The sequence below is a fragment of the Patella vulgata genome, chromosome 6 (genome assembly GCF_932274485.2).
Source record: "Patella vulgata chromosome 6, xgPatVulg1.2, whole genome shotgun sequence".
Lineage (NCBI taxonomy): Eukaryota > Metazoa > Mollusca > Gastropoda > Patellidae > Patella > Patella vulgata.
The window spans coordinates 74,856,561-74,928,649 of NC_065884.2; the positions used below are offsets into that span (position 1 = coordinate 74,856,561).

Below are 72,089 nucleotides of genomic sequence, written 5' to 3' on the forward strand. Positions count from 1 at the left end.
AAAAGGGGGTTAACCCCCCAAAAATTGCAAGAAAAGTGTTTTGGATGGTTTTTGACATCCTAAAAGTTTAGCAAAATTGGAGTACCGTAAAGTCCCAAATTTTGAGGGTAAAGTTCGGGATTTGAACCATTTTCCTTAAAAAGGTACAACTTCAGACAAACAAAAGGTCGTTAATTATTAAGAGAAACACATGAAACAGACGCCATACATTAGATTGTCGGGGTCAAACTTTTATTTGGCATGGTTTTGGTAGGTGGACAGTGCTCTTTTGGACTATTTTCGGGGATTTCATTACCCGAGAAACATGCTGCCCAGAATCCAAATTTATAAAGGGGCATAACTCTGCATTGTTTTATCATAAAATAGCAATTTTAGTCTCAAAATTAATGTTTTTGGGCCCATTATTTCCTTTGAAGATATGCCCGGTGGTATGGTTCCTTATACTATTTTCGCGAATCCGCTACCCCAAAACATGTTGACGAGAACCCAAATTTACTCTGCACTTCTTCATCACTTAAAGGCATATTTGGTAGGTTCATGTTCTGGAGTCCCTACCCCAAAAACCTAGGCCTGAAAGATGAGTGAAGTAAGACACGAATAAAGATGCGCAAGAAATTATTTACCAATTTGATCTTCATAGAATTAAGGGTCATGCCATCTGTATGACTTCTAAGACACATGAGGGTGTTTTTTCATTAACTGAGCAACTTTTGCTAAAATAAGCTGGGCTATACAATGTTATAGTTTGTATCACATTTACTGTTATACATTGATAGGATGTTAAGGTAAGGCCAGTAGCGGATCTAGAAGCGGTGAATAGGGTGGTTGCGGTTCCAAATCTAGGGTGTCATCCATAATCCCACCCCACAATGAGCATAGATCCCACCCCTCAAAGAGCATAGATCGTATTGCCTATCGTCGGTGAAGTTGCAAAAGGTCGTATCTCGTTTTTTTCCTAACTTTACAGGAGAGATGGTCTAGAGAGTTGATTACAGGAGAGATTAAAAACTTTGTAACTGTTTTTCTATAAAAGATACAAGATAAAATCTCATACAGTCCATTTAAAGATACAAGATTGATCATTGACGGTTCGATGTATCAACCAGGATACAAGATTGATCATACAGTCCATTTATAGATACAAGATTGATCATTGACGGTTCGTTGTATCAACCAGGATACAAGATTGATCATTGACGGTTCGATGTATCAACCAGGATACAAGATTCATCATTGACGGTTCGATGTATCAACCAGGAAAAACATCTCATACAGTCCATTTAAAGATACAAGATTGATCATTTACGGTTCGATGTATCAACCAGGAAAAAATCTCATACAGTCCATTTAAAGAAATCCACCGTCATATTTTTGTGTACCGAGTTACGACAATTTGACAAATAGTTGGAAATATGATGTGAAGTAATAACAAGGATGTATTTATTTATAGGTGATCGTTCTGAAAGTTTTATAAAACAACAATCTGGTAAATAATTCCTGCTCTCATCAACAGAGGTTTGATCAAATTCAGGTGATTTTAGCAATTATAGATGTAAATGAGATATTTGCAGAAATGAAAATTATTATCACAATATGTTGGTTATCACATTATTATGGTAATGAAAATTATTATGGTATATATAATATATGTTAGTATATTGATATAATATTAATACAAGACTAACTATAATATAACAATACAAGACTAAACTATAATATTACATTACAATATATAACATGGCAGACAAAGAGAGGGAGAGAGAAATGGGGTTTAACGTCCACTTGACCAAACTAGGTCATTTCGGGACTAACATATGGTTTAATTTTATTTACATAATTCGCTTGCGCGTAGGGGTCTTTAGCAGTGGGAGGAAACCGGCGGACCCGGAGAAAACCCACAAGGTTGGATGGCAGACAAAGGTTCAAAGGCCTTTCTAGCCATCCATTGCTTATATTTCTAAATGGTTTATGTTTTACCACTTCAAGAAAATGTTTCTGTTTGTAAATAATAATAAAATCGAGGTGAACATACCCCCACCCACTTGAATTATTACAAATAGCACAATCCAGCAATTGTTGCTAAACACAATTAACAATGTTGGTGCTGCACATCTAATATTTGAAAAATAAAAAATTATTAAAATCAACCAATTCAGTGCTCAATTATCTTTCTAATGATAACAATCATAGCATTTTATTACAACCGATAAACATTTATTATAACCGATAAATATTTATTATAACCGATAAACATTTATTATAACCGATAAATATTTATTACAAAGAGTTTAAATGCAAAATTCAGTCTATTCATTGTAGTCTTTATTTAACATGAGGTATATACCTGGCTACATGGGGTACCTGGCTGCCTAAGGTATATATATACCTGGCTACATGAGATATATACCTGGCTACATGGGGTATATACCTGGCTACATGAGGTATATTATATACTTGGCTATAAATAAAAAATAAAACCAAGTACGAACAATCCAAACCATTAGACAAAATTCGAAGTCCTAAAAAAACAAAAAAAAACAAAAAAAAAACCCACCCCGGTGTAGGCAAAATAGTGTAAGTTGGAGAATAAGAACTGGTTTATATGCTGGCTATAGCTTCTACTTCCTGTATTTATTCTTCAAGCATTCTGGGTATAAATCGTAAAAATAACCCATCTTTAGCTCGTGTTACTAATTCAGGTATCGTTTCAGGTATTCTCGTCTCATCGTATTCTACACGGAATCTAAAAACAAAACAAAAACATCATATTCTACACAAAATCTACAACAACACAAAACAAATGTAACAGATTTGTTTCAAAGTTCATGTGAAGCATAAGGACAATGAAAGGATGAGCTCTACTGATTTTCTCATTTCTCTGTCCATCTCTTGCAAAATGTAAGCGAATGTTGTCGGTAACAGTGTCTTATTAAAGCAACATTATTGTTATTTCTCTGTTCAATAAACTTGTAGAATAGAACAGCTTACTCTGTCCAACAAATGATCGTCAATGAACCACAACAAATCTTCAACATTTCATATATACACAATGTTTCATTGAAATCATCTACCCATGTGTGTACGATTTTCTCAGTGACGTTTACATCGACTCAACCTATTAATTTATATATTTGGTATAACCAATTAAGCTAGCTATGTTTTTGATCTGTATGCCCAACTTTGGGTCATGTGACCAGCAAATTCATTTTATAAATTGTGAAATAATCTGTACTCACCTGTGTATGACTCGACTAATCACAGTCTTAATCTCATTCATGGCAAAATTCTGACCAATACAATTTCTGTAGCAAATAAAACAAGTTATTAATAACAGATATCAAATGTCTACCTGCACGAACTGGCCTAATATAGACAGTCATACACCATATAGTGTGTTATGGGGGAAATATTGAACAATCCTTCAAATTCTAGCAGACTAAAGGTTTTTTTATAACCTATAGATGAAATTTGTTTTCCATTCCATCTGGATGACATTTTCGATCATCAGGTCTGCCGCTTGTAACTGACAAAAAGTCTGGTTGCCTATCCAATCTCCAGGTTCCTTCCACTGCTAAAGTCTGGTTGCCTATCCAATCTCCAGGTTCCTTCCACTGCTAAAGTCTGGTTGCCTATCCAATCTCCAGGTTCCTTCCACTGCTAAAGTCTGGTTGCTTATCCAATCTCCAGGTTCCTTCCACTGCTAAAGTCTGGTTGCTTATCCAATCTCCAGGTTCCTTCCACTGCTAAAGACCCTACATGCAAGCGAATTATTGGTTATTTCTCTGATTACTAACATGTAACATGCAATGAGGGGTGGGAGAGTTTTATTTCCCTGATTACATGTAGAATGCAAGGAGTGGTGGGAGAGGTTTTTACAGAAAACAGGTTATACATCCACGTTATAATGTAACAATCGCGATATGTATCCTTTCACGTTATAACCATGCTCAATATGTATCCTTTCCGATTAATGCACACCGAAAATAAAGTAGCCGATGAAATCTGACTGTTCTGGGTCAATCCTTGATCTGTAAATACATGTGTTATGCTACTGGCTCACAAATTTAACAGTAAGTCCTCCCAATCTTTATTGGGTTTTTTACACTTACCTTGGTCCAGCAGAAAATGGAACAAATGCATATGGATCTCGACTATCAATGGCCTCTGTGGTAAATCTTTCTGGTTTAAATTCCTAATCAATATAATATAAACATGTGATATATAAACATGTGATATATAAACAGGAATCTTTCTCAGTCAACTCTGGGAGCAGGATAACAAGTCAATGTACATTGGTATTTAGCAAACTAAGGGAAAGGGGATACTCCAAACGCTATCTACGACGTATAAAAAACAACACTCTCGCTGAGCTTGCCGCCAAAGAAACAAATAATATACAATCAGCAGTTAAAACCAAAATTTGTGGCCATCCAAGATGTCAAACATGCAAAATCTTAAACATATCCGACCATTTCCATAACAAAACATCTGGCACAAAATTCCCAATATTAGACCAACTTTCATGCAGTAGTTCAAACATAATTTATCTAATTTCATGCAGAAAATGTGACAAGCAATGCGTAGGGGAGACTCAAAATGCACTTAGGGAAAGAATTAACGGTCACCGATCAGACATAGTCACCAAAAAAGACAAACCTGTTTCAATTCATTTCAACCAACCGAATCATGACATTTCTGATCTCATTGTCACGCCAATAGAAAAGACCAAGAGCGACTTTGAAACTTCAGAAGAAATTAAAACGTTTAGGCTAACTAGAGAAAAATTCTGGATTGACAAATTGAAAACAACAGCCCCCCTAGGTTTGAATATTCATACGGCTAGAGCAATAGCTCCTTTTGTAGTTCCATTTAGCGCAACAGCAGCAAGTGCATCCAAAATCATCAGAAAACACTATACTGATCTCCAAGAAAATCACCCGAAAATATTCACACAGAAACTTATAATTGCATATTCTAAAAATAAAAATCTGAACGACATTCTAGTGCACAGTAAATTAGATTAAATAAGACCAGTCTCCACCCTGACCCAAAACAAACCATATATCAAATCCTATCCCTAACCGTTAGTAAATAAAATCAATTAGATATAAGAATCCCTAGCCCTAACCCGGTGATGTGGAACAAACACAATTTTTTAGAAAATCCAATCCGTAGTAAGGAACACACTAATGTGGCTCTCTCCCGAGAGCCTCAAATTTATTTTCTTTTTTCTTCAGAAACAATAATACCAGAATACCAGAAGCACCACCCAAGGAAGACCATCAGCGCCACCAACACCAATAAACAGTGAAATCGCCTTTGTATATAAATCTAATGTATTGTATGTATTTTTAATAGAACTAGGAAATATCACGAACTAATTTTTCATCATCCTAGGTCAGTGCTTATGTGGAGACTTAACCTCTCCCCCAAATTCTTAAACCTAACCCTAAGAACCACTGATGTTATTTGTGTAATTTTGAATCCCTGGATTGAAAAGTCAGAATCCTGTAGGCCTATAGACTATATAAATAAACCTAATGTCATATATACAGTAAATCTTGGGTAAAATCTTTATAATCAGATTTATATTCAGGCTTTTCTCTCTTAAAAATACAGTTGGCCATTCTTGCTATAACAGTTCAAAAATTATTTTGATACAATTTTCCTAGTTTGGCTCATTTCCTCTTTTTTTTAAAGTAGCTAAGTATCTAACTCAATATCATCTAAAGTCTTCGACATTGAAAACACGAATTATTTGTCAATTTAAATCAGCATTGATGTTGTGATCTTACCGGGAAAAGATGGGCTTCTGATATCCAATATTTAAGACAAAATAAACATTTCACCATCGATACAGGAATCAAGTATAATATTGCGTTTCAGCTCCATTTGTAACAAGGGACTCGAAGAACGAGGCTAGACATATTCCACAAGTCATGTCAAACGGTGACGCCATATTATTATCTGGAGAGCATGCGCAATAAATACTATAGTTATAGACTGGAATAGTCAGATGCTAGAGGTTGCCATTCGATTGAGAGATATGGCGTATTTCGCCGAACATAACAGATTTGAAATCAGAGTAAAAATGGATACGATTGAATGTAAATCAGTTTATACATTCATATTACATTATTATATGCATTGTGACCCATTTGTGCCAATTTCTAGGTCCCAAATATTAGCGAGTTAGCTCCTTTCAGTTACAAGTAACTGAAGAGAAAAACATCTGGAATTTTCAAGTTGTTCTTCGGATTGCACGGAAAACCAAGGTCTTCCAACAGGTGTTATGAAGACATGTATACACCATGAAGTGAGAAGGAAAGGCAATGTGGCCTACTCGTAATGTGCAATCCATAGTGTAAATGGCACCTAGGTTTTTCAATCCATATAAATGCCATAGTGTAAATGGCACCTGGGTTTTTCATCCCATATAAACGCCATAGTGTAAATGGCACCTGGGTTTTTCAATCCATATAAATGCCATAGTGTAAATGGCACCTGGGTTTTTCATTCCATGCAAATGCCATAGTGTAAATGGCACCTAGGTTTTTCATTCCATACAAATGCCATAGTTTACATAAGACATTGTTTCTTCATCCTATCCACACAACCATATATTAGGGCTATGGTGAATATCCTTACCTGGGGATCAGACCATATATTCTTACCTGGGGATCAGACCATATATACTATTCAAAAAAAGTAGGGGATATTTGATTTTTAAGTGTTATTAAAGTCACCTAATGAAACTGACGAAGAAACAAATGACAAAATGAAATGAAGTTCACATTCATCGATTTATTCCAAATGATCGTTAGACTAAGTAAGGCACAGACTGACCATTATAAGGGTAAAATGATACCCGGGGTCAAACAGCAAAGTTACCACAGCATCACAACCAAGTCAGTAACGGGTAAATCCTCCTCTGTTTGCCAAACAAGCATTGATCCGACGTGGCATACTCCTAATGAGACGTCTAAGGTCATTTTGGTCCAGATTGTCCCATTCCTGTTGCAACGCAGCAGCAAGTTCTTGGACATTGGCAGGACGTTGTTGACGTTGACGTAACCTCTGTCCAAGCATGTCCCAGACATGCTTGATGGGGGAGAGGTCGGGACTCAGTGCTGGCCAAGGTAATGTGGTGATGTTCTGTTGTTGGAGGTAACCTGTAACGATCCTGGCCCTGTGACATCTTGCGTTGTCATCCTGGAAGATGAAACGGCGGCCATGACGTCGTGGGAACGGCACAACATGGACTGCCAAGATGTTGTCCCGGTAGTACTGGCCTGTAACACGCCCTGCAACAACATGTAAAGCCTTTCTTCCAGCAACAGTGATGCCTCCCCACACCATAACAGAACCACCCCCAAATCGATCATGTCTGATGACGTTAACGTCTTGGAAGCGCTCGTTTCGACGACGCCACACCCTCCTACGTCTGTCCAAAAAATCAACAGTGAACCTTGACTCATCTGAAAACATCACATTGCTCCAGCGTCGATTATCCCAGTGTTGACGATCCCTACACCAACGACGTCTTGCCTGAATGTGATGATCTCTCAAACAAGGGATCACGCGAGGACGTCGGGCGCGAAGGTGACCCCTATGCAGTCGATTCCGAATCGTCTGGCCACTCACTCTCACACCAGTGTCTGTTTGAAGACGAGCGCTGATCTGATTTGCTGTGATGACACGATTTCTCAAGGCCAAGGTACGGATAAATCGATCCTGGGCTTGAGTTGTCGCCCTTGGTCGACCTGAGCGTGGTCTGTCCTGTACAGATTGTGTATCACGGTATCTGGACCATAGCCTGCTTATGACAGACTGAGAAACATTCATCGTCCGCGCCACAACCGCCTGTGTTGTGCCGATCTGTAGCATGCCAAGGGCACGTAACCCTTCATTTTGGGTAAGCCGACGCATATCAAAATTTGTTTTCTGGTCACTAAAACAATTAAACTGATCTTTCCACCCTGGAATTCAATGCCACAATGACTGTAACATTCAAAGTCAGAGTCGTGCAAATCTTGGGTTGGACCCCCATGATGATCCCAAGCATCACCTGCATTCCATGCGGTAGCTATTGGTGCGTTTGGGCGTCACATGTAACTGGAAATGTTTCTTCTGTTAGGTTCTATAGTGACTTTTTTCGTAGTCATTTGCATATTTTAGTATTATGCCCCCAAAATCAAATATCCCCTACTTTTTTTGAATAGTATATTAGGGCCATGGTGAATATCTTACCTGGGGATCTGTCCATATATTAGGATTATGATGAATATGAACCATGTGTATATCGATGATCGTGTCTTTTGGTATCCTGACATTGTCGATTACGATTGGATCCTTGACCTGTCGACTGATGGTCGGTACAGGTGAAAAATATCTCAACGTTTCTTTAATAAACAGTGGTAAAAACGTGAACTCTGCCAGATCTTTCCTGTAGAATATACATTAATACATATCATAGATAGATTAACAACATACAATACCAATAATACTGAATATTTTAAAACAGGTGGATAGAATGTTAGAACAGACAGGTAAAATATTTAAACGGACAGGTAGAATGTTGAAACAGACAGGTAGAATGTTAAAAAGAATATTGTAAATTTCATTAAAAGATTACTAAAGGGAGGTAATTTAAGTAACTTACCATTGAAGATCAGCAGAAACATCTAAAACTCTAGAAACATCAGCATAAACTTTCTCCTGTATTTTTGGGTACCGGGCCAATGCATAAAAACACCAACTAATAGCTGATGCTGTCGTATCATGACCTAGAAATATGACAAGTGTTGTAACATCGGAATCATAATACAGAGTACATCCTTCTCTGACTGGGCTAATCCAAACGGGCATACACCATACATTGTCCATGCCAATGTATACACTGCACCTCGGTTTTTCGTCACATCTGAATGACTAGACAGCTGTCCTTGTTAGGCGATCCTTTCCTGCAACACTGACAAGGGTAAACCACGTCGGAAAATCGGAATGAAGTTTCTCGGCCAATGCAGGGATGGAACACCTGACCTCCAGGCTAGCGAGCCAGCACCTTACCCACTAAGCTACCAGTAGAAACCCTCACCAACCCTTGTTGGTTTCAACCTCATGTGTTTTCTCTGGGTTTCCAATTATTGCCCCAAAATGACCAGGTATATTTCTCTCTCTGTCTTCCAGACACTTATAGAATGGAGATTTTGTAGAAAAAGATATCATAGAGTTACAAATAGCTGTCTTCTGTTCTGCTTTAACCCTATAACGACCTCTACTTTAAACTCTCTAACCTTCAGTTGTAAAACTCTGTAACTAACCTTCAAATAAGAAAGTATCAACTTCATCTCTTATTTCTATATCAGACAAACCTTCACCATTTTCATCTTTAGCTGTCAATAAGATATCCAGGAAATCTAGATTACGTCTCTCCTTTAATTCTTCTTCTGATACTTTTTGCTGAAATTAGGAATAAAAATATTGTAAATTCTAACAGATTTTCAAGAGGTGAATACAGAAAAATAGGTCTGTATGCAATCACATGATATGTGTCAAATTAATGTGTATTAATTAATTATTAAGCTTAATAATACAGCCAGATAAAGACCCCCTGATTACAGCAAGAAGTTAAACACTTCCTGAATACAGCCAGAAGACCTCCTGAATACAGCCAGAAGACCTCCTTGATAAAGCGAGGAGGACAAATAAAACCAAAATCAAGCTATCTTATTATAATATAAATAAAATACAAACCAGTTGAAGTTTTCTCTTGTTGATAATTTCTTGTGAAAACTGATGAACATAATCACACATTTTATAGAACTCTTTACCTTCTTTAGTTAGTTTATAGATTGGTGTAATCAAATTCACTAAACTCCTGAAAAATAAAAATAATCTTTGTTGATCAGTAAACTTTAACAAATTCTAATGTCAGTTACTTGGACCATTAAAAATTGATAATAACAAATGATAAAGAATTAAACTGTTGGAATGAAATGAAATGGGGTTTAACATCCTACTCCTACTAGGCTAATGAAGATGGGCATACGTCATACAGTGTACTGGACAGTGGAGCTATGTCCTACTCTTATATTGAGTTTCAACTACCAAAGGATCTTTAACGTACAAAGTGTATACAAGACCTTTACATTGTCTATTGTGAAGTTCTCTGTCCTTCACCACCAGGTCGTAAAATCCTGATAAACTTTCTATGGATCAAACATGAGATGTCACAGCAGCTCCCAGAATTCATTGAAAGATATGTGGTCTTGATAATCAATACTATCAGTAGCTATTATTGTCAAGAACACAGGACTTTCAACAAATAGAATGAAGAATATTGGTTACCAATAGTATTTATAGTACTGAATAGGGGGAAATTTAAACAATTGTTAACTCTGAAGAAGGATTCTGTTGTATCTAAATAAATACATGGTAAACTATATTTTTATGGTCAAGCGTTCAAACAAGTCATCTAAAAGAGTTTATTTGTTTTGTCTCTTCTCTCCGTCGAATTCAAACTGTTAAAGGACAATATAAGTGTTGAACTGTTAAAGGACAAAATAAGTGTTGAACTGTTAAAGGACAATATAAGTGTTGAACTGTTAAAGGACAAAATAAGTGTTGAACTGTTAAAGGACAATATAAGTGTTGACATGTTAAAGGACAATAAGGACAATATAAGTGTTGAACTGTTAAAGGAAAATATATATCTATAGAGAGAGAGAAATGGGGTTTAACGTCCACTCGACACAAACCAGGTCTTTAGCAGTGGTAGGAAACCAGAGGACCCAGAGAAAACCTACGAGGTTGGACAGGCGACCCTTCTCTTTGTCACGTACAACCGGGGATTCGAAATCACGCCAGCTGCCTTATTATACAGCGCGCACATGCTAAAAATTCGGCCATCCCACCCCACAAAAGGACAATATAAGTGTTCAACACCAGTGTGAAAAGTATATACTTACACACTCCTTCTTAAAATCAGACAACCCATTCTCTGAACACAAACAACATAGGGATGATGTACTCTGTCAAATATATAAACACAAATAAAATACAAACTAAAATAAATATGTTTTGTGCATAAAATAGCAGACATCAAATTAGCTGATAGATCTTTATAGAGTGTAGAAGATACATCCACATAAGCTGTTAGATCTTTATAAAGTGTAGAAAAAACATCCACACAGCAGCTAGTAAAACAATAATCATAGACACCAACTTATCCAGAAGGGAAAACTTGATGATGACCTTATAAGATAAGGATCCACTTTAAACAATAGGATGTCTACTGTGTTCAACATTTGTTAAAAACTGTAGCTACTATTGTAGGGAAATTAGTTCGTCCTCTGATGACCTCAATTCTTCACACCACATTTTAATCAATTCCATTGAAAACTGTAACAACCAATGTTCAGCAATGGAAGGAGGGGGGGGGGGGGAGAACTCTCGAATGGACGACCATGCTGATTATCCATAGGATTCGTCCTGTTATGACCCAAATGTTTCCTAGCAAGGTTTCGTTAAAGAAAAAATAACTCTGGAATGGAAAATTGCAGAAGACTGAATATCGATAGGATTTCTTGTTTCCTGACCACAAAACTTTTCACTGTAGCCTCTATCGCATTCACAGACTAACTGTAGCCTCTATTGCATTCACAAGGTAATTGTGAAATGTGGGTCTATAAAAATTTAAAAAATTGATAAAGATAAAATATATTTGATCGTACCCGAGCTGTTGTATATTTCCTTGATACGAGAATGCACACTGTAACATGCTATCTAATGTGGCCAAACTAACCGGTTCAAACACTTCAATAAATTCACCATTTGTTTTCTCTAACTTTTTCTACCAAAAGAAAGTAATATAATTTGTAGTTTCAGAAATTGATTGGTTGTGCAAATTAAGACATAAATTGTCAACAGTGGGGTGCAAGGCAATGGCTCGCAAAGGTTCTGTGTGCAAGACAATGGCTCGCAAAGGTCCTGTGTGCAAGACAATGGCTCGCAAAGGTCCTGTGTGCAAGGCAATGGCTCGCAAAGGTCCTGTGTGCAAGACAATGGCTCGCAAAGGTCCTGTGTGCAAGGCAATGACTCACAAAAGTCCTGTGTACACATTGGCATGCTCTGGTATGAAACTGTATGTATAGTGTAGTATGCCTTTCTTTAACCCAGTTAATGCTGAAAACTGGGTCAAACTTCCTACTTTTCTACACCAACTGGGCTAATTAATATCAGCATACGTCATGCAGTGTGCTACGGCCTAATCTTACATCACATTCCAACTGTCAACTAGACAGCTGTTGCCAGCTTCTTCGTCCTACACAGGGGGGGGTTGGATGGCCGAATGGTTAGCACGTGCGTGTTGTATCATACGACCTGTCATTAAGTCAACTGGCGTGGTTTCGAATCCCCGGTTGTATGTGACAAGGAGTAGGGTTGCCTGTCCAACCTCGTGGGTTTTCTCCGGGTCCTCCGGTTTCCTCCTACTGCTAAAAGACCCCTACGCGCAAGCAAATTAATGAAATAAAATTAACCATATGTTAGTCCCAAAATGACCTATTTGTGTCGAGTGGACATTAAACCCCATTTCTCTCTCTCTCCCCGTCCTGCACAACTGACAAGGGAGAATCACCCCAGAAAAACCTGAGAAAATTTCTCAGCCAAAACTGGGAGTGAAGCCAAGACCGCCAAGCTACTGAGGCCTACCATTAATATATCTGTAATAAGAGTAGACTAGGCCTACCATTAATATATCTGTTACACTGTTATAAACACCAACATAAGGCTGTAATATTTCAAAATGAAAAGCAGCTGTTAAAAGTTTTCGATTTCTCTCCCATTTTTTACCATCACTTGTCAATAACCCATCACCTGTTAAAATAATAATAATAATATTTAAATTGTTTCAATCAAATCTTTGAGGATCCTTCTATATGTTAGCGGATCTAAGAATAGATCGTTCACAGTGGTGAGGTATTCTTCAGTGTTCATGATCACTGTTACTTTTCTATTATCAGCTGTTTTGTCATCTTTATGATCATTGAGGACTTTCCTTTCTTGATGGGAAACATTACTCATCTTGTGTTTAGTGTTTCACCTTGTTAGTATCTTGATTATTTGATGCCTTAGATGATCAACTTTACCACCTGGAGCAAGTGGGCATAGTCCTTTCTCAATGTTGACAATATAGGTGTTATGGTTGGGGGACTTTGTGGATTGTGCAAGGTTTAATTACCTAAATAGAATGGTAATTTGATCATTGGTTAACATTTCTCAGACCTCTGTCCCTTGTGACCCCCCTCCCCCTCCACCTTCCCTAAACATATACATCTTTTTCTGGGGTAAACAGATGATCATGACAACACCCGCAAGTATAATATGCAATTAATTCTACCCACAAATTCCACCCTATAGTGAGACCAACCTGTCCTATCCGACACTAATACCAACTTGTCCTATCCTAGTGAGACCAACTTGTCCTATCCTAGAGTCAGACCAACCTGTCCTATCCTAGTGAGACCAACCTGTCCTATCCTTTTCCGAGACCAACCCGTCCTATCCTAGTGAGACCAACCTGTCCTATCCTAGTGAGACCAACCTGTCCTATCCTAGTGAGACCAGCCTGTCATATCCTATAGCGAGAGCAACCTGTCCTATCCTATAGTGAGACCAACCCGTCCTATCCTAGTGAGACCAACCTGTCCTATCCTAGTGAGACCAACCTGTCCTATCCTATAGCGAGACCAGCTTGTCCTATCCTATAGCGAGACCAACCTGTCATATCTTATTGCACACAAATTCTCCACTGCACACAAATTTGCTATTGCACACAAATTCCCTACTGTATTCATATTCCCTACAGCACATTAGCTATTTTTAACAAATTCCATAGTTTACACAAATTCCATGTTTTATATAATTTCCAATATTTACACAAATTTCTTTATTTATTTACACAAATTTCTTTATTTATTTACACAAATTTCTTTATTTATTTACACAAATTTCTTTATTTATTTACACAAATTTCTTAGTGCTACAACAAATCAATGACAGTAAACAGCATGATCAATATAACTCATGAGTAGTGATTGGGCACAATAACATAATACAATATGGAAAACACAATAACACAACACAATATACTGAAAACACAATAACATAATACAATTTGGAAAACACACTATGGAAAATGCAATAACAAAATACAATATGGAAAACACAATAAAATATGGAAACAATCACTGGTCTGTACATATATAGCATGTCGTTATAACAAAAATCACTGGTCTGTATATATATAGCATGTCGTTATAACAAAAATCACTGGTCTGTACATATATAGCATGTCGTTATAACAAAAATCACTGGTCTGTACATATATAGCATGTCGTTATAACAAAAATCACTGGTCTATATATATATAGCATGTCGTTATAACAAAAATGAAATGTAATGGGGTTTAATGTCTTACTCCGACTGGCCTAATGAAGATGGGATTCGCCATATAGTGTGCTATGAGGGAAATTTATAATATTTATAACAAAATCTAACTGCCAAGGGTTCTTTTACATGCATGCCAATATGTCCATGGGACCTTGGTTTTCGTTCCATCCAAGCGACTATGCAGGGTCACTTGCCAGTCCTTCGTTCCTGCACCATTGACCAGGGGGAACCACGGCAGAAAATCCTGTGTGTCCATCATTTATCTGTTCCTGTACAAAGAGAGACAAAATAAATGTTTATACCTACCTAGCCAGGGCACCATTAAAGTGTATCCTAAAAGTCCCTTGGATTTAGGGGCTGTAGATTTCAAGATGACTTTGACTGTTTCTGGATGAACTGTGGCTAAAACAGGTCTATATGGACCGAACCAGTATAATATGACCTTATGACCTGCTTTAACCATTGACTCGTGTATAACAAACACATCCTTGAAGTTTTTAATCTGCAAATAAAGATAGTTACGCAAAGCATGGAAATACGCTCAACAACAGCTTACTCAATAGATAAATTGGAGTGAGAGAGACATGGGGTTTAACGTCCACTCGACACAGACCAGGTCATTTCCGAACTAACATACAGTTCAATTTCAAAAATTTGCTTGCGCGTAGGCTGTAGGGGGTCTTTAGTAGTGGGAGGAAACGGGAGAACCCGGAGAAAACCCACGAGGTTGGACAGGCGACCCAGCTCCTTGTCACGTACAACCGGGGAATCGAAACCACGCCAGTTGACTCAATGACAGACCTTATGATACAGCGCACACAGGCTAACAATTGGATGTTGATGCCTGCTCTTTGTCGTGTTCACAAGCATGAACAAGCGGTTGCCATGCAAGGTATGCCCACAGTTGCAAGAGATGGACAGAGAACAAGCTCAAAAACAGAAGCCATTTTTTGTACAATCAGGGGCCATAAATCCAGGAAATTACGATCTGATACGAGTGAATATCTACAGGGACCTAGAACTTCGGGATATAAATATATTTCAAGTTTCATCAAAATTAGATAAAAATTGTGACATCTAGTTTGCCACAACCTTGGTATTACATACTTTTACACTGCCATGAAACAGGCATTTATTAATGATTGCTAAGCTAATACCCATTTTTACCTATAATTCATGGTATATGTGGTTTTCATTTTGTTTCTTAAATGTCGGTGTTCAAAATCTTGCCTCGTCAGGGGGGTAAATCTTGCCTCGCCAGTGGGGTAAATTTGAACGATAATGATTAATCAATCAGTGTTGGCGTTTCTAGGGGTTTACCCACAGTTCCGTGCAGAGCACATCAAGAACTTGTTGTAACAGACAGTTTCATTGACTAATTCCTCACATCAACTAGAATGCCTGTTATATAACAACTCTTCCAGATCGTAGTGTTGTGAAGACAAGTAAAACGTGTTTTAATCAGATTATCAATATATAACAGTAAATTTATTCGTTATAGATATAATGAGAGAAACATAACAAATATTGTGAATAAATATGTTTGGGGAGACAGTGTACATCTTACTTTACAAAGGTTCTATTATTAGTATCTTTGTACTTCAATTTTTATTTTTATTAAAAACCATAAAATACCTGTTTTAAATTTAACAAATATGTTTAATCTACATATATAAATTAAATGTTTATGTTGCATGATGTATACTTAAAGATTTTTAGTATAAAGTTGATAGGCTATACATTTGGGTCTGTATTCCAAGGTTTTCTTAAAGGTAAGTAAAAAGGCTTAATTTTTCACTTAACCAAGTGTCTTACCTTAAATCGGTATTCAAAGGCTCTACTTTACATATGCTTGGCTATTTGAAAAACTTAGCCAACATAAGGGGGAGAGAGAGAAATGGGGTTTAACGTCCACTCGACACAAACTAGGTCATTTCGGGACTAACATATGGTTTAATTTTTTTTCAATAATGCACTTGCGCGTAGGGGACTTTAGCTGTGGGAGGAAACCGGAGGACCCGGAGAAAACCCAGAAGGTTGGACAGGCGACCCTACTCCTTGTCACGTACAACTGGGGAATCGAAACCATGCCAGTTGACTCAATGACAGACTTTATGATATAGCGAGCGCACGCTAACCATTCAGCCATCCAACCCCCATTTGTCATTACTAGGAAAATGTTTGTCGAAATATCATATTGTAACGCATGAATATAGTATGACTATAATTTTTGATAAATTATGATGGTACGCATCCGTTACCTGAACGGCTGTTTCTTATAGATGTTTTTTCAAAAAGAATAGATTTCAATAGCAGTTATCGAATAGTGATAGTATAATGATGGATATTGTAAACTTTATCATACGGAATAGAAAATAACATATTAGCAATACACAGGGCTATTGGCTTTACAGTTAAACTGAACAAATCATTCGGTGATGTTTATCAATCTATCATTTGGGAAATTCATAGAAATTGTGTCAGTTCCTAAACTTTAGAATCCCAAAGACCTAGCAATGGCGGTACATTGGGTGTACGAAAGATGCATGTGGCGCTTTTTTCTACCTGAATAAATACTAACGATTAAAACGCAATAGGTAACACAAGAAATTAATTGTAAATTATTGGTGACACGCTTCGGTCAGCAGTCATCTTCATAAGAACATGTAGCAATCAAAACTTAAAATATGTATAGCCGAATGAATTGGAATAAAAAAAACATGCCTTGCTTCTCGCGGCCGTATTAATATTTTCTGAAATCCACAATGCAATGTCATCGCAATGTCAAATTTAAAAATAAATTTAACGCATCATACTTTATTATATGACAGTCATGGCAAACATGATTGATTAAGCGAAATGAAATGGGGTTTAACGTCCTACTGTTCTGCTCCAAACATTTCAATGTGGGCATATAAAAATTATGAACTGTAGAGCGTCAACAATCAAATTGTGGACGGAGGAGTCCGTCTGGCCGGACAGGCAGACAGGGGCGACAGCATAATACATCAACATGAAAATGTGGGCATTGACCTAATTAAAACCTTACACCAAGTCTGAATGATCTAGCTCAATTAGAAGGAGAGTTATTGTATTCCAAAGTCTTGGCCAATCAAATTGCTTATCGCTCCGCTTACCTTGAGCAGAAAATGCATATTATCAAACTTAGTCAAGGTATAGATGTAATGAAACTATACATCAACATGAAAATGTGGGCATTGACCTAATTAAAACCTTACACCAAGTCTGAACGATCTAGCTCAATTAGAAGGAGAGTTATTGTGTTCCAAAGTCTTGGCCAATCAAATTGCTTATCGCTCTGCTTACCCTGAGCAGAAAATGCGTATTATCAAACTTAGTCAAGGTATTGATGTAATGAAACTATACACCAAATTTCATCATTCTCACTTCATTAGAAGTAAAGTTATCGTGTCCCAAAGCTAGGGTGACCCACCATAAATAAATATCTCCAAATATCTCGACAATTACGCCACAATATTTATATATATGCCAAGCCTCAAATCAGTTTCACACAATTATAGTCACTAAATAAACGATCATGTTGTACTTAATAAGCTATGACCATTAATCATCTATAAATAATAGACTGAAAACTGGTTCCAAGTGTCGTCCATAACATCCAGACACTTTTGAGTAAAAGGTAGGTTACGTGCCCTTGTTTTGAAATTAGCCTCGCTTAACCAATCTATCGACCATTCTACGTCTGATTGACAGGTCGGGATAATCAAGACTACTTTTTTACGAAACATAACAGAAAGCTAGAACAAGAAATTGAATTTAGAAATTAGCACTTTAGACAACTCAACAATTGTTTTAAGAAACTTGTAAAAGTAAAATGAAACTACTGCTAGTATCATGTCCCTGTCTAACCCGAGTGTTTCAGAGATATTATTTGTACTAAACCAAAAGATGCCACTCTTAACGGTACAGTTAATGATAAGGCAATTTAAAAAATAAAATAAACGTAATTTCTAAAGCTGCTGTAATAAACCAAGAAGCTAAATTTTACTGCTATTCAAAATCGTCAACAATAGATTTTTTACGGCTGTAATAGTTGATATATTTGTAGAGAATTGCACGTGCCATGGCTATTTATCGACTCAAAGAGAGTGCGGGGTAGTCAGAAATCAGTTCGAGACACGCAACTGAAGCGTGCACATTTAGCCGTGTCGAGACCAACTTTCTGTAGAGTGCACGGGTCACCCTACCAAAGCATCAACCAATCAAATTGTGCTCATCTTTGAACTCCATCAAGGCATTGTCTTAACAAATAGGCCTACCTACACCAAGTCTGAACATTGTAGCTCAATTAGATAGAGAGTTATTGTGTCCCAAAATGTGTGAGGGATGGACAGACAGACGGACGGACAGACGAACCCATTTTAATAGTCCCTTGCATTCCTGGAAAGGCGGGGGGACAAAAATTTGATCATTATCAGGTGATGACAAAAATGCTTCCCTTTATTTTTATGTAAACAAATGGCATCCTTCTTCATGTACATGTATGTCCTTGAAGTGGAGTTGGGTGGCTGAATGGTAAATGCATCAGGGCTGCCGACAACCAGTATCGCAGCGCAATTTGCGATACATATTTTGTCCGTTGCTAATCAAAAATTAAAATCTAACGTTTTTGATTCGCAGTAACTGCGAATCATTAACATGCCTGTCATTTTGGATATTGACACAAAGATTAATCCACATTTCTCAACGCTTTCAACGTATATAAAATCTCAAATAAATTTTATAAACAAAACGGAATTCTCCGTGTGACATTTTCTTCTCGAACTACCCAGACTCAATTCATTATACTATATAACAATGCTATATAATACAGGGACATAACTCTATGAATCGGGACTATTAAACCGGAAATAGGGAATCAAGTAGTACCACTCACGTTGCGAGACATGTCAATTTCGAGTAATTATATCAGTATTCAATTTGAAAAAAATTAAATTCAATGTATCCCCCACGTATTGTAAATAAAATATAAAAAATAAATATGTGTAAACGTATTGTAAAATGAGAAATCAAAGTAAGAATTCCCATAAACTATTATTGTTTATATCGCGTGCGTCTAGTTAATCGAGATTATTCGTAAAATACCGCGTGCTTACGATTGAACAAAAATAATAGAGAGAGAGAGAGAAATGGTGTTTAACGTCCACTCGACACAAACTAGGTCATCTCGGGACTAACATATGGTTTAATTTTATTTCAATAATTCGCTTGCGCGTAGGGGTCTTTAGCAGTGGGAGGAAACCGGAGGACCCGGAGAAAACCCACGAGGTTGGACAGGCGACCCTACTCCTTGTCACGTACAACCGGGGATTCAAAACCACGCCAGTCGACTCAATGACAGACTTTATGATACAGCGCGCGCTCGCTAACCATTCAGCCATCCAACCCCCCACAAAAATAATAACACACGATAAAAAGCAGACGAAATTGTTTTCTAACGAAGAAATAAGAAGTCACTGCCCAGACATAAGGCCTAACCAAAAGTCTACACTCATTCGGAAATGTTCACAGCTACCTGTAGAAGTGCTAAAATTCTAAAAAAATCTTAAGAATGAAATCTAATCATTTGTTATCAATTAAAATTAAAATAATCTTGTTATTTAGGTGTTTTATGTTGAAACTGAAAAACTGCTAATCAATTTTTAAATTTGCTAATCAAATTTGGCAAAATTGGACTTTTTGATTAGCAGTGCTGCTAATCATCTGTGAGAAATTACCGACAGCCCTGAAATGCATCATAAGGTCTGTCATTGAGTCGCATGGTTTCAATTCCCCGCTAGTACGTGACGAAGGCCTGTCCAACCGAGTGGGTTTTCTCCGGATCTTCCGGTTTCCTTCCACTGGTAAAGACCTCTACGCACAAGCAAATTATTGAAACAAAATTGAACCATGTGTTAGTAGTGATCATGTGTTAGTTGTGTCGAGTCTCTCTTCCTTGATAGCTTTTCATACTCATTGCTTCCCGGCAACGGGTTGACTGGACGTTTCTTCATTTACACATGTGAGGTTTTGTTTACATGTACGTAAGTATCTCATTGATTTCACACTTGATATTTGATTTATATAAACATGCCTTGACCAACAAAACATGGGAAACATTGCTGAAAATAAACTAGGTCATTTCGGGACTAACAGATGGTTCAATTTTATTTCAATAATTCGCTTGCACGTAGGGGTCTTTAGCAGTGGGATGAAACCAGAGGACCTGGAGAAAACCTACGAGTTGGCCAGGCGACCCTACTCCGTGTCACGTACAACCGGGGAATCAAAACTACGCTAGTTGACTCAATGACAGACCTGATGATACAGCGTGCACGTGCTAACCATTCAGCCATTGACCCCCCCCGCCCGTTCGTAAATCTCTAGTTAGTAGTGGAAATCCTTTTGTTAAAGTAGCTAAGTCGATCATACAAAGTAGCTATGTCAATCATACCACTGAACTGTACCCAACAATAACTCCCTTGAAACTTTTAACAATAGAAAACCGCCATGCCTACAATTTATGTAACTTTATTTCCAAAATTTTATCTGTTCAATCTTTTGTCTTTCTATGAAACTCCCTATACCAACATTAATAACAAACTAATCACTCTGCGTCCAAAGCTTAATATTGTAAAAAACAGCATCCGTTTTAAAGGCTCAAACCTATGGAATTCATTACCGTCTTACTTAAAACTGACCACTAACTTAAATTCTTTCAAGAAACAAATTTTTAAATATTTTACTGTCAAATAATAATACTGGTACCCTCTACATGTATGTCCATATATAAAAATAATGTATTTTCCTTGTTCTGCATATTTATGCCTTTTGCTATTGTTAGTTATATGTGGATTTTGGGGGTTTTTTGGGGTTTTTTTTTTGGGGGGGGGGGGGGGTATGTGTTATTATATCTGTCTCGTTTGGTGCTGTCATCTTTTGTATTATAATTTTATTCTGATTATTTTATACTCCTATTCATCCCTCTCTTTTATATTCTCGAACTATCAGCGGTGGACTGTATTTCTGTAGAGTACATGGGTCACCCTACCAACAACATTGATAGTGTGTTTTTAACCGTTGTTTATTTCCATTTAATATGAATGATAGACAACTATAAAACTACTAACGTTTAAAATCAATAACCAAATAAACTATATTACCAACCAAGTGTAAAGTTCCTAAAAACCAGTGGAACGGTAAATGAACAAAATTGTTGTTTAGTTTCAACCATTGCATGTAGCCGGTTACTAAGGTAGAACATCTATAAATTAAGTATGCTAATACGAGCGTCAGTCCACAGTATAGATACATATCTAGAGACGCCATGATTCAATCTTCACAACACTTCAACTTCTCTATGATGGTTAATTTATAATCTTGGTCTCTTTATTTTCTTTAGTTTCGTTCTTATTTTAGGCATTGCAAATAGGTCAAGAGTCATTTCATTTACAGTTGTTTCCCTTGGATGGGGAACTGAAAAATAAACTGTGACGCGAAGGGACATAGTTGGGTGGGGTTGTACTGACTATATTTGTCTCGTAATATTATTCAATTCCTAATCATTATTCTTATAGTTTACAAATATAAAATGGTCATAAACAAATAATAAAAGCCATATATGTACAGATCACGCTATATATATATAGCGTGATCTGAATATGGCTTTTATTATTTGTTTATGACCACGGTTCCGTAGTTGTGTTAACATTGGGTCGAGATTATCCAGACATGCGGTATAGACGAGGTGAGTCGACCCTAAGTCCAAATCAAATAGTCAGTCGAATAAGCCGGTCGATGGCTGATTAAAATTTTGGAATCGTTTGTAATCAGTATAAGTTAAATAAAAAACGCACTAATTCCAATATCTTTTATCATTGTTTTTGTTTATTTTTTACGTCCCCTCATGTTCAAATTTGATTGTTCAAATTAAAACTTTAAGGTGTTATTGCCACCGCGGCTTTATAAAGTCATGCTTTACTTTTTCCCTCATCCCCATATGCCCCCATCTTTTAAGTGCACGCCAATGTGTACACGGGACCTCGGTTTTTCGTCCCATCCGAACGACTAGACATCTGTCCTTGTCCACCTCCAAAAGAATATAGAGTCCCTATATATGATATGTTGGGTTAGGGGGGCATATGGGGATGAGGTATTTGACATTATCATGTGGCCTCGTCCAGTCGATAAAATCAGTCAGTTAGTTCAGTCGATAACATCAGTCAGTTAGTTCATGCTCGTCCCATCCGAACGACTAGACAGCTGTCCTTGTCCGCCTCGAAAAGAATAGAGTCAATATATATGATATGAACATGGAAAGGGGATGCGATGGGGCGGGGGGGGGGGCGTGTCGGGATGAGGTATTTGACATTTTCATGTGGCCTCGTCCAGTCGATAAAATCAGTCAGTTAGTTCAGTCGAATAATCCAGTCGAATAATTCAGTCGAAAAGTTCAGTCGAATACTTCAGTCGAATAAACAAGTCGCTCAATATTAAGCAGCGGTGGCAGTGGGCTAAGATAATATAGTAGCAAATCATGCTCGTAGACATAGCTGAAGGAGCCGGGGCATGGGGTAGGGACCGGGGGGCTTCCCAACTAATTTCAAGAAATGAAAAGAAATGAAATGGGGTTTTAACGTCCTATACTGTTCTGCTTGGAACTGGGCTAATGAAGACGGGCATACGCCATACACTGTGCGATGAGGGAAATTTTGCCCGGACAGCGGCACTACGGCATACTTTTATATCGAATTCCATCTGTCAAGGGATCTTTTACGTCCACGCCAATGTATACACGGGACCTCGGTTTTTCGTCCCATCCGAAAGACTAGACAGCTGTCCTTGTCCGCCTCGAAAAGAATAGAGTCCATATATATGATATGAACGAAGAAAGGAGATGGGGTGGGGGTGAGGTATTTGACACTTTCATGTGGCCTCGTCCAGTCGATAAAATCAGTCAGTTAGTTCAGTCGAATAATCCAGTCGAATAAACCAGTCGAAAAGTTCAGTCGAATACTTCAGTCGAATAAACAAGTCGCTCAATATTAAGCAGCGGTGGCAGCGGGCTAAGATAATATAGTAGCAAATCATGCTCGTAGACATAGCTGAAGGAGCCGGGGCATGGGGTAGGGACCGGGGGGCTTCCCAACTAGTTTCAAGAAATGAAAAGAAATGAAATGGGGTTTTAACGTCCTACTGTTCTGCTTGGAACTGGGCTTATGAAGACGGGCATACGCCATACACTGTGCCGGACAGCGGCACTACGGCATACTCTTATATCGAATTCCATCTGTCGAGATTATCCAGACATGCGGTATAGACGAGGTAGACTAAATACCGGAATTGACCTATACACACCGGAATTCACTTGAACTTCGCCCTCGACAATTGCATTTACTTATAGCATATCTTGTTTTGATATTAATCATACAATTTTTTTAAAAAATCACTTAAAACCCCCCGGAATATACTTGCAACTCCAATAATTTACAAGTTGAGAACATCCTAATACATCTCGCAAAGCAGTTAAAACGATATTTCCAGATTTTTTTCCCCGAGATTGTCAACTCGAGTTTACGGAAAATACAACACGATTAGAAGACAGCAGTGTTTTGATTTTTAATAATTAATCTGCATATCAGGTGTATGTTGACTTGGCCTCGTTTAATGATCGTCTCAATCAAGGACATAATATTACCACATTGAACACATGATACAAACAGTTGTCTCTAATCAAGGACATGATATTCCCAGACAACACACCGTGGGCACAGACACGGCCCATATCTGGAAAAATGATTGGGCCTGATATGGCATACCACAACTGACCCGATTTGACATCAGGGGCTAAGTTTGAGGGACGCAATGACGAGCTTTGCGTCATGGTTTAGAGTTTTTGTGCCCCCTCGCAAATATCAAAAAATCACGTTGTTTCAATGCGGGTTTCAACATTATAATCATAATGCTCAACCAGTGTCAAACATATACCGTAGGTCAGATATGCTACATATTGTCTCTAGCATATTCCACACAAACTCAACACGTGCGCATTGGGTCATAAGGTCTGTCATTAAGTCAAATGGCGTGTTTTCTATTCCCATCTGGTACAGAATGTGCTTGTCCAACCTCGTTGGTTTCTCCGGGTCGTCCGGTTTTCACCAACTGCTAAAGAGCCCTACACGCGCAAGCGAATTATTGAAATGACAAAACTGAACCACATGTTTGTCCTGAAATGAATTGTCATGACCCCTGACTGTACGGAAAATCGAGTTTTTATCTTATGGACCCGCTAGAGGTCACAATTATCCGATTTTGATGAAACTTAAAATACATATATATATGCCAAGGATCTTTAATTCTTTTAATATTGTCGCATGTCGGACCGTAACACACTTGATCATGGCCCCTGGTTGTACGAAAAGTCGCCTTTTTAGTTTATTCTCTGTCCATCTCTTGCAAAATGTGAGCTTATCTTGCATGGCAACCGCTTGCATTTTCCAGAAGTTTAACCATCTGTAATTCGCCTAAATATTAGACACGGAAATCAATCTGATTAAAACCCAGATCCTATTTCGTTTCGCCAGTCAGCGGTGTATCCCGTGTGTCGTAAACCGCGACTATATTCATGGGGCAACGTTTTTGCGTTCGTTGCGATCCGTGTTGGTGGATAGTAGTATCCTGGTGATTGAGTTAGGATTTGACATGTGAGCCCTTTCTTTGGAACGTGTTATTTTGGCTTACGGGAGGTCAGGGTGACCTGCAATGATCAATCGACTTTGGTCGTCTTATTCTCCAGAAGGTGGTAATATTAATAATTAGCCATTTCGTGCCTCGTTTCATACTCAGCAAAATAACCTTTGTGTCACCCTTGTTGGAGAGCTACAGCTCGGGTCAATCAGGCATCAGACTGTATATATTTTGCATATTATTTCTGGCTTGAATTTACCCTTCGCCCATCCCATATCTAGCGAAATCATGAATGAAACTGTCAACAAGCGGTTGCCATAACTAGATACGCCCACATTGTTCAAGAGATGGACAGAGAACAAGCTAAAAAAGCGATTTTCGTACAATTAGGGGCAATAATCCAGGATATTACCGTCCGACATGCGGCAATATCGAAAGGAAATCAGATCAAATATTGTGACATCTAAATGGTCGACAACCTTGTTATTACATGCTTATTATACTATTTGCGTACAGGGTTGCGGCCATTTTGCCAGACAGTCTCGAAATTGAAAATTTGAACTGTTTTTAAAATCAAATAAAAATTGTGACCTCTAGAGTGTCCACAGGCTAAAAAAGTGATTTGTTGTACAATCAGACGCCATAATCCAGGATATGTTCAGTTTCATTACAATCGGATAAAAATTGTGATCTCTAGAGGGCTCACAAGCTAAAACTTGATTTTTGCTTGCCATCAGGGCCATAATGCAGGAAGATCGTTGGGATATAAACATGTACTTTGAGTTTCATCACATCCATAACCTTGATATCACACGCTTTAACACAATTTGCGTAAAAGGGAGCGGCCATTTTGACGGGAAGTTTTGTTTTGATTTTAATGAAATTCAAACTCAACGGTAATTATGATGTAACGGTGATCTATATGAACTTGTTTTTTCAAAATGAAATAACAATAGAGATTTCTAAACTCGAGTTTTTGGACAATCAGGGACTATAATAATCCATGACGTTACGACGGTCCGATACATGATGATATCGAACAGAACCAAAATCGTTGGGATATAAACATATATTTCAAGTTTTATCGAACTCGGATAAAAAGTTTGACCTGGAGGTATCTAGAAACGACAATATACCTCCACATGAAAACCCACGAGGTTGGACAGGCGACCTTACTCCTTGTCATGTACAACCGGGGAATCGAAACCACGCCAGCTGACTCAATGACAGACCGTATAATACAACGCACACGCGCTAATCATCCGCCCCCCCCCCCGAGTGCAGTACTAACAGTCTGACAATGCACACCATCTAGTCGGCTGGATGGGATAAAAAAAACATTGGTCCTGTGTACTCGTTTACAGGAATCTACAATAATTATTGGCAGTTTGCATTCGACAAAGAGTAGACAGAAACGCGACTGTCTGGGCAAAATGTCCGTGAAGTACGAAGAGCTTGGGACTGCACATCATCTAGTCGTTCGAATGGGGCAAAAAACGAGGCCCCATGTACTTATTGGCAGGCATGTAAAAGAACCTTGGACAGTTGGAATTCGGTAGAAAGTAACGCCACTGCCTTGGCAAAATGTTCCCTAAAGCACAATCCCTTTTCCCTTGCCCCCTCCCCATCACCGTGTAATACGTAGACTTGACCTTCCCTATTCCACCCTCCCCACCGCATCTCTGATTCCCTATTACACCCCGTGCCCAGTGTGTATACATACTTCTTATTTTAACAAATAACAAGTTATATTCTCATTTTTACCATTCATTGATTTATTTTATCCCCCAGAAGTTACCCAAAACACCTAAAACAATCAAATAACGTTACAGATATACCAGTTAGAAATAAAACCTTCCAGGAAAATAGAACAAATGCTAAAGATGCATGTATATAACTTCACAGACAGCTTATCAGTCAAGATCAAGATCACAGAACTCACAAGATGATATGGCGCCTCAAGGAACATTCGTTTGAGACCCAATCCTCTCTAACATTACACTAAAGCTGACCTATTTTGTCAATCCTTACAGGTCACTGAACATAACAGATCGTACTCTATAGCGAAAATTCGAAACGTGTTTAAACTCTACAGAGAAATTAGAATATCTAGACTACATTTTAATGGTATCATACATAACTTTCTAACCCTCTATCTAAAATCAAGTTTTATAAATATCATATCAAATCATATTATATTAAAGAAACATCGGATTGCATAATATATATAGCAATAAAAGATTACAATTGACAGTAATAAGAAATTAGATTACACCATACAACAATATTTGATTATAATTGAGATCAATAAAAGATACAACACAGTTCATTAATGAATTAAATTACAATATATAGCAGTCCACGTTGTTATCTTTTCCAGCATAATCAATCCTCCATGTCAAGCATTATCTATAAAAACAAGAATGATTTTAAATATACACAATATGCTCATAGTGAAAATTTAACCTATATTATATGTTTTGTGTTTAACCTATATTATATGTTTTGAACTGAAAACAAGGAAATCGGTACAAATAACTCATTTAATGAAGATATTCTGAGGTTTTAATTGCAACAATCACTAACTTAAGATGACAACAGAAGTATTTACAAACCTTGGTATTCATATGTTAAATTGAATCCATATTTGTGACTGTTGTTTGTTTGTCTGCTTGTCTGTCTGTCTGTCTGTTCGGGTTAGGCAGGTACGTTAGGGCTGTCCCAAGGCTGACATTTGTTGTATAGGGATAGCTCCACTGATCTATATATAAACTGGACAGCTCATGACGCAGGCCAACCAATGACGTAGCTTGAAGCAACCGCCCGGCTTCTTACGACTCCTATAGGTAGTTTCAGTCTTGTACTTCCAGTACCATTACACGCTTTGTTGACTAGCAAATCTTCAAAAAGCATATTAAGTTTGTTCGAAATAATGGTTACATTTTATATAAAATAAATACACAGTCTTACAAAATTAATTTTACACTTAAAAGTGTACATTCACTTATATAATATGTATCGGGTTATCGCATAAAATGGTTTGAAAGTTTGAAGTGTATTGCGATATTTTGCAGTTTTCTCTCCTCGGCCTCAAGTAGCGGCGAACGGCAAAAATAGCACAGATGGAAAAATAGGGGGGAAAATTACATTTTGGCACAATGCTGAAATATTCACAATAATGAATTGATTCTGCAAAATAAACTGTTATCATTATTTTTATAACTTAACATATATTCTGTTTAATTGTTTTACTTTTATTTCAATAGGCCTGTTAATTGATGTATTAATTTTCTTACATTTGCTTTAATTATGTGATTTAAAAACAATACAATTATTATTTTATATGGTGCTTCTGTTTATATTCATTTATATAATTTAATCAAAACAATGTATACATTTTTCCATTTGTTATTTAATTTTTATAAACTATTTTGTGTACTTCCACCATTTTTCCGTGTACCATTTATAACCTGCCATTGTGATCTGTGCTAATTTTTCCTCTATTCCCTCTATTCAATTTTCTTCAAATGATATATAAATTAATGTTTAGACATTTATTCACACGACAAGCTTATAATCAACCCTCGCGATTCAATGATTTAATTTAAGAATATATTAACGTTGCTGCGATAATAAACAATTTAAGTCAAAACTTCAAACAGTGATAAAGTAACTTGAATAAAATTTTCAATATATTAAATTTGAATTATTTTGGAACCAGTATAGTAAGAACTACTAGCTCTCTATCGATATTGTACATAATGCAGTCTTGAAATAGTGGTTTGTTATCAACTAGCGTGTGTCATACATTCAAGACTTATGGTTAAGAGCAAGGTAAAGTGACACAGAATTATAGCAAGAGGATACAAAAGTCCATAATATATGACAGACAGATATTTATTAGCAATTTGATGAATAGATTTAACTAAGATTTTCACTTAGCTTTAGGTATAAAGTGTCCAAAATTGGTTGATGGACTTGTGGGTCAGTTTGCCAAATGTCAGCCATTATTAAAATGGCTGCCGTTTATTTGGGTTTTTTTTAAATTTGAAATAGTGCGAGTCCGAGAAACCATCATAATTCCTCAACCTCTTCACCTATGGATATGTAATATGACCCAAGATGTTCAACTCTTCACCTGCTGGTATATGATACATGTTGTTTCATCAATACTGTCAGTTTCAAAATTAAAGATTAATCTGAAAAAGAGCAACACCTTTTTTCATGATGTCTGTTCATAAGTTTACTAACAAATCTTGTTCAAACCCATATAAAACCCCATATAAGCCAAATTATCCATTTGATCAACTAAAATGATTTACTAGATATCAGAGAATGGATGAATGAAATATTGTTTAATGGCACTCCAGCTCCAACTAGGCTACATTGCGCCAAACATATGGTGATATTTGGACATAGGGACATATTAAATGAATACACAAAATGTTAATATAAATAAAAACAAATTAAAACTTTCTATAAAAATGGCCTCCTAACGCATTATAATACAGGCCCGGTTGGGCAATTAAATTTTATAATGATTGACAACGAAAATATCAACTGGAACAACAAAAACACATATTTATGGAAAACAGCTACTAATGTATTTTAAGGCGACGTTTCGAAGTTTATTCTCTCAACCTTACCAACGTCGTCTTAAAATACACTAGTAGCTGTTTTCCATAAGTATGTGTTTTGTTGTATTTTTTGAGATGCTTGCATTCAATTAGAATGTGCGTAACTGTTAAAGGTGGGGTGGGGAGATTTGGGAATCCATAAAATATTTTTTAATAATTCAAACCTCGTCGTCCCCAAGGTTACTGCTCTGCCTACCAGGAGAGAACTAGCACGGATAACCGGTGCATTGCCTCAGGGCTCAACGAGGTGTGTATATTCAAGCCAGAAAGTATAAATACTTAGCTAACCCGATTGACCCAAGGCGTCGCTTCACAGAATGGACTAATGGCACAAAGGTAGATTTGCGGAGTGCAAAAAAAAAACAAAACAAAAAAAACCCATTAAAGTTAGAAGAACGTACATTCTACAGAGCTAAAACGACCAAAGCCGATTGGTCAGAGTGTTGCCCCATTACAAAGTGTCCCAAATCCAAGATGGCGGAAATTCAAATTGGTGAAGGGTATATTCTTATCGCACTCTACACCCCAGAAGGTAGATATCAGAAACATTGATCATCAGAAACTTTGATCATAAAAAATAATCTCTAATATGGCGGAAATTCAAAATGGCGACCAAATTTGTTAAAATTTCCAATTTGTCAGATAAAATTCATTTCACTGTTTGATATGATATGTAATATCCAACTGAAATGGTTCTCAGTGTTGCTGAACTTATAGGTAACTCAAACAAACAGTTTGAAAAATCCAAGATGGCGAAAATTCAAAATGGCGGCCAGAATTTCCGTAAAAGGAATGATTTTTTAGATAATCTGTTTCATGTAGCATGTAATATTTATTATATAAGATTTTCAGAGTCACCGAACTTGAAATAAAAACCTCAAAATGAATGCTGCTAATGATAATGCTAAAAATGACACATTCTTTAAAGAAGAAATCTGGCTTATCCGACACTCCACCCTCACTCCATAAACAATGGGGCATCTGGAATTGATTGTACTGGATCTCACATATCACACGACATTCCACCAAAATAGTGAGGCATTTTAGTTTCATCTCATACGCCTTTGCACCTTTTTTTAAGCCGATTGAGAATTATTTTTGATATATCTAGTTGTTAAGAATTTAAGCTCTCCTATTCGTTCAGAAATGGTAATGTGGTCCGTCTTTACATCCAAGACTCTATGCCCGGCAACTTTTGTCGTATAGTCTCGATATGGTTTCCAGAAATCATTTGGTCAGTGATACATTTCACAAAAGGTTAAAAGTTTAAAAAGAATCTATGCGAAGATAATTTGAAAAGCATTTACGACTAGGCATCATAAAAGATAGAGAAAATAGACGCACAGCATGCTCTTATATGTAGTGGATACTTGCATTCCTTAGACTTTGTTTAAGCAAGTTTCCGGGGCATCCATTATGAAAAAGTCCAATAGAACATAACAGGGGAGGGATAACGTTTTACCCAAAACAATATGCAAAAGAAACCAATGCAGTTAGGTTTAATTATACATATTGGACAGCATCATACTCAAATTCGACCGAGGCGAAATAAAATATGACGATCTTCAGGAAGTTTCGGAGAGCGATATCTTGTGACCAGTTTGTATTAGTGGTGGGAGAATAACTGGGTTTTTTTTTTTTAAATTCTTCAAACACAAAGTAGTTATAGAGACGAAATGCACCGAAAAAAAAAATTTAAAGGGGAAAAAAAAACCGAAAATGGATTTTTCACATGATATTTACAGGCGAACCAACGAGTTTGATATAACCAAAAACATATACAGATATAAATAGTATTCATTGTAATTTATATGTACATAGATAACATTAAAGTATATATAACCCAGGAAAAAACCCAATATACAACCAGCGAGAAGAGGGTTTTCCCCCATATAAACAGCGAGAATCTCGTAAGATGTGACTTTTATATGGTTTTCGATGTCTCTGAATTTAAAGATAATTTCAAAACACATCTTGATAGCAATTGAAAATGGCAGCCAAAAGAGACGGATTTTAAGTTAATCGCCTTTATTTCCTGTTGGACATGACTGGTGACATGAATTTAGCGAATCCATGATGTTAGAAATTTCAAACTGCGCTCAAAATGAAATCCAAAATGGCGGAATTTTAATTAATCGTAATAAAATAATGTTTTCTCCATGTAACCCGCGAAAATATCGTAAGATATGACCTTAAGTATGTTTTTTTATAAAGTTTTCGATGTCTCTGAATTTAAAGATAAATTTCGAAAATCCAACCGTCATTTTGTCCTGATGAATATGAATTGTAGCATGTCATTTAAGTGCCTGTCGATGTCGCTGGGTTCAATTCTGATCTCAAAAATCAATTTCGAGAATCCATAACCGCGGAAATTCGAAATGAAATCCAAAATGTCTGAAGTGTATTTAATTGTCATTTGATTCCATCTGATGTGTCTTGTGTAAGTGTTTTGAGGTTGCTGAGTTCCGTTTCTACCCAAAAACTTTGCCAGGGTGGTGTAAATTTAAAACGACAATCAAAATAGAATCCAAAATTGCGATTTTTGTTGTGAATATTGCTTGTAAGATAAAGTTTTCATGGTTACCGAATTCAATAAAGGGTTCAAACAGTAATTTCCGATAAGATTGTCACACATTAGATTTGCGCATAAGCTAGAAACACCAGGACATACTATAGAAAACATAAACTTACAGTCAGTTTTTCAAAAGAAATTTCGCGACGAGGAGGGGAGAACCACAACCGATCCGCGTGGAGTAGGAAGCCCTCGCGAGGCCAGGTTCAGGAGCCTTTCAGCGGTATCTAGATTCTAGACTGATTGTAAACACGGGTTCATTTCTATTTGTTAGAAGATGTTGCAATTGCCACGGTAATTCTGTTTTTTTCGTCAGTAATGGACACTAGTCAATGCACATATGATACCTAGTGAATTCATGACACAAGAACATGAACTAGTTTAGGGAGGGGAAAGATAGGATGTTAAAGCGTGTTTCAAATTCCCCTTTTACTTGATTACTTAAATTAACACCGAAAATACGCCATATAAAATGATAATTCGTATATTATTTTACAGTTATATAAAAAAAGAATCAGGAAGAAAGTTAGACAGTAATTCAAAGACAAATAAAGGATTGATAATTCAGGATGATCAAGTATCGGTGACGTCTTCAAAGCCTTCCTCAAGAAGTATTAAAGGGGATGTTGCTAAAGAAAAGGCTCGACAAGCGGGACTCGAGGCGCGAGCTGCAATGTTAGAAGCAGAACAGCAATTACAACAGCAAGAACTTGAATTAAAAGCTCAACGAGATCGTTTACAGCTCCAAACCGAACTTAACATATCTAAAGCTAGGGAACGCGTGCTTTTAGAAGAGATCGATATGGATGAGCCCTTGCGGCCAACTCCTGTTTTGCCACCCGATGTTCATATTTCGTCAACGCCATATCATATTCCACTTCCAAATCCTCCGCCGCCTAGTCTGCCTAATCTTCCTAAGTCACAATCAGATACAGTGACTGCTAGTGATGTGAAAGATATTGTGAAAACGCAAATTGAACTCTCAGAATTAATTTTGAATCAGCAACGTGATCCTTTAAAATATCGAACATTTGAAAAGGCTTTTGAAAATCGAATAGAAAAATATGCCATGGATGACACCGATAAACTGTACTACTTAGCTCAATTCACATCTTATGATCCTAATGATTTTGTAAATAGTTGTCTTCACATGGAACCTACTGAAGGCTTTCAAACTGCTAAAAATCTGATCAAGAAAACCTTTGGTAATGATTTTAAAATTACACAAGCCTATATTAACGAGCTGTTGAAGTGGCCACAAATGAAACCAGAAAATCTACGATTATTGTGGAAGTTTTCACAACAACTCCTTACATGCTTGAATGCTAGTACCGATATAAGCTATCTAAATGATTTGAACAATCCCCAAAATCTGAGGTGTCTTATGGAAAAGTTACCCTTTTCTATAAGAGACATATGGCGTAGAAAAGCACATAATTGCCAAATTAATGAAAATCGAGAAGCAAGATATAAAGACTTCGTTGAATTTGTTAACTACGAAGTGGACGTCATGACTGATCCAGTGTTTGGCAGAACTCTAGACAAAACTCCTGAAAGGGTGTCCAGACCAACAGACTATAAACTAAAACAGTACTTTGGTACAGGCATTAACAGGCCACAGCAAACTTCTGTGCCTGTCAAATCGGTTAATCCATACAATACAGAGAAATGCGATTACTGTTTAAAGGGACATAACCTTGACCTTTGTCAAGATTTTATGAAACTCTCATATAGTGATCGTCGTAAGTTCGCTATAGTAAACAACATGTGTTTCGGTTGTTTAGGAAGATTTCACGAAAGTAAAAACTGTAGATTTAAACGAACCTGTCGTAAATGTGGTAAAAATCATCCTACTGTTCTTCATGCAGATTATTTTACTAATCCATGGCTTAACGCTCCACCAGCATCATTGCAAGCCAGTGGTGTTAGTTATCAACTGCCATCAACACCTTTTAACGCTCAAACATCAAACGCACATCAGCAAATGCAGCCACTTCGACAACCATCACATTATCCTTATCAACGTCCACCTAATGCCATTTATCAACCTAACGTCAATTATGGAAATAGAAATCTATCAACACAACACAACGCATCACAACAGAATATTTCTCGCCCAAATCAGCTAAGTAGTAATGTGCCTAATTTGAGTAATGGTTGTATTGACACTAGTATTGCACCGAATACTGATCGAATAATCAGTCATTGCACTGATGATGATTTTGACGTAATGATGTCTATTGTACCGGGTAAAGTAATTAGTAAAGACAGTAACGCAAGTAAAATGACTTATATTTTTATTGACAACGGTTCCAGTGGTTGTATATTGGATGATGACGTAAAATCAGACCTCAACGTTGAAAGTATCCCAACGAGAGTTAATTTAGGAACAATGCATGGACATAGTGAAATTGACAGTAGTCTTGTTAAAAATCTACAGGTCACTGATTTAACTGGAACGAATATTATAGATTTACCACCAGTTTATACCACGTCTGAAATTCCTGTAAGTTCCTCTAAAATACCAAGACCGGAAATTGTAAAGCGCTGGGATTATCTTCAAAATATCTTAATTCCAGAATATTTCCCTGACATCAAGGTTGGATTGTTAATTGGGACAAATTGCCCTAAAGCCCAAGAGCCATTAAAGGTAATACCGAGCCAGAACAATGGACCTTATGCCGTACTTACTCGACTTGGATGGACCATTGTGGGACCTATTAATGCAGAAACGTCAACAAAATGTTAGACTGTAATCGTGTCTTCATTAAAGATCTGAACAGTAATATCAATGGTCGTCAAGTGAGCATTGATAACCAGATACATGATATTGACACTTGCAAAATGTTTGAACATATTGTTGAAAATGACTTTACAGAGTATAATTGTAAGGATCCAGCTTATTCTCAGGAAGATAAACAATTTCTTCATATCGTGAACACCGAAACTAAACTTGTAAATGGACACTATGAAATACCATTGCCCTTTAAGGACACAAACTTGAATATTCCAAATAATAAGGAATTAGCTTATAAACGTTTACAATCTTTGAAAAACAAAATGGAACGCTACCCAGAATATAAGCATGATTATTGTGACTTTATTTCTGATTTGCTAAACCAACGATATGCTGTGAAGGTCCCAAGCGAACAATTATATGTGCCTGACGGACAGATTTGGTATGTTCCACATCATGGGGTGTACCACACAAGGAAACCGGACAAACTTAGGGTAGTGTATGACTGTAGCGCCAAATGGAATGGCCTTTCATTAAATGACTGTCTTCTTCAAGGACCAGACTTTGCTAATTCTTTGATTGGTGTTTTAATTAGACTACGTGAACATCCTGTCGCTTTCATGGCAGATGTCGAAAAAATGTTTTATCAAGTCAGTGTACCGCCTAAGGATTGGAATTATTTACGTTTTCTCTGGTGGCCTAACGGTAATACAACTCAACGTCCAGAAGAATATCAAATGACAGTTCATATTTTTGGAGCGGTCTCGTCTCCAAGTGTGGCCAATTATGCGCTCCAGAAAACAGCAGATGATAATTTTGTTTTTGGTTCAAAAGTGATCGAATCAATTAAACGTGATTTTTATGTTGACGATTTGCTAAAATCGTGTGAAACCGAGCAAGAAGCCATTGATCTTGCTAATGACTTAGTGCATGTTTGTGCTCTTGGTGGTTTCAATTTGACCAAGTTTACCAGTAGTAATAGAACGTTTATAAACAGTATTACAGAAGAAAAACGTGCTAAGAATATTAAACATTTAGATATTAATTGCGATGATTTGCCAGTCGAACATTGTCTTGGTGTTCGATGGTGTGTTGAAAGTGACATGTTTACCTTAAATATTCTACTCAAAGACAAACCATTTACTAGGAGAGGAATTCTCTCTGTGGTTGGATCGATATATGATCCATTGGGATTTTTATCTCCTGTGACCTTGGAGGCCAAACGAATTTTACAGGAACTCTGTTCATTGAAGATTGGTTGGGATGATGCAATTCCGGAAAACTCTCAACAAAGGTGGATTAAATGGAGAAACCAAATTTTCAAATTAGATCAGCTGAAAATTGAAAGATGCTTACGCCCTCCGGATTTTGGATTAGTAGTAAAGCGCGACATCCATATTTTCTCTGATGCATCTTCCACTGGATATGGATCCGTTTGTTATCAACGGATTGTTAATGATCAGGGCCAGATTCACTGCGGCTTCCTTATTGGTAAATCTAGACTAGCTCCTTTAAAACAAAAAACAATTCCTAGGTTGGAGGTGTCAGCAGCAACGATTTCGGTGAAACTCAGCATCATGTTGTTAAACGAATTAGATTTAGCGCCACACACAGTAACATTTTGGACTGATAGTACCACAGTCTAGCAGTATATACGTAATGAATCAAAACGTTTTCATGTTTTTGTGGCAAATCGCATTAGTTTCATCAGGAGTTCAACTCAATTAGAACAGTGGAAATATGTAAACACAAATACTAATCCTGCTGATTTAGCATCCAGGACAACCACCGCAGATAATTTCGTAAAAGACCCACGTTGGCTCATGGGGCCGGGGTTTTTGTGGACAACTGAAGATACTTGGCCAGAACAACCAAAACTTTCTGAACTCAGTTCTGATAACCCAGAGGTCAAACGTGAAATCGCAACACTAGCTACTATCAACACTGATATTAATCCGGTCAATAAGTTAATCGAGCACTATTCTGATTGGTTCCGCCTTAAACGTTCAGTTGCCTATATGCTTCGTTTAAAGGATTTATTACGTAAACGTGTAAAGGATATTAATGCTGTAGATCAAGATATTCCCGCTGAAGTAGCTGGTGCACAACGCGAACGCTATGTAAGGGATAAAACATTAGCGATTAGGAATTCTCACACACCCTTCAAGGAACTTAACGTGGAGGAACTTAACGCATCAGAAAACGCTATTGTGAAATTTGTTCAGTTTAATTCGTTTCCTAACGAGATACAAATACTCAAACAAAACGTTCAAAATAATAATCGCCACAAAATTGTGCCAAGAACCAGTTCATTATACCGACTTGATCCAATTATTAGCGAAGGCCTACTTCGGGTAGGTGAACGTTTACGCAACGCAGACCTGTCGGATAATGTTAAACACCCAATTATTTTACCTCGGAATGGACATTTTACCAACTTAATTGTGAATGATATTCATCGGTCTGTAGCTCATGCTGGTGGAGGTCACACTATAGCTATATTACGTGACAGGTATTGGATCATAAATGCAAACTCAGCTGTTCGTAATATCTTGTCCAAGTGTATTACATGTCGTAAGCTTCGTGCACCCATAATGAATCAAAAGATGTCAGATCTTCCAAAAGACCGTGTCACAGAGTCTCCTCCTTTTACACGAGTGGTCGTGGATTACTTTGGACCATTTACTGTGAAAGAAGGTCGCAAAGAGCTTAAACGTTACGGCGTAGTTTTTACGTGTTTGGGTATTCGTGCAATACACATTGAAATAGCCTCGTCCCTTGATACTAGTTCTTTCATTCAAGCTCTACGTAGATTTATTGCCAGGAGAGGCCAATGTGAAGAAATAAGGAGTGATAACGGAACTAATTTTTGTAGTGGTGAACGAGAATTACGGCTAGAAATCAATAAATGGAATCAACGCCAAATAAACGATGAACTTCTACAACGAAACATCAAGTGGACCTTTAATCCGCCAGCTGCGAGTCACCAAGGAGGTGTCTGGGAACGCCAGATACGGACAATTCGTAAAGTATTGAACTCTCTGTTATTAACGAACAGTAATCCAACGTTAACCGATGAATCTTTTTGTACCTTAATGTGCGAGGTGGAAGCGATAGTGAACAGTCGCCCTTTAACTTTCACCTCAGACGATCCTAGTGACTGACCCCATTAACCCCTAATCAGTTATTGACAATGCGTTCTAAATGGCTTTTGCCCCCAGGTTTATTTCAACGTGAAGATATGTTTGCTCGCAAGTATTGGAAACAAGTTCAATATCTTGCAGACTGTTTTTGGACAAGGTGGCAAAAAGAATATTTGTTGACGCTTCAGGAACGTGTTAAGTGGTCAAAACCTCAATGTAATTTATCAGTAAATGATATTGTGTTAGTTGTTGATGAAAATGCCCCTAGAAACCAGTGGTCCATGGGACGTATCACTGAGACTGTTAATGATGCTAACGGTTTTGTTCGAAGTGCCACAGTTAAGACTCAAAATTCAGTAATGCGTAGACCTATAACGAAATTAGTATTATTGATACCTTAAGTGTTTTAATATGCGTACACAGTTTTATTGTGCATGTTTCTGTTTAACTTATTTGTTTTTCATTCTTCCGTAACTTTTTTGTTAAACAATATGATTGTTTAAGGGGCCGGTATGTTACGGCAGAATGCCGTTTCCTTTCTTATTTAGTCCAAGTCTGTAATTTGAACGTAACGTAATCCAAATCCGAGTTTCATACATTGATGTGCAGAAAAACGGCATGTGTTTTAGAGACCATGCATTTCTAACGCCTGTTACCCTCTCACAAGTTGTAAGTTTACTTGAGAATTATGTAAAAGTGTAAACAGATATCGCAGATCATTTTCATATTATTTTTATTCACTGTCAAGTCATAATTCTGTCAAATTTAACGATTTACTTTCGGGTGTTTTTTTTCCCCACGCAAAACCGATATTGCTTGTGTCACGTGAGTGCAATTTCCTCGTCTGCTATATGTAAGTTTGTATTCCTTGATAGGTGATGCATTCCATATTATGAGTCGTTTTAGTGCCAGCATCACTCATCAATACTTATTATTTATTAGTTATGTAGAACGTATATGTTATAGAGTTTATTGTAAACACATGCATGTGTATTTTTATCTTTTCAGTGAAACCGTTCTTCGTTCTTCGTTCTCTCTTTCATCACACAATCATTCAACGTTCATGTATTCAGTAACGTATATATACCTACCTTCATTGTCATCATAATGAACGAGTTTATCAAACATGGGTACAGGAATAAACGAATAAGGATTGATTTTTCTACTTCGTTTTTTATTTTTAACGAACCGTCATTGCAGGAGCAATAGGTACTTTCTATGTTATATAATGGTGATTCTAACTTATGCACATATTTAACGCGTGGCATTCCTAACAATTCATAAAAAACGACGTAAATTCATAACTAACTACGCAAGAACACTAACCAGTTTAGACACAACATTGAAACTACCATACCCCTATTCAGTCCATCCTTGGGATTGATACCACAAGGGCTGTAAACACGAATCTCATAACCATATATGACCTAATATTTCGGTGCAAATTCTTAAAAACTAGATGTATCGAAACAACTATTTGTTTGCCGTTTTAAATTTATACCATCTGGGCTATTCAAAGTTAGATTTGGGAGTCAGAATTGTACCTAGTAACCTTTCAAAAACTTTTTAGACATATTGCAATCCATGTACAACAGACGAATTCAACGAAATAATATCTACAACTATGTGAAAGACATGTTGCAAGTCGTATCCAAAAGGGAAAAATAACTATTAGCAGATAGTGACTGGTTATACACGGGGGCAATGTCATTTATTGTAATTAATACCGTTTTCCTATGAACTAAGGCTTTTTACTTATCAATGGAGACGCTTTTATAAACAAACTGTTGTGGTTGTTTCAAGTTTCATGCTGTCATATTTAATGTCCCTACAAACTGGCATGAATTCAAGTACCTGGGCGTGATTACAGCGATATAGGAATCCGGCGAAAACTACAATATAATGGTTCAATTCAGTTTAATATTAACAAAACCGGTCTATATTCAACTATGTTATCGCACATCAACACGTCTTCCTATTAAACAGGCATTATGCAGGAGCAAAATCTGTGTATTGCAGGTCTTTCTTTATGCCTTAAATGTTATTTAAATTATTAATTAGGCATCCATTAACTTATTAAGGCCATAATCAACTCCCGATGCCATCGGATGATAAATCTGTCTAATGCAGGTCTTTCTTTATGCCTTAAATGTTAGATAAACTATTAATTAGCCATTCATTAACTTACCAAGACCATAATCAACCCTCGATGCCATCGGATGCTGGAGATTTTCAACTGATTGTCTCAAGCAGTATTATACGGTTTCTGGCTAAAACCGGACAATTATTTTATAAAATAATGTGTAGGTTTCGTTACCAAGTACAACACGTGGGTAGACCTTTAAAGGAAAGGCAATAGATTATCAGATCACCCAAAGAAAAAATTGAATCGAAATCTTAAAGGGTTACGTATGCGGATAAGCGGTTTTGAGTTGACGTCAAAACGACTCAATATTTCGAATAATTCCTCTTTATTTTGGCGCTTAAATTTGATACCTACACTTTTGTTTCTGAGATTCTGATAAAATCCGGGATGTTCCCTTTAAAAAGAAATAATGCAAGTTTATACAAAATTGACAAATGATAAATTCGGATGCTAATCAGAAAAAAAAATTCTATTGTGGCTCAGCTAGGTCGCGTGTGGGAAATGTGACGAAAAACAACGGCTGAAATTCAGTTTCCCAATACTAAAAAATTCTACAATACCAAAAATTGCATAATCCAATTTACTTTGTGAAATGAAATGAAATGGGGTTTAACCTTCTACTTTTCTGCTTCGAACTTGTGAAGTTTGGTCGCTTCTGGAAAATGTGTCGGATAACAACTGCTGAAATTCATTGTCCCAATACTGAAAATTTCTACAATACCAACAATTTCATACTTTAATTTACTTGGATGTCTTTTTACAAAAACTCGCTTTCCGCTTTTTCATCCTGCTTACACCCTATACTGATCCCTTTGAACCCCAGGTTGGGAAACACAGCTCTCAAACACAATGTCATGTTTTTGTAATCTACTTCATGTAACTTGTCCCTTTCTTCAATGATAAACAAAAACTCTTTAATTAATAATTATATCAAATTAGTGATTTAAATGTTTGATTTACAATCAAATTTAAAAACTTAATTTTAATCCTTGACGAAGAGAAATTCTAGTCTAAGATTGGCTAATCTGACTTTTGAGAATGCCAGACTTTGTCAACTACTAATCTCTAATTAGCTAGTTACCGATTAGACCAAATCACAGATTATTTTAGACACTGTTCGAAAATATGGGACTTTGAGATGTTTGACTGTTCACTAGGATCTCTTGATGGTTGGATGATAAAATTATGTCCGCGATTATACACAACTTGTACCACTAGCCAGTGCACTCCAACAAAGTACCGGAGCTTCTACTATTGGTGCAACGATATATCTGTGCGGCCAACCAACCTGACGCCGACAATCAGTGACAGAGTTTCTAAGCCCCCCCCCACCCGACACACAGAACAGAAATCTAACGATATGCAGATGGTCCTGCTCTGACAATTAAAACCAAACATTATATAAATATTTCGTACATTAAAAGCAAAGGATATCAATATATATAATATTCAACGTCAGATTATGGTACAACCTCAATATTAAAATCAATAATAAAACGTTATATTTTGATATTAAGCAGGATAAAAGAATAACATGTTATTATTGATGACTAGATTTATGGCTAAATGCAACATTTCAAATAATATACATCATTAAACATTAGATACCAGATTCAAAGTACCTATTCACCCTTAAAATATTGAATTGATCGTTAAGTATGATACCGGGGACAAAACATTTCAATACACATTTCTGAGATAGAAAAAAACAAGCTGTTGGCATGCAAGACACGTCCACATTTTGTCGGGTTGTGAAGGCGACAAGTCGACAAATCGACAAATTCAACACGACAACCTAACCCGACAATCGTTGTTTTCTCTTTGTCGACTTGTCGGGTCAATTCTGTCGACTTGTTGATTTCGACTTATTCACAACCTGACAAGTCGACAAAATACAATTATTTCGCTTTGTCGTGCCGCGACTTGTCGCCTCGGAAGTCAATCAGTGCGCATGAGCAAGCATTCTTTGTTTAAGCGTGGAAGCCTGTTGCGGCCATTTCATAATCTCAACGAGACATCAAGGCGAGAATGCGAAAGCGCGACGCAACAGGCCGAGAATGCGAGCTTCTTAAGTTCATTTCGTACACATGTTCACTGATTAGCAACAACAGCACCATTTACCTAAAACCACCAATCTACTCTTATTTCAACCCAAATCACATATGTTTTCCGGTGTGTTTTTCTCTTGTTAGTGATGAAGGGAGGAGGGCTTGACAAGGATAACAATATAGTCGTTCAGATGGTACGAAAAACCGAGGTACCGTGTACACATAGGCATCCACGTAAACGATCCCTTGGCAGTTGGAATTCGATATTAAAGTAGATCATAGGGCCGTATGCCCGTCTTCATTAGCCTAGTCGAAGCAAAACAGTAGGACATTAAACCCTACTTCATTTTGAAATCACATACATTTAGTTGAAAGATCCCGGTGACAATACGTGATTTTGTTAATTAGAAACTATAGTGTTTTATTAGAAATTATATACTTTTTATAAACAAAAACAAACAATTTGGGGACAGCTCACGTTTATTTAAACTACGGCTTAGTTTTTAAAGCAAGGTACTTTTCTGCATCAATGAAGACGGACATACTCTATACAGTGTACTATGGGGTATATTTTTGCCCAGACAGCGGCGATACGGTCTACCCTTTTTTTAAACCCCGTCTAGGGTTCCATTACGTGTACGCTTACACGGGACCACGGTTTTCCTTCCACTCCCACCCCATATTGGAAAAGTCCGGAGTAATTTTAAAGCCAGCATGGGGACAAAAATAAACTTCTTAGGTACAGACTGTTCCACTTAGGTACAGACTGTTACACTTTTCGTTCTTAGGTACAGACTGTTACACTTTTCCTTCTTTGGTACAGACTGTTACACTTTTCGTTCTTTGGTACAGACTGTTACACTTTTCGTTCTTTGGTACAGACTACAGACTGTTACACTTTTCGTTCTTTGGTACAGACTGTTACACTTTTCGTTCTTTGATTCGATTCTGGATGACCACGCTGGTTTAACTTCACATGATACTTTTTTTATTCTTCAAACATATCAAGTACAAAACTTCTTTTAGTTAAAGAATTGTAATTAGCTTGTGTTAAGGCAGCCAAGGACCTAGCCTGGCTTGGCACAGGATGCCAACTACCAACTAACTTACATGGCCACTGACCGGCCTTAACTGGAGACCTGCCTGGTCCCAAGTTAACCGCCTAACTAACTTCCTGATCTCTTCTTTATATAAGTGACAACTGTCATGACAAGGATTTATCCTGCCACGTGTCAAAGATGGTATGTCCCAATTTTGTAACAAGATCAAGGTTATTTTAAACCCCGGCATAGTTGATCAAGCAATCTACTTTTCTGCACCAATGCAGTGTTCTATTAATAAGTGCAGGGGGGCCGTATCTTGCCCAGACAGCGGCAGCACGACATACTCTTATTTAAAGGTTCCATTACGTGTACGCCACCGGACACTGGACATTGGTAAAGCCATACTACACGCAGACTTCTAGTTTTTGGTAAAAGTCAGGAAGATTTGAAATTGGGATGCGACCAAGAAAAAGCTTTAGTGTAGTCTGTAAAAGAAACTTTTAAATATCAAAGCTAGCATAGTGTGTTCTCAATAATGATATATATATTGAAAGAATACATATCAATATATAAAATGTAGATTCCTAATTTTAATACAAGTATGATATATGGGTCGTTAGCTGCAAATTAACCAATCAAACTTTTCAATCCTATCTGTGTAAATTTCAGGTGTGGCAAGCAAAAATAAATGCTAAATAACTGCTCCCTCGCTTCGTCGAAATTATTCTTCCTTACCTAACCGAAGAGTGCTTGTTCATGCGCACTGATTGACGTCCAAGGCGACAAGTTGCGGCACAACAAAAAGGAATAATCGTATTTTGTCGACTTGTCGGATGGTACAGACGTCAAGCCGCGGTACGACACAATTGTATCTTGTCAACCCTAACCCTAACCCTAAACGGTACCTCGTTTTTTCTTTCCTTCCGAACGACTATACACTGTCCCTTGACAGGCCCACGACCCGCACCACTGACAAGAGGGAACCACGCCTAGCAGTCTCGATGCATACTCGACCAATAAGCGACCCTCTTGATAGCGAGTCAACGTCTTACTCACTGACCACCGCGTCTCCTAATTGACTTATTAGATGGTTGCCTCGATAGTAAGCAACCACCTTTTTATGTCTATGCCATAAAACAATCCATTTGCTGTTCGAGCTTTAATAACCAATTACGAATACCAAGACGGGATATTATTCGAAATTCATAGTGTGAATCAGAATGCATTTCGTTACTCGGGTTTCAAAGGTTTTTTGTTTTTATCACCGATGTCCATTTGTCAAGTAAACTGGGTTTTTTTATTATTTAATTGCCTTATAAGAAAGATGTCGCTGCAAAACATGGCAAAAATCTTTGAAACGTGCCCATCTTCTTAAGCCGGGGTGGAACCGAAACGTAGGGCGTTAAACATCGTTTCCTTTCATTAAATTTTACTGTTCCGATACCAGAACATTACTACTAATGCCCTATCTGACCACACTGTCTTTCAGCACAATAAGATAAAATAAAATATTATCAAAGAACTAAATTTAATTTCAAACGATATGAATATTTAATGAAATGAAATGATAGAAAAATTGCAATATGAAAATGAATTCAAACGATGGGGAAATTTATTTGAAAAGATAAGACCATTATTTAAAGTGTTCAGTCAATCAATTTAAAATGATAAGAATATTGATTTGCAATACAAAATTTAATTTTAAATGCAGTGATATGGAAATTGATTAAAACAGGTAACATTTTCAAACGGAAATTCATAATGCATGTGAAATGGAATGGTAAAAGAATCGTTCACTTATTAATAATAGTAAAAATGATATTTTCAAACAGTGTTTATCGTGTATTAATTCCTAGTTATGGAATGACCAAATCGTTCTAATGTTATTTATACACGTGTCCATGAGTACTGGAGCCACGTTGGCTCAGTGAGTAAGGCGTTGGCTTGCTAACCTGGAGTCCTGTGTTTGATCACTGCGCTATCCGAGAAATTTCGTCGGGATTTTCCGGCGTGGTTCCTGGCAAGGGACAACTTATAATTGTCCTGATGGGACGAAAGACTGAGGTACATATTAGTGTGCAAGTATAAGATCCTTTGGAAGTTGGAATAAGAGTAGCGCCTCACAGCACATTGTTGTAGTAATGTGGTTGCGCCTCATAGCACACTGTTGTAGTAATGTGGTCTTTGCGATCATATTGTATCTTTAACTAATTATTAGATCCACAGTTTGTATAGAGTCAAATCTCACGCACTCAAATGAAATTGACTGATGGTTTTCGACATAAAAACAGTGATAAATTGATAAAAACACTGGTTATGTCCTTTCCAATGTCAAAATATCTTTCAAATACTATCTTGTTTCTGACATGTGTTTGGTAGACCAAATAAGGCAATGTTCTCCTCCCGGTAGGGGGATGTTTATTCCATCTTTGGGAAGGAAACTAACACAAAGGTCAGTCTATGACGTAAAGAATTGGGGCGTTATAAAAAAAAAGGTGTTGAACGAAATTCAGGAGAGCTCACCCGGTTGGCCAGCGCAGCCATCAAAGCTATATACAAGACATTGATAACTACGAACATTGGTGCAAAGAGTAGTAGAAACCACCCAACCTGTAGTTATATAAACGATCACGAAGGAAACACAACATAGAAGTCCGGTATTACTACAAGTGGGGCGGGGTGGTTTCCGCTCCGTCACTGCAGCTTTGAATGGGCTGTCAAAACGAACAAATGAATACCTTTATTCTACAAGTTTATCTGGGGAGTAATTCTATTCGTTGAGCCAGCTCAATTTTCGTCAAGGTCGCTGAGATGTAAATAAGGTTAGGGCACGGGCCAGTTAGGTGCAGGGTAACTAGACCGTACACAGAAGCTCAATTGATGACTTCCGGTGGTAGATGAAACGTTAAAGAGCATAAAACAGTGTAAACAAAAAGGCATGCGAATGGTGAATTTAGGGCCTTGTCATCAAGCTCAGCGTATCAATTTATTTGATTCATACCAAGGCTTTATTTTTCTATAGTTCTCCTAAAATAATACAGAGTTGAAAATATAAACTCGATTCAGTGATCCAGCTCTGCGTAATAAGTAGAATAAAAGACTTGGCTTAGTTCTTAGATTCAAGAATAAAACAGAATTATTTTAGAAAAACGAGGAATTCCAATGCCTTAAAGTGATAAATGCATCTTTAAAGTCCCCGTATGTTAAAAATGTGTTAGAATAAAGCCTAAAAATACATGGCATCGATACACATTCCTATCTTGTTAAAGAATAATCCTATTAATCCTATAATTCACTATTACCATTGGTCTATACCATTTTCCACATTCAATTCAAACATTTGATTAAAAGCATGACATTCGAGACAACTCCAGCTAGACGCTTGTTTTAATTTCGATCGCAGATAATGACGAGAAAACATAGATCTATATTTACAGATTGAGCGAAACCACGTCGGAAAATCCCGATAAACTTTCTCGGCCAATGCAGGGATCGAACCCGCGACCTCCAGGCTAGCGAGCCAGCGTCTTACCCACTTAGCTACCGTGGCTCCGCCCTCCCCCGAGTTGAAAGTCAAAGATGGTATTATAGGGGATTAAATTATTGTAACAAAATGAACACACAAGGGTTCAGTTCTAATGATTTATTTATTCTATCATAAGAACAAACAAACCTGAAAGTATACAAATACAAACAGTGAACAACAGGTAATATAAAAGCATATATAAACATAGTTGTTATTGATTTAAAATAATATATTACATATTTAATTTAAAAGCTGATAAATTGTTACAATTATGAAATATACAGAAACTTGTAGGCTACTCTTATTTATTATAAAACGAATTCATAAAATACAATAACATCTTACCCTGAATAGAGGTTTTCCTGCCTAATCAGACTTCTGTGAAGATGAAATACCTTTTAAAGTCAGTAATAAAATATAAAGTGAAAAAGTAATAAATATTTAAAGAGAAATGCTTGAAATAGCGTTACTATTTTGACTATATCCGATGTATTTGCAGAATGCTCATAGCAAAAATCCAGATTAAGTCCTATTAAAACTTTTCGAAAACCCAACATGGCCACCACTTTAACAAAGACATAAGAAATATAAAACATCTAAAAGTTAACACATACCTGTAAATTCTATAACTGCAATTTTACTGAAAACAACTGCACTAGATTATATTAATAACCATACAACTACATCAAATTGAAGAAGATTCAACTATCAAAACCATCAAACTGAATAAAGACTAAACTTATAAATGACAAAGAATTAAGATATCCTCTGACCTTCTTGAAATCAGTACTAAGAATGATGGTGTAACAAAACTAAGAAAACCACAGGTCAAAGTTGAAATAAACTATCAGTGAGCTGAGTGAACTCGAACTCACTGGACACCGTCCTTCAAGAAGAGTGTATAGAAAATGATAGTTTAAAGATGCAGTGATGTGCAACATATTATCTAAGATTAGAGACTTTTGGCAAACTTAAATCCCCGGTCCGTATCGCGTATCCGTATTGATTTTGTGTGTGACGTCATCAATGCGTGTGTATTTATCATACGTGATACGACACACGGATACGGCAGCACGTATCGAACATCTTTCATTCGGAAAAGGTCCGTATAACATCGTCGTCTTTTTTGCTGCTTTTAGACGCTGCAATGTTGTGCCGTAGCGTTTTTATGAATCTATGTGTATCCTAGAACACGAATGTGTATATTTGGTGTGATTTTAACCATGGCAAAGACTGGAATTTAATCATTACTGTTGATGAGCTTTTCTCGGATTTTTCATATTTTTCCTGTCTGTCTGCATGCTGGTTGATCTACGTGCTAAATTGAGGGAGGTGGGACCCTGCAAATCTGTAAAAGGGGTATAAACTTTTTGAAATGATACATTAGAGAAACCAAAAATTGCTGTCGAGTTGAAGTCGAAGATTTTTTTAATAAGATTTCACACTAAATGTTTTTTAAATTTTAAATAACTCAGCGACTGTCGAGCGACTTGACTCCTTTCAGGAATTTGTAGGCTAGTCACTAACTGCCATCATGTTGTAATTGACCTCAGCTCAACTAGCCATACGTACGCGGCGCGAAAATTCTGCCAAAACTCTAAAAACTACATTGACGCAACGTATCACGTGATGATACGGATGGGAAAATTCCACTTGCCAAAAGTTTCTATTAAATTACAATTGTGACGATACTAAAATACCCATGAAATAAATAAGACCACTCTACCACAAGGGGAAATTTTTTGAGAGAAAACTCAAACTAGAAACTGATTCTGAAATGGCCAAAGTTCTATTAGACTAAGACAAGTAAGTTTATTTCGTACTGTCTGTTAGTATAACAACTGAACTGTTCTCAATTCCATGACATAGATAATAGCCATTATGATAACTTCAGTGATGTTGGAATTGTTGAGCCAATAAATAATCTTCTTGTGTAGGCTATTATGTATGAAAGACCAAACATCACTTTTCTTTGTTCTTAATTCATAGTCCTGAATTCTTATTTCTTCATTTGTTAAGTCGTATTTCGACATTTGTACACTAAAATTAACATTGTATCTTAAAATCAATACTTATCTTACAAATCAGATATTTGTCATATCAGATTTGTAAAATGTCTTTTTATTTAACATAATTGTATTTTAATATAAAGATAACATTTATTTCAGAAAATAAAAAAAATGGCCCACATTTACATTTCATTAGAGAAATACAACGAAAACCAAATCTCGAACGACAAATTTCAAAATACAAATCTCCAAATACAAATCTTGCAAAACATGTCAAACATTTTTTCGAACGTATCGAACCGGAACATTATGACAAAATGAGCAGCAATCAACCTGGCATACAATAAATCATGATACAATAATGGGCGATCGCTCGATGACCGCGACTCCACACTCGGCAAACCTCGGCAGATTCCGGTAACCTACATGTAGCCTCGGCTGTATTTCAGTAAGTGATATGTACCTTCGCCTAAACATTTGCGATGCGGCACCGGTTTACTTATAAGGGAAACTTGCCCGCGTTTAGAAAGAAGTTCTCAAAATTGCGTCGTTCGAAGTGTGTAGAATTTTCAGTGCAAATTTGTCTTTGTCTAAAGAAAATCGGATAAACTTGAAAGAAAAACAGCTTCAAACTTTGAAAATTTTGTAAGATAAAACATTCTTCAAATACGTCGTCATCAGTGACGTCATTGGTCGTCAGGGACAATGCCATTGTAATCCGGGAACTTGAAAGTAATTCTAATGGCGGACTTTGTCATACAGCTGAGATTAGATGTAGGGTACTGGAATCTGTTGAGGTTTGCCGAGTGCGCGACTCCAGTGAAAGCACATGCGTAGTACGGCTAATCGGGCCGACCCTTCGACAAAGAAAATAAATTGAAAGTAGTCTGTTTTCATAAATAAGGTTTTGTCTGATAGCGGCACATTTCTTTGCTCGAACGAGTGTTTTTGTCTGTTCTAAATCATGTAATCATGAATGTGCCAGGGTATAAGCAATATATTGAAAGAGGGATAAAAAAAATCCTTTCCGGTCATGCATTGCACAATAACCTGTATTATAAATTTGAATACCCCCCCCCCCCCAAACACACACACTAACTTAACAGTATTTAGAGTCATCCAACTGTAATACACTTTTCAAGCTATGTAATATAATTTACACTTCTGGAAAGGTAAATGAACTTCCTTTTTACTGGTATTCTGCCTTATATCTGGACTGTCGTATGGCCGTAGATTCACGGTATATATATATATACGAAGCCTTAAATCAGTTTCACACAATTATAGTCACTAAATAAACGATCATGATGTACTTAATAAGCCATGACCATTTAATCAGCTATAAATAAAAGACTGAAACTGGTTCCAAGTGTCGTCCATAACATCCAGACACTTTTGAGTAAAAGATAGGTTACGTACCCTTGTTTTGAAATTAGTCTCGCTTAACCAGTGTACCGACCATTCTACGTCTTATTGACAGGTCGGGATAATCAAGACTACCTTTTTACGCAACATAACAGGAAGCTGGAACAAGAAATTGAATTTAGAAATACGCACGTTAGCCAACTCAATTGTTTTAAGAAACCTGTAAAAGTAAAATGAAACTACTGCTAGTATCATGTTCCCGCTAACGAAAGTGATTCAGAGATATTACTAGTACTAAACCAAAAGATGCCGCTCTTATCATTAGGTACAGTTAATGATAAAGCAATTTAAAAAATAAAACGAACGTAATTTCTAAAGCTGCTGTAATAACAAAGAAGCTAAATTTTACTGCTATTCAAAATCGTCAACAATAGATTTTTTACGGCTGTAATAGTTGATAGATTTGTAGAGAATTGCACGTGCCATGGCTATTTCCCATACACTCCACCGCTGACTATCGAGACACAACCACTGAAGCGTGCACATTAGCCGTGTCGAGACCAACTTTCTGTAGAGTGCACGGGTCACCCTATCATAACACTCAAGTAGGGTCTGTTGTTATCAGAAAATGGACCATATCGAGGCAAGAGCTGTGATTAAGTATCTGCATAAAAAGGGTCTAACACCGAAAGCCATACATGATGATATGGTTGAGACATTAGGAGATGATGCTCCTTCATATGCCACAATTAAAAGGTGGTCAGCTGAATTCAAGCGTGGCCGAGACAGCATTGAAGACGAACTACGCCATGGTCGACCAAAAACTGTGTCAACACCTGAAATGGTACAAAAAATCCACGATCTGATAATGAATGACTGGCGAATTACTGAACGATTTATAGCTGGGGTAGTTGGTATTAGCCAGGAGAGAGTTCATTCTATTATCACTGAAACTTTGGAAATGACTAAGATCTCAGGCACGATGGGTGCCAAAGCTTTTGACGCCTGATCAAAAGCATTCAAGACACATCAGTCAGAAGAGAATCTAGCCTTATTGGAGACCGATCCTGACCGCTTCCTAAAACAAATTGTTACTATGGATGAAACTTGGGTCCACCACTTTCAGCCAGAAACAAGAGAGGAGTCAAAACAGTGGAAACATGCGACGTCACCGACCCCAAAGAAGGCAAAGACTGTTTCATCGACAGGAAAGGTGATGGCCTCAGTATTCTGGGATTCTGAGGGTGTTCTCATGGTGGATTACCCCCAAAAGGGTCAAACAATTAACGGTAGATACTATGCAGCACTTATAAGGCAGTTGGAGCAAGAAATTAAGACCAAAAGACGAGGAAAGCTGACCAAAGGTGTGATTTTCCACCAGGACAATGCGCTAGTGCACAAATCAGCTGTTGCCGTGTCAGCAATCCATGACTGGTTTTCAACTTCTTCAGCATCCACTCTACTCTCCCCTGATTTAGCTCCCTCAGACTTCTATCTCTTTCCTGCTCTGAAGAAATGTCTTTCCGGTAGTCATTTCCAGTCTGACGATGACGTCATTGCCGCTATGGATGATTTTCTACACACCCAAGACAAAGACTTCTACAGAACTGGAATAAAGGCTCTGCAACACCGATGGCAGACTATGTTGAAAAATAAATGCATTTGATTTGAATTTCTTGTTTCTTTCTGTGTTAGGCTCACTACTTATCAATCACCCCTAGTAATAATATAGTTAATATATGCATTTATATAGTCAATTTTGAATATTAAATGAATAATATATTAACATATCATATTTAACTGTACATCTATGCATAGCCTTTTACAATACAAAGTATAATAATATATTTATAAATACATTGTAATGCAACATTCGATTCCTTTTAATTGTAGGGATTAAGGTGTAATTCAACTGCATTATTCTCAATATGTAATACACTAGATGTCTCGAACAGTTCTCTAAAGTGTTTTTTTTATAAGGAAACAAGAGATATTGAAAATGAGATTTGTTACATTTAATGAATAATTTGATTACATCTATTACTTTCCCAGTTTATTAAACAATTTCGCCGTTTTATTATGGCAAACTGGCTAGGCGGGCAAATGAAAGTAGGAGAATAAGTATATTATTCTTTTTACTCTCTTTAATATGTTTTGTACCAAACAGAATGAGATGATGAAACTCAGATAGGCTGAATCCTTTAGGATAAAATGAGACTAGATCTTAAATATTTACGAAATATTAAAGTACCAGGACATGTTAAAAATAAATGATTCATATGTTCAAGTTGTCTTCTATGGCAGAGTGTACAGAAAGCTTCATCAATAAGTCTATATTTATATAATTTCTCATTAGTGTATATAATATTATGTACAACTCTATAGTCATTTTCAATACATTCATTGCTTTTAAAATAACAAAACATAGATGCCCAAACATCTTTCCATACAATATTAGAATGTAACTGATCCCAAAATAATTCACTTGTTGGTTTCAGATAGAATGTCTCTTAATATAGTATAAAATATTTTAGATGTACAGTTTTCAACCAGCAGAGTTCTTTCTCCATAAGGGATACATAAATATATTTCGTTATGAATCACATGGCTTTCATTGTCAATAATATTTAACCAAGTTGGAGGTATAAACGAACAAATAATATTAAAACATTTTTCAATTTTGGCATAATTAAAATCTTGATCATCACAATCAAACAGATCTGGTATATGTGTTAAAGGGAGCAAACCCTGTATTACACAATAACATATGTCAGCAATTTTTGCAATCTTATGATATATATAAAAATCAAAATGTATAATTTTAGCATTATATAGAATATGTGTATTATGAAACAAAGGAATTTTTTTTATCTAACTTTCATAATATCATTATTCTTAAAAGCCCTTGAGTATTTATTCAAAACACACAAAGTCTGACATCTGTTATGGTCATTTCTGGAGACTCTGCCTTGTATTTTTTCCACAGTTGAATGAAAATTTAGCTGTAATTATCCACCTTTATCTCACATCGGGTTTTGTATCTATTTATGTTTATATTCAGCGATTAACATTAAGTCATTATTATCTGTTTATGTTCATATTTATGTCGCAGCTATATGCGGCGCCTAAATAAAAGTTTAGATGAGAAGAATTATATGAATATATATAGCCCGAGGGCTCGAGGGTTTACATTGCATAATTCTCATATCTATCAAATAGTCTGTACCACTCGCTCAAACTTTAAAGTAGGAAATACTGCACGTGCGTACTATACCCCGTGTGTACAGTAGCAGTGTATATAAGAACGTGACATATTACCACACGATGTCTTTTTAAAGTATGTGTCGTCAACTGCATATAACCCAAGGGGGTGTTGTGGAGGGTAATGTAAACCCTCGAGCCCTCGGGCTATATATATTCATATAATTCTTCTCATCCTTTTCGCGCCCTTCGGGCGCTCGGATAAGATTGGAATTATATTCCATAATATGCCCATCGGGCATCTCAGGTTTACATTGCATTTTTAAAGGTTGAAGACACATGAAAGAAAAATACCAGTGAACCATTACATATTTATTATCCCAAAATATATATATATATATATATATATATATATATATATATATATATATATACACAGAAATCTTTAGTAATATATAATAAATTCAATTTAACAAAATCATTCTATTTCAAAAATATATACAATTTCACATCAAAAAATATAATTCCATATCAAAAGATATATAATTCCATATCAAAAAATATGATATAAATATATTTTAGCCTTAGTTTATCATTACTAAAATAAATAAATTAAATAAATTAAATTTACAATAAAACAAGAAACTTCACCACCACCACCAATAATTTATTTATTCACCGACGATAATACCGTCTTGGAAAAGGTGCTTGTTTCAGATCTGCGAAGATAAAATTCAGAAAAAATAGTTTTACAACTCCAATCTGCAGTAGCAAGAATTTCGGAAATTGGACATCCTGCAAAATAAACTGCAGATGTAGAAGCTCCCCTGACAGAGTGAGCTTTAAAAATATCTGTATTAATGCCACTAGCTGACATACATTGTTTAATCCAATGTGCTATGGTGCTTTAAGTCGCTGCCTTGAAAGTATGAAAAGATAGTTGCCTGCTTTTGCGTTTTTCATCCACTATTTTACAATAATATCGAAGTGTAAAACATGGGCAAATTCTTTTGAGAAATTTCCAAGTTTTATTTTATATAAAGGTTTAGATGCTCTAGACGTTTTCAATACTGTAGATGAACCAAGTGTCAACTCGGAACCATCATCGACTAAGGAATCTAAAGAAAAACTTGCTAAAGTCTGACACCTCTATGCGGTTGCTAGAGCTAAAAGACTGACAGTCTTTAAAGTTAAAAGCTTAGTCGAAATTTGCTGGAGAGGGTATAAACTTGTCAAATAATTTAATAAAATTCGTACATCCCAAGAATGAGAATATCTTGGCTTAGGAGGCTTAAAATTGTAACAACCTTTCATAAAACAAGAAAGTAATGTGTTGCCTTTCATTATATTATTTCCACAAGAACTAAGAGTCTGAGAAATAGCAGATTTGTGAACGTTTATTACACTATAAGATAATTTCTGCTCATCAAGTAAAGCCAAATAATTTATCACATCATTTATAGAGGGTACCAAGGGATTAACCTGTTATTAATACACCAAAAATACCACCTCCTCCAGGCAAGATTATATTGCTTATGGGTTGATCTCCTACAACAGTTGATGATGTTACTGGAAGCGTTCTTTGATAAGCCAGAACTTTGGAGATATTGCCCGATACAATGCAAACGGTCAGATACAGTTTTTTGCCTCTCATTGGATGAAGAGTATTGTTGTGGGCCAAGCGTAGCAAATCCTTCCGCAAAGGAAGTCTTCTCGGATTTTCTATTAACATTCATAGGAGAGTTGGAAACCATACCTGTGAAGACCAACCCGGTACCAGCAACATCACTTTGTTGACCATATCTGTTAAAATTTTGTTTAGAACCACTTGTATAACCCTGAAAGGTGGGAAAATATATGGATTAAGCTGTGACCACGAAAAAGAAAAAGCATCAGATGTTTCACAAAATGGATCATCAAACCAAGAAACATATCTTTGTAACTGTTTGTTTATTCTTGAAGCAAAAAGGTCTATATCTGGATAAAAAAAACTTAGTGCACATTTTCCGAAAAATAAACTCATTTAATTTCAACTCAGTAGAGTTGGAAAAAACTCTTGATAAAGAATCGGTTCGAATATTAAGCTTTCCTGCTAAATGTTTTGCCGTTAAATAAATATTCCTTTCATTACACCATATCAAAATTGACGTCGATAGCTTAAATAATTCCTCAATAGGACCACCAATATTGTTAATATATGAAATGGCCACCACATTGTCACATAACACACAAATATGGATATCTGAACAAAATTTATACAACGTTTTAAGTGCATAATCTATTGCTAATAATTCAAGATAATTTATATGATTAATTGATTCATATTGATTCCATAATCCACTAACAGCCTGATGATTATCCAAATGAGCTCCCCAACCAAGGAGACTAGCATCTGTAGTTAAATAATTAGTTATTTCCGGAGGTTGAATATACCAGCCGTTAAATATATCTACATTATTAATCATATCCGAAGTTAATTCCGTAGTTAAGTCATAATTAAAACATGTAGACAATAACCTATTTTTATGTTTGTCCAAATAGTGAATAAATAAAGGTGCCAAGTAGATAGCAGTTCTTGTAAAAGAACACAAACCAATAAACGACGCTATATCACGTAATGATCTACTGTGGCTTAATAATTTATCAGCCTTGGATTTAATTTTTTCCAATTTATTTTTTGTTACATAGATTTTATATGTGTGAGTATCCAGGTCAAAACCTGGGAATGTTATCTGCTGAGATGGCATAAGGCTAGATTTTTCCTTATTTATTAAAAACCCAACTGCTTTCCTGGTATTACTAATACTCTCCTGAATGGATGAGGATATAAAAAGTGAATCATCAATAAAATAATAACACAAAATACCTATATTGTGCAAAAAAGCAAACAGAGGTTTTAAAGTTTTTGTAAACACCCTTGGAGCCGACGATAAACCAAAAGGAAGACATTGAAATTCAAAAATTTCTCCCTGTCAAAAGAATCTTAAAAATTTCCTGTGGATTTCATTAATGGGAATGGAAAAATAAGCATCTTTTAAATCTATGGAAGTTAAAAAATCATCTTTACGGATAGCTTTAACAGCAATAGATAGAGTTTCTTGTTTAAAGTGTTCATATTCAACAAACTTATTCAAATTTTTAAAATTAATCACTGGACGAAAACCACCAGCTTTCTTTTCTACAAGAAAAATATTTGATAAAAAATGACCTGGAACAGAAGGGACTTTCTTAATTGCTTGTTTCAACAACATTTTTTGTATTTCTTCATCTATTAACAACGTTTGGTCAAAACTAAAATTTGGTGTAGTTGGTAAAACATTTTGATATGGAGGTGACCTGAAGTCAATAGTGTATCCACTTACAACATCAAGAACCCACTTATCTGATGTCACAATGCGCCAGTTATCAAAACACTTGGAAATTTGTCCAGCAACAAAACTTGGACTTACCTCTACTGTGGACGACCTCTTCCCCTCCATTGTCCTGCAACTGGATTCGAGGATAGGGTTCTCCCGCGCCAGGACCTGCGAAATCCTCGGGAGTTCTGGCCTGAAAAAGGTCTATTAGTATTATTATTATTAGGGTTTCACACTGCGAAGCTTGTGTGAAACACTATTGTTTTTGTTAAAATTATTATTAGGGTTTCACACTGCGTAGCTTGTGTGAAACACTATTGTTTTTGTTAAAATTATTATTCTTATTATTATTATTCTTCTTTTGTTTTGAGTAGATCTCAGCAACTGATTGTCGGATCGTTACGATTTCTTCGGTTTTATCGGAAAAGTGGGTGTGACTTAGAGGATAAAGCTATTTTGAACGTTCTGCGACAATGCGAAATGTCCGAAATCACCGAAGCTATCGTTTTTAGAAATATTGCAGTAATTTTAACAATAATCATTGGATTTTAACTTTCGATGCATTTTGGCATAGCCGGAGACGGGGCACATAGCTACGCTACTTTTGATTTTTGATTTTCGGCAAATCTTCGCAGATATTAGGCGCTAAATTTAGAAAATTTAAATTTTTACAAAAAACTTTTTTATTTATGAATATTTTTTAATCGTGTTTTACACAAATATAACGAGTCCTCTGACTTGGGCAAAAATGTGAAAATTTTTTGTCTCGGTAATTTTCCTTGGCCCCCATTGGCTAATTCAGTTTTTCAGTCCTAGATTAATTATTTATTGTTCGATTTGTATAAAACAAAATTCATATGCCCCGTTGTCTCAATTGTCATTTTTTTTGTTACCAATAGTGTTATCTGTCGGCACCGGAAGTGGCGTAAATTGACAAAAAACTACAATTTTGACAGTTAGGTACCATTTTTCGAAAGCAAATATTATTTTTTTCAAATCTGGTATAACTGAAATTGTGCGCCCTTTAAAGGCGCACAAAATGTTGGGACCATTTTTTTTAATTTCGATTCCGTTTTCGGGCTATTTCGATTAAAAGGTGAAAAAAGGTGTAAAATTAAGCTATTTACAACCCATTCAGCGTTTTCATATTTTAAAATATTACTTCGTAACTTTCATAAACTCGTAGCAATAATCTATACGGAGAGAATGTATGTGAAAATTAATTTGTAATATGCGCAGTTGCCGAGAAATGGGCAATTTTGCATGAGTCACTTTTTACGCTAGTTTGCCTGTAAAAGAGTCAATTATTATTCGATTTTCATAAAAGTGACACCATTTGATGTGTAATGTCAATTTTAACTAGGTCAAACCAATTTAACATTTTCAATATCACCGGAAATGACGTAATTTGGGCAAAAATTGTATTTATAGCCTTCGAAACCAGTAATTTATTCAAATGAGTCATATTTGTTATTTGTTTAAAATTTTGATATTTGATTCAAATCAACTAATACAATGAACCCTTACGATCATATAGATATCACAAAATGGTTTCTAACTTGTTCAGTTGCGGAGAAATAGGCAATTTTCAACAGGTCACTTTTTAAGGTTTTTTTGTCAAAAAAAGTGTCAATTATTATTCGATTTTCATGAAATTTTCACTGTGTGATACATAATGCCATTTACGATATCATACAAGTAATTTAAGATTTTCATTATCACCGGAAGTAACGTCATTTTGGCAAAAACTGTATTTTTAGCCTTCAAAACAGATATTTTATTCAAATGAATCAGATTTGTAATGTTTTTAAAATTATGATATTTGATTCCAATCAACAAATAGAATGAACTCATTCGATCATACAGATACCTCAAAATGGTTTCTAACTTGTACGGTTGCAGAGAAATAGGCGATTTTCTACAAGTCATTTTTCAAGGTTTTTGGTCTATAAAGGTGGCAATTATTATAGGATTTACATAAAATTTTCACCATGTGATGATGCTATTTCTGATTTCATAAACCAATTTAACATTTTCATTATCACCGGAAGTAATGTAATTTTGACAGGATCACTGACATGTAGCAAATGAATTGATTGCTGGATTTGGTTGTTTCTGCGTCCATTTTATTTTATGTGTGCAATGCTTATGTGGAAACCTGTTTAACGGTTTCATTGGTACCGGAAGTGACATAAGTTCAAGGGTAACGTGGCACCGGTGAAACCCGTCATTACTGCTTCGCAGTTCTAGTTCTTATTATTATTATTATTATTCTTTTGTTTTGAGTAGATCTCAGCAACTACTTGTCGCATCGTTACGATTTCTTCGGTTTTACTGGGAAAGTGGGTGTGACTTAGAGGATAAAGCTATTTTGAACGTTCTGCGACAATGCGAAATGTCCGAAATCACCGAAGTTATCGTTTTTACAAATATTGCGGTAATTTTAACAATAATCATGGGATTTTAACTTTCGATACATTTTGGCATAGCTGGAGACAGGGCACATAGCTGCGCTACTTTCGATTTTTGATTTTCAGCAAAAATTCGAAGATATTAGGCGCCAAATTTCGGAAATTTAAAATTTTACAAAAAACTTTTTTATTGATGAATATTTTTTACTCGTGTTGTGCACAGAATTAAAGAGTCATCTGACTTGCGCAAAAATGTTAAAATTTTTTGTCTCAGTAATTTTCCTTGGCCTCCATTGGCTAATTCAGTTTTTCAGTCCTAGCTTAATTTTTTATTGTTCGATTTGTATAAAACAAAGTTCATATGCTTCGTTGTCTCAATTGTCATTTTTTTTATTACCAAAAGTGTTATCTGTCGGCACCGGAAGTGGCATAATTTTACCAAAAACTACAATTTTGACAGTTAGGTACCATTTTTTGAAAACAAATATTATTTTTTTGAAAAATTATATGACTCAAAGAGTGTGTCCTTTAAAGGCGCAAAAAATGTCGGAAGCAGTTTTTTTAATTTCTTTTTCATTTTCTAGCAAATTGGATTAAGAGGTGAAAAAAGGCGTAAAATTGACCTATTTACAACTCATTCAGGCTTTTCAGATTTTAAAATATTTTTACGTAACTTTTATAAACTTGTAGCTATAATCCATACGAAGAGAATGTATGTGAAAATTAGTTTGTAATATAAGCAGTTGCCGAGAAATAGGCAATTTTGCATGAGTCACTTTTCACGTAATTTTGGCTGTAAAAGAATCAATTATTATTCGATTTTCAATTTTCTTTCGCCATTGGATGCCTAATGCCATAGTGGACTATGTCAAACCATTTTACCCCTTGCGCTGCCACCGGAAATGACGTCATTTGCTCAAAACTTAAATTTTAGCCTTCAAAAAACAATATTTTATTCAAATGATTCGTATTTGTTATTTTTTTCAAATTATGATATTTGATTCTATTGATCAAATAGATTGAACCCATACGATCATACAGATACCACAAAATGGTTTCTAACTTGTACGGTTGCAGAGAAATGGGCGATTTTCCTTAAGTCACTTTTCAAGGTTTTTGGTCTATAAAAGTGTCAGTTATTATTCGATTTTCATAAAATTTTCACCATATGATATCTTGTGTCATTTATGATTTCATAGAACTAATTTAACATTTTCAGTATCACCGGAAGTAATGTCATTTTGGCAAAAACTGTATTTTTAGCCTTCAAAACAGATATTTTTTTCAAATGAGTCTGATTTGTAATATATTTCAAATTATGATATTTGATTCCAATCAACAAATGGATTGAACCCATACGATCATATAGATACCAAAAGATAGTTTTTATCGTGTACGGTTGCCGAGAAATAGTCGATTTTCTACAAGTCACCTTTCAAGGTTTTTGGTCTATAAAAGTGGCAATTCTCATTCGATTTACATACAATTTTCGCCATATGATGCCTTATGCCATTTCTGATTTCATAAAACTAATTGAACATTTTCATTATCACCGGAAGTAATGAAATTTTGCCAGGATCACTTACAAGTAACAACATATATATATAAAATGAATTGATATTGCTGGATTTGGTTGATTTTTCGTCCATTTTATTTGATGTTTACAATGCTTATGTGGAAACCTGTTTGATGGTTTCATTGGTATCGGAAGTGACATATGTTTAAGGGTAACGTGGCACCGAAAGTGGCGTGGCACCAGTGAAACCCGTCATTCCTGCATTCGATTCAAAAAGCAAGTATGCGTCATATCAAGTTGATTATAATTTCAAATTGACACCGGAGGTGACACCATTTTGTCAAAAACTGCATTTTTGAAGTGGTGAAATTTAATGGTGGTCTGCCTCCCAATCTCCCAAACAGAGTTGTCTTCCCTTGCAGTTCACACTATCCAATCGAATTGGAGAATACCCACGCTGACCTGACGCCATTTTGATGTTATCTGGAGGTAAGAATTTGTTACTTATCACTTATGATTTAAACAGGTTACAACTTTAGACGTAAATATATATATGTAAGCATACGCATATGATTAGGTGTATACATATGGAATTATTTAGTTGAATACAGTAAATTAGGCATGGCATTTTGGTAGAGATCCAATCGGCGTTGGTGCTGTTTTGTTTTGAAATGAAAACCCTACGAACGATGTTTCGACGGGACAAGTAGGCCTATTCTCTTATCGTTATCATTTGTGCTTGATAACGATAAGAGAATACTTGTCGAAACGTCGTAGCTAATACGTACGCACACACATAGTGAGAGTATTCTATCCTGTCGCCCCTGTATGACGATTGACTGTACCAACACTTGAATAATTATTCCGTGGTTTATTCTCTACACATAACAAACAATGCACAATAGACAAATTTGTATCAACTTAAAACGTCAAAATTAAATTTTAAATTACACACAAATAGTCTGAATATGTTCGGGTTCGGATAGTGCAGGCAGATAGTTGAATACTGAAATAGTCAAGAGTTTCAACACTAATAATGGGACACAACTTGACATTTAATGAGGGAAATCTCTGATTAAGCTGTGCAGTTAAATTTTAACCGTCAAATTTTAACTATCCGACTAGCCGTAGGAACACCAGTCTGTGCGACAAGACAAAATGCGCTTAACATGTACCCATTATTAGTATTACATGCTGTGGAGCCAATAAAAACGGCAATTTTTTTTATGTCTGTTTTTCGAATAGATTGATTTTTTGACAATGTTTTATCCTTTTTAGAATTTCAGTATTGTCAACAAGAAGTACCAGTACCACCGCTGCATTGCTTGAGGCGAGGGAAGATTTCATTGAAGTGATATTCAGACAACGTTGTGTTTGGATAGTGTTGCAAGTTTAGAGAGAGTACTACATGTAGTAGGCCTATTTTGTTGTTCATATCTGGTGAGTAGAACTTGGTTGAATGATTCATCTAAACAGTAATTTGGTCATTTTGAGTTTTATGGCCGTTGTTACACTTTGTTTGCACCTTGTGAATGTACAAACAACAAAAGTTAATATCCGATTTGTATGAAATTTATATGTATCGTTTAAATTAGTATGAAGACAAGATTTCATAAGATTTGTACATCATTTGAATTAGTAAAGAAGTCTATTGAATTTCAGCAATTTCTGTTAATTATCTTTAGTTCTTGCCCTTGTTTCATTTATTTGCACCTTGTGAACGCTCTAACAACAAAAGTTATCATCCGATTTGTATGGAATTTATATTGCATCATTTGAATTAGTAAAACACAGAAGCATGCTGTATTTTAGCAATTTCCCAATTACATCTAGAGTTGTGGCCTTTTTCACTTTGTTGCATCTTATGAATGCACAAACGACAAAAGTTATTATCCGATTTGTATGAAATTTATATATCGTTTAAATTAGTAAATTGAAGAAGCCTATTAATTGCAGCAATTTCCGTTAATTACATCTGATGTGTACATCATTTGAATTAGTGAATCAAAGAATCCTATTGAATTTCAGCAATTTCTGTTAAAGATACATTATGGGAGATACTTATAGAGAGTTGGCCATTCTTGCTATAACAGTTCAAAAGTAGATGATGAAAGAAGAATATATTGAAAATTTCAGTCAAATTACTTTATTCTGTACAAAGATATTAACGTTATAATATTTGTCTAGAAATGGGGGCCAAATGTGTCTTCACCTTGGCCTATCGTTTCATTGACAGGCGTTAACTCCACCTACATAATCTCGATTATCAAGTAAAGTTTTCAATCCCATCGGAATATCGCTCTACAGCGGCCTCGCTAAGCACACTCTATCATTTAGCCTCGATCTAACTGATGACGTAAACTTAAGTTAATAATCTCATCGCCGTGCGCCATATTTGATTTAATTAATCAGGTAAATCCTATTTAAATCCAAGCTGTAGCCTAGCCATCCGTGGGTCTACAGGGTTGATTTTGGGCTCGGATTAAAAAGAAATCTAATTTATAATTTCTGTAAGATCTGAAGCCTAAATTAAGATTTGCAGTAATCAGATTTAGCTCTTGCATAATGTATCTTTAATTATGCCTTTAGTTATGGCCCTTGTTTCATTTGGTTGCACCTTGTGAACGCTCTAACAACAAAAGTTATCATCTTTTCTGTGTGAAATTTATATGTATCGTTTAAATTAGTAAAATAAAGAAGCCTATTGAATTTCCGCAAATTTCTGTCAATTACTGCCCCTTGTTGAACCTTGTGAATGTTAAAACGACAAAAGTTATCATTTGATCTACAGTGTATGAAATTGATATATGCAATATTTGAATTAGTAAAACGAAAGTTTCAACAATTTCTGTAGATTACTTAGTTAAGGCCCATGTTTTAATTTACAGAACCATGTGAACCCGCGAACGACCAAAATTATAATGTCATCTGTATGAAATTGTCAATTTAATGCTCCAAATTACCTACAAAAGATGAAATATGCGACAACTCTTGTCGACCACTCAGACGAATTAGTTTGTGGGCGTATGTTTCGTTGTCTGGCAACCTATCTTGAGACAAACCATTGGTATTTTTCATTTCAAAGTAAAGGTTACATGGTCATGTATGTGGTCAATGTACTTCAAGGGGAATGTGCCCACATTGACATATGGTGACAGTCGTTGTTTTTATACGCCCACATTGAAATTTGGTCGTATATTGTCGTCATCCCGTCCGTCCGTCCATCGGTCCGGCGTCCACAATTGCTTGTGGACGCTCTAGAGGCTAAAGTTAATATCCGATTGACTTTAGATTTATACACAGTGTGTAAGGTCATGAGACGAAGAAGCCTATTGTTTTTCAGCGATTTCCGATAATAACTACCAGAGTTATGGCCCTTGATCACTTCAAAAAATCTTCTGGACACTCTAGAGGCCAAAGTTAATATCCGATTGACTTTAAATTCATACACAGTGTTTGAAGTCATAAGACGAAGAAGCCTTAATAACTACCAGAGTTATGGCCCTTGATCACTTCAAAAAATCTTCTGGACACTCTAGAGGCCAAAGTTAATATCCGATTGACTTTAAATTCATACACAGTGTTTGAAGTCATAAGACGAAGAAGCCTATTGATTTTCAGCAATTTCTGATAATTAGTGCCAGAGTTATGGCCCTTGATCACTTCAAAAAATCTTGTGGACGCTCTAGAGGCCAAAGTTAATATCCGATTGACTTTAAATTGATACACAGTGTTTAAGGTCATAAGACGAAGAAGTTTATTGATTTTCAGCAATTTCCAATTATTAGTGCCAGAGTTATGGCTCTTGATCACTTCAAAAAATCTTGTGGACGCTCTAGAGGCCAAAGTTAATATCCGATTGACTTTAAATTGATACACAGTGTTTAAGGTCATAAGACGAAGAAGCCTATTGATTTTCAGCAATTTTCAATAATTAGTGCCAGAGTTATGGCCCTTGATCACTTCAAAAAATCTTGTGGACGCTCTAGAGGCCAAAGTTAATATCCGATTGACTTTAAATTTATATATGTTTAAGGTCATGAGACGAAGAAGCCTATTAATTTTCAGCGATTTCAAATAATTACTTCCAGAGTTATCTCCCTTGATCACTTCAAAAAACCTTGTACACCTTATACACAGTGTTTAAGGTCATGAGACGAGGAAGCCTATTGTTTTTCATCAATTTCCGATAATAACTACCAGAGTTATGGCCCTTGATCACTTCAAAAAATCTTGTGGACGCTCTAGCGGCCAAAGTTAATATCCAATTGACTTTAAATTTATACACAGTGTTTAAGGTCATCAGACGAAGAAGCCTTTTGATTTTCAGCGATTTCCGATAATTAGTGCCAGAGTTATGGCCCTTGATGACATCCAAAAAATCTTGTGGACGCTCTAGCGACCAAAGTTAATATCCGATTGACTTTGAATTTATACACAGTGTTTAAGGTCATAAGACGAAGAAGCCTATTGATTTTCTCAATTTCCAATAATTAGTGCCAGAGTAATGGCCCTTGATCACTTCAAAAAATCTTGTGGACGCTCTAGAGGCCAAAGTTAATATTCGATTGTCTTTAAATTGATACACAGTGTTTAAGGTCATAAGACGAAGAAGCCTATTGATTTTCAGCAATTTCCAATAATTAGTGCTAGAGTTATGGCCCTTGATCACTTCAAAAAATCTTGTGGACGCTCTAGAGGCCAAAGTTAATATCCGATTGACTTTAAATTGATAGAGTGTTTAAGGTCATAAGACCTAGAAGCCTATTGATTTTCAGCAATTTTCAATAATTAGTGCTAGAGTTATGGCCCTTGATCACTTCAAAAAATCTTGTGGACGCTCTAGAGGCCAAAGTTAATATCCGAATGACTTTAAATTTATATATGTTTAAGGTCATGAGACGAAGAAGCCTATTAATTTTCAGCGATTTCAAATAATTACTTCCAGAGTTATCTCCCTTGATCACTTCAAAAAACCTTGTGAAACTTTTGAGGCCAAACTTATCATGATACAGAGTTTAAGGTGTTGAAACGAATAAGTATTTTGATTTTCAATGAATTTTGATAACTGAACAGCTAAATTCATGATATTAAATGATTCGTATACTAATTGTTAGCGTGGGGCAAAACTTTTTAAAAAGCAAGCAAATTCTAATGATTTTCTGATTCTGATAATTACATAATGAGTTGTTACTCGTAATCAGATTTTAGTGTATTACAAATGTTTCATTCCCTAAAAAAAAGTAAAATTATGTGACAACCCTTGTTGACTGCCCGGACGATTTAGCTGCTGTGGGCGTATGTTTCGTTGCCTGGCAACCTATCTTTTGTATTTTAGAGGAGAGCCGAAAAAAGCTCCCCTTAATGAAGACATTGAAAAAATCGCTCCCCTAAAAAAGCTCTCCCAGTTTCGATAACAAGAGTGTTTTAGAAATTAAGGAGAGTGATCTGATATTAAGAAGAGTGATTAGTTGTACATGTATGTATATGGAAAATGGTTCTGAAGATCAATAGCTGCGTGTAAGGGGCCATTCCTGGTTACATAAGCTAAATACTGTAATAGCACTCGTTCGTAGTCGTACGGTCAAGTAAAACTTCTGCTAACGTCTATAACTACATACGGTATATCAATAGAAATACTTTTCGACATTTCTAAATATATATATAGCTGGTATAAATTTTGTTTAAAAACATAAACATAAACCCTATTCAAAATATAATCATAAACGCTTGACAATGCCATCAAAATGTATCTATTTCTTCCGGAATTATTCTCATTGGAAATTTTTACGTGCCATCTCACGTAATTTCACATGTCTTGCGAGAGTTCTACTTTTCATTTTAGTTAAATTAACCAATGGTGGATAGGCGCCATCTATTTTTAGCAACATATTCATCGGAATTTTATAACCATGTGCGATCACAATACTAATCGAATACATCAAATAAATGTTCACAATGACAGTACGGCGGCAATCGAAATGTGAGTCCTTCTCACTCTTTACAAATATGGAGAGCGATTTTCAATTTTATGGACGAATGTTTACCACTTGCGTGCTGCATCTTAAAGCCCGTCATTGAGTCAACTGGCGTGGTTTTGATTCCCCGGGTGTACGTGCGTGCTGTATCATAAAGCCTGTCATTGATTCAACTGGCGTGGTTTCGATTCCCCGATTGTACGCAATGGAGTATGGTCATCTGTCCAACCTCATGGGGGTTTCTCTGGGTCCTCTGGTTTCCTCCCACTGCTATTAAAGACCTCTTCGCACAAGTGAATTACATTATTAAAAGAAAATTAAACTATGTTAGTCCCGAAATGACCTAGTTTGTGTCTGGTGGACGTTAACTCTTAAATGACCCAGAGGTTTGATGTCATAACGTCATAAAAACCCACGTCATATAATGGTCAATAGTGTTAAAAATATAGGTATGCATTTCAAAGTCATATCATTAAATAACAACTGAAAATAGACCCTTCATTCATGTAAATGGATGAAATATTCTAAATTGCCATTTTCATAAATATGAATTTTATACATAAAAATTAATTTAGACATTTCATGCAAAATTCATGTAGGCCTACATAGATCTAATGGTTATTTCTATTTTTTGATCGGCTTTTGTGAAGTAAAAATCATTTATGATCAATGATTATTAAAATTTAAAAGTAATTAAAATTTTGTTGATTACCCTAACGCTATGATAATTTTTATACGCCCACATAGAAATGTGGACGTATATTGCCGTCGCCCCCGTCCATCCGTCTGTCGGTCTGTCCGTCCGTTCATCGTCCACAATTTTTTGTGAACGCACTAGAGGCCAGGGTTAATATCCAATTGACTTTAAATTTATACACAGTGTTTAAGGTCATGAGACGAAGAAGCCTATTGATTTTCAGCGATATCTTATAATTACTGCCAGAGTTATGACCCTTGATCACTGAAAAATCTTGTGAACGCTCTAGAGGCTAAAAGTTAATATTGGATTGACTTTAAATTTATACACAGTGTTGAAGGTCATGATACGAAGAAGCCTACTGATTTTCAGCAATATCCGATAATTACTGCCAGAGTTATGGCCCTTGATCACTTTGAAAAATCTTGTGAATGATCGAGAGGCTAAAGTTAATATCCGATTGACTTTAAATTTATACACAGTGTTTAAGGTCATAAGACGAAGCAGCCTATTGATTTTCACGGATTTCCGATAATTAGTGCCAGAGTTATGGCCCTTGATCACTTCAAAAAATCTTGTGGATGCTCTAGAGGACAAAGATGATGTCCGATTGACTTCAAATTTAGACACAGTGTTTAAGGTCATGAGACGAAGAAGCCTATTGATTTTCAGCGATTTCTGATAATTAGTGCCAGAGTTGTGTCCCTTGATCACTTCAAAAAATCTTGTGGATGCTCTAGAGGCCAAAGTTAATGTCTGATTGACTTTAAATTTATACACAGTGTTTAAGGTCGTGAGACGAAGAACCAATTGATTTTCAACAATCTCTGATAATTATTGTCAGAGTTATGGCCCTTGATCATATCAAAAAATCCTGTGGACGCTCTAGAGGCCAAAGTTAATATCCGATTGACTTTAAATTTACACACACTGTTTAAGGTCATGAGACGAAGAAACCTACTGATTTTCAGCGATTTCAAATAATTACTTCTAGAGTTATCTCCCTTGATCACTTCAAAAAAAACTTGTGATGCTATAGATGCCAAACTTATCATCCGATTGACTTCAGACTGACACACAGAGTTTAAGGTGTTGAAACGAACAAGTATTTTGATTTTCAATGAATTTTGATAGCTGAACAGCTAAATCCATGATGTTAAATGTTTCCTATACTAATTGTTAACGTGGGGCAAAACTTTATAAAAAGCTAACAAATTCTAATGATTTTCAGATAATTACATAATGAGTTGTTACTCTTAATCAGATTTTAGTGTATTACAAATGTTCATTCCCCAAAAAAGTAAAAATATGCGACAACCCTTGTTGACTGCCTGGACGATTTAGCTGCTGTGGGCGTATGTTTCGTTGCCTGGCAACTTATCTTTCAAGAAGAAACAATAAGATTTTTAACTGTCAAAATGTCAAACAGGAAGTAAACAAATGAGAAAAGGTTGCCTGTTTATAAGGGAAGTAACTCTCATTGCGCTAGGAACGCTGCGTTCGGCTAACTGGTTTTGTCGACAAAAGTCGCCGTGGGTACCTGTGTTAGCGCTAGCTTCTAAAATTCATTAGCCACTGTGGCTAATGCATGAAAAAAGTATTAGCCACATACATTTTTCATTAGCCACTGATGACATCATGAAAAGTTGTTTGTACCGTATACTAATCTTGGTATGTAGTCTAAAGATGTAACATTTTGAAGCTAGCAGCAAGTGCTAATAATATTCAAAACATCCAGCAGAAATTTGAAGATATTAACTTCCAGTGATTTATTATAAATATCAAGTGCTATATTGAGTTGTTGCCTTGTTTCTCCTGCCACCACTTTGGCCAACGTGCGCAAGCACAACATTTACGCACAACACAGAGTATGTTTCAAAACACAAAAAGTTCTAGCATGTTATTATATACCATCGTTTTCTTATATAATCTTAATAAGTCAAAATAACATTTTACTTTGAATTTAGGCCCTACATGTATAAGACAAAGAAAATATTTATCTTCAATAAATTTTAATAACTAAAATTTGATACAGAGTGGATTCTTGTTTAAGATTTAAAATTATAAAATAACCATACCTTGATGGAGTAAATTCACAGTGAATTTTATAGCAACATATATATAGGCCTACATTTATTTTCAGTTGTTCTAGTATCTACATACATAATAAGACGGCTATCCTGTCACATTAATGTGACCGAATTCTATTGACAGGCAACACGATAAATATTGTACTTGTAGCTCGAATTGAAAGGCGCAAAACTCTTTGTATTTCAACTTTTAAAAAAAAAATCTGAAAAATAAAGTTTATGTAGGCCTACTGGAAAATTTAATAAAATTAAATAAATTGGGCACTAGAGTATTTTTTAAACAGAATGTTTAGCGTAATATAGTCGGAATGTGAGAATGAAATTCCAGGGGGGCGTGACATGTCCTCCACAGTCGTACGTAATACAAACACGTAGGTAAATAGGTGCGAATCAAAGTCGTGCTTTGATATTCAATTACAAATATTTTAGAATCTGAAATCAACACATTTCTCAACGTCTTTATTTTAAATAAGAATTTGATTTGAGTACCTGTTTTACGTGGAGGAATCCACGTGAATTCGAGTCATGAATCTTCTTCGCTGAACTGACAGCCATTGAAGCAGATTCGGTTCGCTGAACTGACAGCCAAAGCAGATTCGGAATTCGGGAGAATTTCTTGTCATACCGATGTCGAAGAAATAAAACTATTTAATATCAGGACAAAAACAATTAAAGAATTGTGTACATATGGATAATGTGTGACGTGGATAATTAGGAGTGATGGATTAGTTGCTGAAGCGAAAAGTATCGGAGAATGCGACAGCTATAGCCATTTTGTAAATCGTGCGTAATTCAGTACACGAGATATGATTGGACAATACATGAAAAATATGATAATTTCAGCCAATGAAAAAATGATTACTAATACTAATGGGCACAGTACGATACCTCCCGTCTACATGCTTTCGTCTAAGTCTAACATTATTTTAGCAAATTTTAATGGGTTTCTTGGTTGTTTTTTGTGGTTAAAATGCAAGCGCACGGTGGAGAAACAAGGCACCAACAGAACCACATGGCTCTTCGCCAAAGTGGCGACTTTCTATCAAAAATTATCGCCACAGACGCTGAAAAATCGTCATAGGCGAAGTGGCGAGCGGCTAGCGCTCACACTGGGTACTTAACGGTAACGTCATAGGTGTCGACAAAAGTCGCCTTTGGTCAGTTAAGAGTTAAACCCCATTTCTCTCTCTCCCTTAAAGGTTGTTCATATCGCAGGCTTATCAGCAACTTTTTAAACGCTATACTGGGAATTTTTTTAAGTCGCATGTTAAATTCTTAAAACACATGGTATCTATACACTGACCTACATTGTACATGTACCTTACTAACTCTTGAATGTCAAACAGGAAGTAAACATGAGAAAAAGTCATCTGTCTATAAGGGAAGTAACTATCGTTGCGCTAGGGACATAGCATTCGGCTAACTGGGTTTGTCAACAAAACTCGCCTTGGGTGATGAATGGTATCGTTAAAGCGTCAACAAAGCTCGCCTTGGGTTAGTTAAGAATAATCCTATGATTCAGATGGGGGGGTTGGGATGGCCTAGTGGTCTAGAGTGCCGCGCTTCGCCCTCTAGCTGGCCGGTCACCTCTGGTTTGCGGCTGTGGTTTCGATCCCTGGTGTGAGCGTATGTGGCATTGGAGATAGGGGCGCCTTCTCAACCTCGTGGGTTTCCTCCGGGCACTCTGGTTTCCTCCCACTGCTAAAGACCCCTACGCGCAAGCGAATTGTTGAAATAAAATTGAACCATATGTTAGTCCCAAAATGACCTAGTTTGTGTCGAGTGGACATTAAACCCCATTTCTCTCTCTCTCCCTATGACTCAGTTGAGCAATTGGCAAATATACTGTTTTCTTGAATAAATTCAAACGTCTTTTTTACATGTAACTTCATGTGATTTTTCTGGTGTTTGAAAGTCTTGGTCAGCCAGGCGTCATTATCCTTATCTGCATGTATTTTACCACGGCCACTGACATTCGAGACAACTCCCTGTCCATTACTGTATTTTTCGAGTAAAATTATTACATAGAAGTCTTGATTATCCATTTTTATACACCCACATACTTTGTAAAAAAATGAATTGGGGTTTAATGGCCAGCTGTTCTGCCCCAACTGGGCTATATTGAATTCCAACAGCCAAGGGATCTTTTACATGTATGCCAATGTGTACACGAGTGCTCTGTTAGTTCCATCCGAATGACTAGACAGCCGCCTCGTCGGGCCCCCCGGTAGTAAACCTGCGACCTCAAGGGTAGCGAGCCAGCATCTTATCCACCATCCAGCTTATAATTTTTATACGTCCACTCTGCTTCACACACACATAGTGAGAATATTTTACCTTCTGTGTGGCGGTGTGTCAATCAACTGGCTACAGCGCGCCTCAAACGTGAAGGCCTGATTACATGTACATTGTTTGTCACTATCTTTATGGCTTGCTTGGAAATTTCTTTGCAA

At 36.3% G+C, this 72,089-nt stretch overlaps 1 protein-coding gene and 1 long non-coding RNA gene across 4 annotated transcripts; one reads left to right on the forward strand and one right to left on the reverse strand.

The window, feature by feature from the left end:
• Positions 1–214: 214 nt before the first annotated feature.
• Positions 215–22,074, reverse strand: LOC126824862 (ultra-long-chain fatty acid omega-hydroxylase). 3 transcript variants are annotated; one of them, XM_050554269.2, is made up of 12 exons: positions 21,639–22,074; positions 14,761–14,956; positions 12,752–12,879; positions 11,736–11,854; positions 10,971–11,033; positions 9,757–9,880; positions 9,324–9,462; positions 8,663–8,786; positions 8,251–8,446; positions 4,110–4,192; positions 3,237–3,302; positions 215–2,743 (listed from the first exon to the last, which is right to left on the reverse strand). In XM_050554269.2, exons 2-12 carry the CDS (start codon positions 14,915–14,917, stop codon positions 2,632–2,634), a joined length of 1,311 nt encoding a protein of 436 aa, XP_050410226.1. In that variant the 5' UTR covers positions 14,918–14,956; positions 21,639–22,074; the 3' UTR covers positions 215–2,631. The 3 variants fall into 3 exon arrangements, with proteins under 3 accessions (XP_050410226.1, XP_050410225.1, XP_050410227.1); XM_050554268.2 differs by having other exon boundaries at positions 21,643–22,072; XM_050554270.2 differs by lacking the exon at positions 21,639–22,074 and adding an exon at positions 15,622–15,896.
• Positions 22,075–38,846: 16,772 nt separating this feature from the next.
• Positions 38,847–39,407, forward strand: LOC126824871 (uncharacterized). The gene is made up of 2 exons (XR_007681663.1): positions 38,847–38,919; positions 39,259–39,407. It is a non-coding gene; the product is annotated as an uncharacterized LOC126824871 (long non-coding RNA).
• The last annotated feature ends 32,682 nt before the right edge of the window (positions 39,408–72,089 follow it).

Coding starts and splice junctions, on each gene's coding strand:
- LOC126824862 (XM_050554268.2), bottom strand. CDS start 21,804: ATGGCGTCTCTAGATATGTATCTATACTGTGGACTGACGCTCGTATTA. Junction 11,034..11,735: donor GGAAATATACAACAGCTCGG/GTACGATCAAAT, acceptor TATATTTGACAG/AGTACATCATCCCTATGTTG. Junction 2,744..3,236: donor ATTAGTCGAGTCATACACAG/GTGAGTACAGAT, acceptor TTTTGTTTTTAG/ATTCCGTGTAGAATACGATG.